The sequence below is a fragment of the Myripristis murdjan genome, chromosome 19, assembly GCF_902150065.1.
Source record: "Myripristis murdjan chromosome 19, fMyrMur1.1, whole genome shotgun sequence".
Classification (NCBI taxonomy): Eukaryota; Metazoa; Chordata; class Actinopteri; order Holocentriformes; family Holocentridae; genus Myripristis; species Myripristis murdjan.
In genome coordinates, this window is record NC_043998.1 from 3,433,253 (window position 1) to 3,505,341 (window position 72,089).

A 72,089-nucleotide genomic window follows, 5' to 3' on the forward strand; every position below is an offset into this window, starting at 1 on the left:
TCACTTGTGTTTCTTATTATTACTTGTGTTTCATTTCTCTATCTGATGATGCCATTTAGTTTTGCAGTAATATATGATCGCTATAATTGATTTAGGTTATGCATCACATGACACTTGACATCATTATTGACATAATGCCACCTGTCACACGCGCTTGCACGTTATGTGTCTGCAGGCACGTATTCAACGCTTTCGAGGGGAACCGACGTCTCGCGAGCGGTGCATGCGCCTCCCCCGGAAGTGCTTCTCTTTACCTAACGAGGTCAGTAAGATGGCGGCTTGCTGCATGTGAAGGGGACGAGACGGGAGCCGGCTTCATGCTTCAGGAACATGTTTAAATCGCCATGCAGCAGACTCTCGGGTAACAGCAGAGAAAACACACGATGTCGTTTAACACGCTGTTATATTTGAGAGTAATATTTAACGTGCGGCCGCTGAAAACACCACGGCAAGCTAACATAGCGGCTAGCTTAGCATAGTCACATAACGTTGTTATGAGGTGTTTGGCAGCCGGCTAGCTATGACCTTAAATAAAAGTCAACCGCATGTGCAAAGAACACCTTAAGTTAGCAGCTGCTTTTATCACGACGTAATTAATAACACTATTTTATGGTGAATTATGTGGTTATTTAAAGCTACCTTTATTAAGTAAACTAAATGTGGCAGGAAGTGTGTGCAACTTCAATATTATGGGGTCGCCGTCGATATAAAGGCATTTTAAATCAATATCTTCACATATAACGTGTAATAAACTCTGTGTATTTGTCATGTGATTTGTTGGATACAAGTTTGAAAGGTTTTTGTATTTTCATACCGTTTATGTTTATCACAGTGCTAATTATAGTGACTGAATGTTTCCTCTAATGCTTATTATAGGTCTGGTGGGTGCAAGTGTGAACCAGAAATTAGTAAGAAATGTCCCTAGAAGTAACCAGAGTGCTCGCAGCCTTATCCAGCTCTGCAAGAGGGAGCCATCACACTGGATCACATACCAGCATCTGAACTTCCTGAAACGCCAGGTGGTCATTTTATACAACATGTTTTGATGGTTGAAAGTTATTGCATATGCTCTTTCTCCACGTCTTAAAATGGCTAATGATTACATACAGTATATTTCTGTGATTAGTGAAATTACTTGACAAGTCTTTGTATTGATCGCCTTTTCCACCCCTTTCCAGTATGTGGCAAAGGACAACAATGAGCTGCTGCAGCGTGCCATCCCTAAACAGACACCTGTTCTGACTATTGTGGACGAGCAAGATGACAGTGTGGTGAGGCAGGTGCAACAAATACCAACTATTGATCCGGGGGTCCCAGACCTCGTGCCTCAACGGCAAGATGCCACCGGAGAAGCAGTGGCACAGCCTGCGACATCCGCTCTCAAGTCCACCACGGGAAAGACCGCAGCACAGACGAATTCTGTTCTCAGTGCAGTTGCAAACACAGAAGAGGTTCCCCATGTGCAGGTGGAGACCGATGAGGCCAGGGAGGCGCGTCTGGACAGACAGTGGAAGGAGCTGAAGGTTGATTTGGCTGAGTTACCGGACATCTACGCCAGACTCGCCAAAATTAAACTCACAGGTACGGCACATGAGGAGCCTTTGTAGATATTATAGATTACATTGGATAAAATGAAATGTTTACATATGAAAAGCTTGCATACAGAATTGTGTCCATAATTGTGTACCAGGCCACATATAACAGCTCGTGCTTGGATGCAAATCAGAACTGTGTAAGCAGAGCAGATGCATAGTGCGTAGGAGCCACTGGTATTTACTAGAGAAAAGCTCCTAGTTGCCTGAGGCTTTTGCAGGATGGGAATACACGACTGACCACTTAAAGACCCCATGAAATGGACTCTCACTTTCTTGATTTGATGTACAGTACACAGCATAAAATAGTACACTCCTACAGATTTCTCAGAAAACTAGCCATATCCCTCTGGAATTAATACTATCTATACACTACCTATACACTAAAATAGTCGTGCAAATATGGTTTATTGGCTTTAGATTACCAGAAACAGTACCAAAAACAAAACTGGAATTTCACTAACAAAATGATTTATGCTTATGTTGCAAAAATGAGTACACCCCAATGAATGTCTTCAAGGTAAAACCTGATCAAATTCTAATTAACAGGAATTCACCAACAAATGAGTCTAGTCAATTATCACAGAGGTGGCCACCAGATAATTGACAATTAAGTGTTTTATTTATGGGAGAAAATCCACTCCCATTCAATGCTTACAAAAATGGCGTCACATGGAAAAGAAATGTTGCAAAACCTAAGAGAGAAAATAACAAAGAGGTTAAGGTTACAAGAAAATTTGTAAAGCATTGCTAGTAAGTTGACATACAGTAACAAAAGTGATCCAAAAATCGAAAAAGGATGGACTTGTGGCAAGCTCGCTGAGACGTCCAGGTTGTCCACGGAAGTTAACACCTCGACATGAGCGTTTTGAGATGAGAGGAGTTGAAGTTAATCAGTGTCCAGGTTCAGCACTGTTAGCTAAAGCATTAGAAAGTCAAACTGTGGTGGGTGTTTCTTGTGACACAGGAGTGGCATGCATGGGTGACATCCATGAAGGAAGCCACTGCTGAGGCCCAGGCACAAAAAAGCCCGTTTAGCATTTGCCAGGGACCATGCTGACAAAGCTGAAGACTACTCGGACTCTATACTTTGGAGTGAGATAAAAAATTTTTGGCACTGAAGTGGAGTACAATGAAAAATGCATGGTACTAACAATAAAGCATGTTGGTAGCAGTGTTCTTCTGTGGGGCTGCATGAGTGCTGCAGGTGTTGTGGAGCTGCATTTCACTGAATGCATCATGAATTCACAGACATACTTTGAAATACTGAAAGAGAAGGTGCTAACATTGCTCCGTGCCCTCAGTCGCCAGGTACTCTTTCAACATGATGACACAAAACGTACAACTAAGGCCGCTGGTTCATTTCTGTGGAAAAAACAGGGTGAAAGTGATTCGGTGGTTGAGCATGTCACCAGACCTCAACCCAACAGAAGACTTGTGGGAAGTTCTGAAAAGACAAGTTGAGCGTCAGTCTCCATCCAGCATCCACAATCCACAATCAGTTCATCTTCCAAGAATGGGGAAAGATAGATGTAGCAGTAACTTGCCAACTGTCCATTTAATGTGTAGATGATCGGTGCTGTTCTTAAAAATCAAGGAGCTCACACAAAATATCAGATTTGGCTAGAATTTGTTATAGGGTGTAATCATTTTTGCAAACCCTCATTTGAATAAAATGCATTATTTCTTTATCCTAATAATATTAGGTGAGCACACTTTTATTTTAATGAAATAAATGTTTAATGAGATCACTGTATTTTGTCAAAATACAGCACACTGAGAAATGGATAGAAGTCTTAATTTTCAAAGGGGGTGTACTTATTTATGCTGTGTACTGTATTTCCTTTAGAAACAGTGTGTTTGGGCGGCACAGAGGTCAGGGAGGGATCATTCACAAGTGTAAACCAATAGGGCAGTCCTAAGCCTAACCCAATAGGATAGTGTGGCAGAGAAATATGCAACACAACATTTTACTTGAAGGTATAGGTGGATGAGAGGGTTGTTTACAGATTTGTGAAGGTTTTATGGGTTGAAATTTACACCCATTAGTGCAGGATCGTGTCGCTATTTAGGGTACTGTTTTACAGAAAGAAGTCATGTGAGGTCATACCGTCATTTCATGATGACTTTAAAATGGACCTCAGGAGTATGATGTGGATGATTAGAAGCTAAAGGTGCTTGACAGCTGAGGCTGGGACTAGGGTGAGAAGCACTGACCAAGATAGAGTTCAGTCTGCCACTATTTAGGTTTGTACCACTCACAGAGGTAGCTTTTATTTTTCTTTTTTTAAAACTTGTGTGTGGAGGCATCAAATGGTTGCTTGGTGGGTTAGTTAATAAGTTAAACTATGTGATGCATTGCTATTAAACAGTGCAGTAATAATAATAATAAAACTTTATTTGTATAGCACCTTTCATACAAGAATTGCAGCTCAAAGTGCTTCACAATAAAAGAAGAACATTTGAAAACATTAAAATAAAACATTAAAAACAGCACACGGTGGAATTAAAAAGAAAAGGCTAAAAACGAGAACTTTGAAATAAAACAAAAGATGCAAATAAAACAATAAAAGACAACAGTAGAAATGTTGGATGTGTGATCATGATATATTTATAGTGTTGATGTTGGGTGTGTGATCATGATAAATATAGTGTAGTGGGAGGCTTCATAAATTGGATTTTGGCAGATAACATCATATTTTCCTCTGTCGTAGTATTAATATTTGGCTAATGTCCTAAACTGTCAGCCGGCAGCGTATTCTGTGAAAAATAAAAGCTCAAGAGGAAAGTCAGTTACGGCCATCCAAATGTAGGCTTTCTTTTAATCTTGCACACTTACAATCGTATGTCCTGTTTTGCCCTATCATTTTTGTTTGCTGGTTTTAGCTCTGGTGGTTGTGACTGCAGCAGCCGGCTATGCAATGGCTCCAGTGCCCTTTGACCCAGCTATCTTCATCCTGTCTTCTGTGGGAACAGGACTCGCCTCATGCACTGCCAATTCAATCAACCAGGTCAGTTACTTACGAGATCAATCCTATGAGTCCATGTCTGTCTATTTATGTGTTTGTGTGTGTGAATGTGTTCTTTTGCACAGCACATCTACTCAAAGTACAGGTCACTGCAACGTAGAACTTGAGAAAAAACGGGTTATTAGTGTCATTCATGGTAGGTTCGTAATTGCACTACATTATATTACTTCCCTATTAATATTTTATTAGCAGTGTTAGCTGTTTCATATTTTCACTTTAATCTAAGATTGCTGAGTATGTCATGAATGTGCAAATACAGACGGGATTGCAAGGAGTGAGCAAGCAAAGAACACTGTTTTCATGTCTTTCCACCTTGGTACACCTTGCCATTATGATAACAGGGCATTAACACAATGTGAACACCACAACATGAAATAGTTATACCAGTTACCAGCATAGAGGTGATGAGCTAATACAATTTTGCTCCATAAATCTGCATAATAATAAGGAAAAATGGGGCAGCATCAAATCGTTTGAGTGCCTCTTGTTTTAAAAAGCAGCATTTTATTTTTATGATCGCACACCTCTGTCACTGCAGTTATTTTTTCTGAGGTTGCAGAAGTTTTGTTTTTAATGCTGGTACGTTTTCTACATCAAAGCCACATCATTACGGTTTAACGTAGAGACTCGTCAAGTGCAGTCATATGGATCCTCAGTGAAAACTTATTGTACCGCAGGAAAATTGAGGTTGGGTTTAATTCCCAAAAACCAGTGAAGTCATCACATAATATGAGTCTCATAGGGCTTTTTTGTGAGGCCTCTGAGTAAATGTATCATCAAAATGGCTAAAATCTAGGCCAAGGAATTAGATATGAGTGATTAATCACATTTCACTTACTCATGAACTACACACATCTTAAACAAACATAAATAATAAACACATGGCCTGGGTAATTGCAATAAACAGTAACGATTTTGCAATTATTCAAGGGTTTAACTCCGCTTACTCCCTATGTTTGGATGCTACAGTTGGTCTTTAGTCTGTTTATTTTTTTTTTTAAGCACAATTTTCTTTTTGGAAGGAAAATGAGAGCTCATCTTGGAGCTGGCAAGTTATTTGTTACTCTTGTAGTGCATAGTGTGTTGCGTGTTGTACAAACATGAACATGCTTGTTGACAGACACCCGCATCCAGAGTTGTCTCACCATTCTGCCCATGCTGTCCTCGAAATTACTGCAGGAGCCAACACAGCCTCATGTTTGACCTGCACTACATTCCTCTTTCGCTATGCATCTCAAAAATGCATTTAGGGGTCTGTAATGCTGTTATTATGTCCCTGCTGAAAGCTTTTTTCGTAACTATAAATAAAGAAGAGCAAGTGCGCCTGGACGCTTATAATGCCTGGAATAATCAGGGCCTCCCTCTGTTGCCTAGTGTTGACGTTATGCGTAGGAATTTGCTCCGTGACTTAAGAATATTAGTTTAATGGATGACCTCTCCCTCAGCCCTGGATTGAACTCCACTTAGCAGCGTCCTTGGCCTGTAATTTGGCAAGGGCCCTGATTACACTGCAGGTTCCTGCCCTCAGGGTCAAAAAGCAGTCCCCCCCTCCCCTTCCAGTCAGCCCTCAGCAGCCAAGTTCCAAGCACTGCCTCCCTTGTTCAAAACGAAAATGGAGTGCTCACCCAGTTCAAACAAACTTAGACTTTGTTCCAGTACTCATCTTCTTGGACCTGGACTTTCATAGTTGTTTTCTCCAGTGTGTCATCTTAAAGGGTGACGTCTATGGATCTGAATGTACAAATGTTTGCCTAGCACTGTTCTTGTGGTCAGGTTTGAATAGTGTCAATCAGTCCATCTCTTTGGTTAGAATTGCACTGTCTCCTCAGTGGCATGGAACTGAACTGCGCTCCCTCTCCTCTGTATACCTCCACCTCACACTGTAGCAGGTGTGTAAATATCCTTCAGGTATGTGAAAAATGTCCCCCCTCTCCTCGGGCACTAGAGGGTAACCCAGACTCCAGCTCCAAGTAGTTCACAGTGTTGAGAGATGTGAGAGGCGGCAGCCAGTGTTCCTACCCTGGGTGTCCCTTCATCTGCGGGCCCACCCTCATGTCAGCCCTGTCAATCTTCATTTTCTCCATAGCCTCAGCCCTGTGGATAGGATATGATACGGCTTCGTATTTCATTGAGACAATGTCATTTGCCTTTCATCATCTCCCTTTTGGCCTCCCCCAATCAGGTTCAGTTTCAAACTTGGGGTGAACGGGAAGTTTGTGCGAAGATGAAGATCAGAACAGACGTGGGTCAAACTGCAGTTGCCAAAGAGACTAATGTTTGTTTAAACTTTGTCAGGCTACCAAATGCATTGAGTTGTCTTTCACATTTCCAGAACAGCTTTGATAGAGTGGGGTATTTCTTTCTTTCTGGGTAATATAAACAAAATCAAATATCACAATCATCATCTTTGACTGAATACCTCTATTGAGACTGTGATGATATTGAAGGGATTACTGTTAATGTTTTCATAAGATATTTAATCATGAGATTTCTGATATACAGCCATTAGTAGTGTGGGTGTGATAATGAAAGAGAACATTATATTACAATATCCAAAATCCTACATGTCTAGCCTCATCACAGTAACAATACAATATTGATATGTCGCTCAGCTCTACTCATTGTATGATACTATAAAGTACACAGCCCCCTCCTAGTATGTTAACACAAAAAAAAGATTTGAATTTACAGGCCCGGAGAGACTCACTGTTGGATTGACAGCTAAGTTGGAGCTTTGGGTGGATGCAGTTAGTTTGGAGACAGGCAGTGCTGAACATTTAGGCCAGAACACAAGGGCCAGAGTGAGGTAGTATTACAGTGAAGGACAAATAGGCAGCCCGTTGATTTGTTGTGTTTGAGGTGCTTTGCTTTGAACTCTTAATGGGCAGAGACATTAAAGGTTGGCTGTGCGCTTCAGTTCGCATTTATTGCGTAAAGATGTACAAAGCAAGAGGCAGGTCAAATGTTAAAGTCTGTTAACAGGCAAAATGCCATATAATAATGATATCCAGGAGGCTTTGTTAGGGGATTTTTGGGCATCAAACTGTTCATTTTTGCATTAGAGATGTAGATGAAAAGCGTCAGAGCCCAAGGCATTATTGGAATGCATCAAATGGTTTCTGTGTAAGTAAATATACAGTGAACTGTAAAGAGACCCTCGTGGAATATTACTTCAACATTTTCCTCTCCTCACACGGATGGCCTTGTGTTTCTTACGCCTTAAGAAAGCAAAGCCTGAGATTCATGGGTGCTTACACTGTGTTTGAGAGCATAATCTTTTTGAGGCCAGGGTCTCTTTTTTTTGTGGGGAATAGTTTGCATGAAGACTGACTGCTTCATTCACAGTTCAGTTTCCTCATGTCCCATTTTGTCTGTCCCTCTGTGGTGACAGATGTGTTTGCATGTCATCGTAGTCTCAACTGGCAGGACGGATAGATCAGATTAAACACTGTTTCTAATAAATTTGCAAACTGTCTTCCACTGAGGCTAACTTTGAAGTACAATATATGAGACAGTCAACCAGCCTTTTCAGATTTATTTTCTTCTTTTAAATACTTTGACAGAATTGGTTTGTATTTTTCAGTTACAAAATGGTTAAAAGAATACTAAACGGTAGAAGAGCAAAACTTATTTGTAGTTGGTAGTGTCTCCCATCACTTGTCTGGGTACATGCCCCAGTATATACGATGCACCAGTAGTTGTTGGTTTTGCTTTGTTTGAAGGAGGATGTAATTTTCGTCAGTGTAATTATACACACAGAAGCACAGGGGATGTCATGTGTGACACATAATCACCCGTTGAACTGCCTCTGCGGCGACACTTTGTATGTTGTTGCGTCAGCCTGACACATTCAGGATCCTCTCTCAGCTCTTTGTCTTTTGAAAGAGACACACCCTCACCTTTGTGTAGCTGATCTCAACATTTGGTCGTTTGTTTAGTTTTCATAATTCTGAGGAGATCAACTTGGGTGTAGAGGAGAAAATGGTTATACTTTTTGGATGTGGTGTCAGCTTTTGTCTTTGTCTCCATTTTTATCTTGGAAAAAGAGTTGTTACATTATATCAGTGTGATTACATGTGATCAAAGCTAGGTGGCTTTTTCTATGAATAATCAAATCAAAGCTTGACAAATCAAAGCAAAAAGATCCTAGTCAATATCACTTCCTATGGACTCTGCCGATCTGCCCTAATCCCTCAATACTTTGCATCTAAGAGGCAGAGGGTTTGCAAGTATGTGACCACACAGCTGTTGATTTACCTTGAGGTTATTGGAGAAAATGTGTTGAGGGAGAGAAAAATGCTTTTGCTCTTGGAAGTGGCGGCAAGACCTTCAGTAGTGCTGTCAAAAGTCAAGGCAGCTCCCAGTCCCGCTGGGAAGTGCCCATAGGGCACACAGAAATGTTGTGGTTTCTTTTTAAAATGTTACCCCATTTAGGAACTGACGGAAGGGTGTAAGCACTTGGAGTCACGTAACAATGGCATGTCACTGTCTAGAGTTTCTCACCACAGTCAAAAGACTTCTAGCTGTCATGTCTGTCTTACTACAGTCAGAGAAGACGACCAGCTCTGGTGGCAGAGGGATGTTGTTTGATTTTCAAATTCATGTAGATCTCTCTCAGACTCTTATTTGTGAACATTTCAAGTGGGCACAATGCAACATTTGTTGGGTCTTGCTTGGACTGCCACTGAAGCTGACTTAAAGGAGTTCACTGATACTGGATGACTGTATCCTGTAGAGACAACTGGTCTGGAGCTTGAAGGAACAGGTGAAGTGGATAGAAACCTGGCTGATGGAGGTGGAGTTAGCAGCTAGTGGAGTCCTGGAGGTGGTCTGTTCTCACCCTGGGGCCTCACACTAGCCTCCCCGGGTGTTCCAGCCGTCATCGCCCTCCAGTCTGGCCACTACTTCAACTAATTGGATAATTTGGTCAGAAGAGAGCTTCAGGCTGGAGCCTAGAAGACCCTGGGGCAATCAGAGTTCCCTAGCAGTGTAAACAAGACCCCGATATGGCCTTTTACTGTCAAAATAGGATTGCTGGACTGTTTTGACAGCAGCTATAGTGTAAGTCACACCATATCAGCTTGCGTGTTTGTTTTGATGAAAATACAACTTGGCTTGTTTTGCGGCTATCTAGTGTCATTGCTGCTTTCGTGACCATGACAGTGAATCTTCTTTTGTGTCTGTGTGTCTCCCGCGGTGAGCTGTCTGAGGCTGGCACGCACAAGCGAGCCCCCACAAGCCCCCGGCCCATCTTCTCCTACCAGTCCAAGCTACGCCCTGCGCTCTTGTCCTGTGGAGGCATGTATTATTTACTCTCTCACCTCTTTCTGTGTGCATCTTGGTGAGCTTCCTCAAGCGTATGGGGTCATGGCTTAACATGGGGAATAGGTTATGCAGACATCTGTGCTATCAGCAATGTGCCAGCTCAGGTTTACATATGTTACTGTAGTATATTTGTTTTACATTTTTCAAACCATTTCAACAGCTGCACTTTATATTTTAGTAAAACAAAAACATCATAAATCATTTGGCAGTATTTATAGCTCAGGTCAAATCATTACGATTCAGAGAAATGAAACAAAAAAAATCAAATGTAAACCTAGATGATGTGTCTTTGTATTGAACCTGCGGTCCATGACAGCTGAGCAATTACACTCGAGCTCCAGCGGGCCATTTAGGCCTATTCTTCCAGGATTTTTCTTTTATTCAATGCAAAAGCTGCATCAAACTTTTTTCTTTTTGACATTTCTGTTTCCAAACCTACATAGGGCTGCTTTACAGTCAGCACAATAATAGGACATCTTCTATCTCTTACCTCCAATCTACCAGCATATGTATATCTATTGATTGATTGTATATAATTATTAGTGGCGTCAGTCTTAATTGTATTTACCCAAATGTTAGATTAGATTGGTGTGTTGCCAGCTGGAAAGTCCTTCCATCACGATCAAATGTACTGAGCCTCACTCAGTACTTATGCATTATGGCTTATAACCCATAATGCATGAATCTGGAAATGTTTCTAAGCCATACTGATGAAAATTTAAAAGCTTGTTTTCATGAAAGTTAGGCCTACAGTATGTCAAACCACACTTGGCTAATTTATGAAATGTTAGCGTAGTTTAACTGTCTAATTATTCTCTTACATAGACTGCTTCCTTTAAAGAACAGCTTTAGTGCCAATTTCACTGCTAACCCTTTGTGTTTGTGCCTCTCATTTTCCTATTTCTGTATAATGCCAGCAGTGTAGTTACATTTTCATCAAGTCATTAAAATAGAGCTCATTTATCAGTACTTTCAAAATGCTGTCCAAACCCTTCCAGATTGTAGCTGGATTTTCTAAATATATTTGGAGCAAACACAACTGAACAATTGCAATAGTCAACAGTAATTGGATAACATTAGATTATTGATTATTTTTTTTCTTGGAAGCACTTGTGGGACTCCCACCTCTCTTGTTGCCAACAGAATGAGACTAGTATCCCCATACCTTTCGCATACATTGGGAGTATCATCCAAGGCAATGTACTGACACTTAAATGAGTGTGTAAATGACCAGCCATTCATTCAGTTAGCTCTGGCTATTTCAATATGCATTGCTCATTGAAAAAAGGAAATTTATCTCCATTCAGGTTTTCTACATGGCTAATAAATCTACACAAAGATCTGTGGTAAAGACACAAAATATAATGCAAACATGGTAACATTTTTGAGAATAGAGTCCATACGGTTCTTGGGTAGCTGGCCTTGACTGCAGTAATAGATGCCAACATTTTTCCAGATATTTATTGGCCTCCTTGTTTCAGATAGACTCAAAGCAGGGTATAGTGTTCCATCGACAGTGTAATAGGTGGTAGCGACCTCTTTCATTTTGGGGGCTGCACAGTCGCTGGGCCCCAACTGTCAAGGCTGCACCAACAATTTCGAAGATTTGGCTGGTCTCGTTCTAGTTTGGGATACCTCGCATAACATGGTACCTCTTGAGAGGATCATTATTTGTAACAAGACCTTGTAGCTGCTCAGTCAAAACCCCAGCAACCACTGCATCTTCAAAGACAATGAAACCCCTCCACCCTGGATTTGTATCTGTCCCCTGCTGAGAGGTAGCAGCAGCAGAATATATGATTTCAAACGGGCACCGGCGAATTCCTGTAGCATGATGACATTGCTATCCTTTCTGTGCAATTTATTTGTGTTCTGCTTTAAAATCACTCCCCCACCCCCACCCCTTAGAGCACTTTTATCAAATTGTTTCAAACTAACCCTTATGCTGAGGTGAGCTGTATTTGTTTTTTCTTGAACATCCATTTCGCATGGAAGGCTTCAAAGAGGTCGTAAGGCAGGCGGGTTGCTAGTAGCATGAATCACTCCATCAGTACTAGTCATATTAGTTCCGCTATGACTGTGTAATTGACTGTTTAGGAGTTTTGTCTGACACAGGATAGTGTTTCGGCTGTTTTGGTGCGGTGCGTTTTGGAGGTAAAGGTCGAATACATGAGAAGCCTGGCCAGAGGAGCGATTTAACAAAACTCGATCCCTTCCTCTGCACAGATGCTGTGTCTAAGAGCTTGTTTTCCAGCAGCTTTGTTAAAACAAAACGGTACGCTAACCTTTGCCATTAGTAGCTTTAGATGTTTGCATTGGCGTTTTCCACCAAGCTGTTAGTTCACCAAGGGAGAAGGGATGAGAGTTCCCCTTTAATCGCCTGGCAAGATGGCACCAGAGTGACTCGATGGGTGTCTTTCATTTAGTGCTGGATTAAAATGAATATTTAACTAGACAGGCCTGTTTAATAGTTAATTTTCTTAAAGCCTTTGTCTCTGTCAACTGCAGGGTGCCAGTTCATTTCAAACTCTGAATGGATCTATTGCAGCCTTAGACAGGTGACAGATGCTATCCTCTAATAAAATGTTGAAGGATTACACCTATTATGTTTCCTAAAGAAGAATGCCACAGTCACTTGTAAGAAAAAAAAAAAAAAAATGTTAATAATAATCAGATTCCCCATGCATGCCTCAAATATTTTTTTTTTAATTTAGCAAGATAGCTCTCATTCGTTTTTAAAAAAACTTGGCTTTTGAAAAGAAAAGAAGAAGCTCTTTCATTTAATTCTCAATATGCATCAATATTATTATTATTATAGGGGAACTTAGAATTAGTCATCCTGTGTACTACATCTACACTCATTAACTTGCATCACTTTAATCTAATGAGTTGTGTGTGGCTAAATAATGGCCTACATTATTTACACTTGCATTTGCACTTGGGGCTGGGTATTGAGAACCGGTGCTAAATTAGGTTTGTGATTGATCAGTACCCAAAGTTCCTGGAAAAAACTTTACTGCTATTAGTACTCAACTGTCTAAGCCGTTTAAATCTGTTAACAGCTGTCTTCATAGGTGCTTCCTTTACAGCCTTGTGCTATAAGACTTTGTTGCATACCCCTACCAATGATGTAATGATTGATGTCTGTGCATTTCAGTCATGGCGGAGAAGTTAAAACATTCAAAGGATGTGGAACAATCAGATGGAAATACTATATATGGAAATGAAATTGTTAAGAATTCCTAGATCAGTAACATTGATCTAGGAGTAACATTTTTTTTAAATGCGTAATGAATTTAATGCACATATCCATCATGGTTGTGAAATGTTTGGCAGCCCTTATTCATTCTAATCTTATTAATGCTGGTGGCGTAGCGGTGGCGAGCAAAGACAGGTGTGACTGTCTCTATGTGGCGTGTGAAATCAGTAGTAGGTGAATTTTGAAAATGAGTCAGTTAGCTGGAGATTCCTTCATTGAAAAGAAGAGCAACACTTGGCTCTTCATGGGAGTTTCCCACAATATGTCATCTTCTGTGACCTGAAGTCATCATTTCCTCACACGCGAGGTGCGTCTTGGCGTTGTCAGTGCCGTGGCTTGTTGAACAAACACCCCGCACCACAATAGAGTTGCCGTCACCCAAGGAGATGAGCATGACTGACTGATGGGCAGGTGTACCCCCTCCTTTTTATCTCCCTGCTCAGCCTTGAGGTTTTGACAAACGCTGTAATTATGGGCTTCAGTGACCAATGCAGTGAATGGCAGACGCCATCAAAACCTGAGACATGAGTCAGAGGAGGAAACCACCCACCACAGCAGTGTCTGTCACCAGGGAATCCTTCTCCACCTCTTTCTGCAGTTTGCCTGGCCAGCAGCATGCAAGCAAAATAAATGCAATTACTTCAGCCAGTGCACTCCATCTGCTATATCTGTTTTCTTTTACCTGTTACTCCTTTTTTTCCACCCTTTATGCTGTTTTCAGCAGATTAAAACTGGAGTCTGAGTGATTACAATCAATTCAACAGGGTATGACCAGATTCCTCTCAGTGATTGTCAGAACAGCTATCTGAAATCCTGCACTGAAAGCAGTTTCTTGAACTCTATATAGTAAACTCAGTTGGTGCCGTCAGTGTCTCTATTTCAGTTTCCTCAGTGTCCATTCTGAAACTCCTTGCCCACTGAAACAGATAATGGCATGTCAGCATCACCAAGATGCATTGGGGAGGTATCAGTTAATGAAGGCAGTCGGTGAAGAGGCCCCTGTATGTCTAGAGGACACACTGTTCCTATGGCACTTGTGTCACACTGAACCAGATTGTGGACTGTGATAATGGGTTGCTGAAGATGCACTCAATTTGGAAGTGGCCCTCTCTCCTTGTCATCAACCCTTTGCACTGCTGAACATTAACAGATTGAGGCCAGAGGTTCACATGCCTGTTTAATGGACAGATATCGCTGAGTGTTAAGGCATTACATTTTAGTGACTTTCATTTACTTGCCGTTATCTGAAGGTTGTAACATTTTTGAAAGGCATAACTTGGGACGTTTTATGTGGTTAGGTGTTTATTGCCTGTTTCAGCGTTGAAGATGGCCTGCTGTTAATGTGGTAAGACTATTTGTGTGCATGAAGTCGCTTTTTGTCTGACAGCATTTGTAATTTAGACCAGACCAAAGTAGAGCCTCATTGTTCAGCTATCACACCACTCCAGTAACTCAGCCCAATCCAAGCTTTAGCCTAAACAGCCCAAAATTACCCTGTTGTTCAATGCAATGACAGACAAAAAAATAATAACTTGAGCATCGATGCAGAACTTTCAATTATCATGCTAGGGTGAACCAAGATGAATGCATATGTTTTTGATGTGTGGCACCGTATTGCATTAGAATCAGTGATGGAAAAGGATAAGAAATTCATAAAATGACTTGCTGTTTTCTTTTGAAGGATTATTGCATATGTAGCTATTTTCTTATTTGGCCTTTCTGTTGGGTTAGTGATCAGATTAATTTATGGGTCTTTCAGGCATATCTGTAACATTAAAGCTTTCCAGCATCTAGGTTTTTTGTTTGTATGTTTTATCTACTAATTTATTCTCTATCGGTGAGCATTTAGCTTACCAGACACCAGACAAGGGTTGTCTCTACTTTAGCAGATTGAGCCAGATTTAAAGTAAGCCTGATTTTGTACTTTATGTGCAATTTGTAATAACATGTAAATTATATTTTTAACTTAGAAGACTTCTGTGTATATAACAGTTTCTGACTTGAAATGGAAATGAAAAAGGAACAAGTGGAAAAGTGACTGTGTTGCTGTACAAGGTTATGATACTGCCCTGTATGCCCTGTATGTAGAGCATGCACTTTGTAAAAAGATTTCTCTTTTAGTAGTAGTGTACAGTTTATATATTTTTTTTCCCTAAATCTCAAGTTTGCCCTCTCTATTTGAGGTAACACAGCCAAAGGCGAGCAGGAACACTCTATTTAATGCTGAGATCCGTGGATAATTAACAAAAGCAGCCCTGTTTATGGCATGCCCGTGAGCCAACACTGCATGCTAATTTGATTCAAACCGAGAAGCTTTTGGGGCAAGGGCATCACTGTTGGAAAACAAGATGGTTACCAATATGCACCACGGCTGTCCCCAAGCCTTGGTTGCACCTCACGCCCTCTGAATCTTGGTTTAGCAATGTCATCTGGCTGTTAGGCAGTGCGATGTACCAAGCACAGCTGTTAATAGGCTCCCTTGAAACAAAAACGATTATAGTGTGTGTGTTTTTTTTTTTTCCCTTTTTTGTTTTACACAGAACAGCAGATGGTAAGAGATGGACCTTACAATTGACACAGTGAATAGAAGGGATTAATGCGAAGGCTAGTTTTCATCAGGCCCTCCATCTTACCATTTTTGTGCAAAACCTTAGAGGCATGTGTTACTCTGGAAATTTGCTATTGCCAGGTTTTAGTAAGCTGATGTTATAATTTATGTGGTCAATCTGTTCTTGATACCACTTTCACCATGTTAAAGTGTTTTTTTTTTCTCTTAGAAGATTAATTGATTTGAAATATGGCCTCTGCCGTCACTATGCTTTTTGGGCCCCTCAGTAGCAGTGAAATGCAGGGCCTCCCTGGACAGGTAAGCTTTGCTCTTAGCCTGTGGAGTTAAAGAAAAAAAATCCCCAGGGATGTTTTTGGTGAATTCTTATTCTGTTCTGTATAGAAGACATCGTGCTATTACCTGGCACCATAGGGAATTGCACTCCGTCATTTTCCACTACTCTGTATTTTTAACCATTCTGCCAATGCTTTCAGCTAATGCTCTTAATACCTGAAATGTGAAAAAACACCTATTTCACAAGACTCCAATGACTATTATTCATACCGTATTTCCTGAATGTTATTGCCACCCAAGTCCTCAATCCTTCAATGTGTAATTTCAACATATACCCTTAACAGTCTTAAAAGCCACAGGTGACATTTAGCATACCTTAAAGGGTGTGACCATGGCATTTGGGTTTAGTTAACAGTAGTTACTCTCTAAAAACAGCAATATACAATCTCTGAAAGGTTATTGTCATGTAGATTGTTACCACCTATCAGGCAAAACTGTTGTTCTGCACTGGGAAAAACTCTAATGATATTTTGGTTTTAGCTTTTTGAAGATATAGCCAGCCTGGCATTTTCTCTACCATACACACCTAATAGTTTTGTCACTGAACATCTCTTGGCAGGCATAGGATTGATTGTTTTCCATCTGCTTGTTTGCCCACCTGTTCTCCTCCTCCAGTCGTCTTTCTCCCACCTGGGGCAGACCCACCTGCTGGGTTGGGTGTGGACTCGGGGCCCCTGTCTGTCTTCTGTTTCTCTGGACACACTGCAGGTGGTCTGGAGCAATCCACTGTCAAATCTGTAGCTACGTGACACCTTGGCAGCCTTTCAGACACTGTCATCTAGCAACTATTGATTACTGTTCACATGACAGACCCTGTGTGTTTTTTGTTTGTGCATGTGGCATGTGTGTGCATGCATGCTTGCTCATGTTCTGATGCTTTCAAACTGTACTGCCACTGTCCTTTGCCTTAATATTAGATAATGTTTTTTTGCGCTGTGGCTAACCCCACCTTGGGTGCACAAAAGAAGTATAATACCATGCTTTGTTTGCTTCTGTCTTTTTGCCTGCAGCATAAAATTACATTAGCCTTCCATACAGTACTTCTTAATAACTGTTTTGTCTCAATACCGCAGCTCACCTGCAAGCCAGCCCTTTGAAACTTTGCCATCCTTGTCAACCCACAACAAAACAGGCTTATCTGCTGGAAGTGTGACTGCAGCCCTTTATTTTGCTTTGGAGGGTCTTCTGTTATTAAGTCAGTGGTGTTTTATTCATTGACTAAACCAGTGGCTTAACATACACAGCAGCTTTTTTTCCCCTCACATGAACCTTTGGTTGTTTTTTGGCATGCGATAAAAGAGCTCTTCTATAATCAAGTGGTTTCAGTTCAGCAGCAAGTCATCCTCACTGGCATGATCTGTTTGCCTATATTCCTCTAATACATTTGCTGTGATTACACAAAAAGGCATTGGCTCCCAGCACACACATACCTGCTTTTACTGTGACCACCATTAATGTCACCGTGCAGTAATTCATCCAAGTAAAAGGAAGTAACTGCTGTTCTGTTCTCATTCATTTTCCACCCACACAATTGCAGACAGGTTCAGAATAATACTGCATTGTGTGCGTGCGTGCGTGCGTGCGTGCGTGCGTGCGTGCGTGCGTGCGTTAGTTGGAACTCTTGTTTCAGTTTCCCAAATCCTGGGGATTAACCATTTCCACTATCTGTCTATCCGGGGGTTTGTGTCTGTGCCTCAGCTGTCTTTCCTGCCTCTAGACATTTTATTTGAACCTCCTCCTGTAATAATTGCTTATGAAGAGACATGGTGGGTTGGGGAAGAGTGGCTCCACTTTTGCCAGTCCACTGTGTTAATGGCACTTTACTACTGTGAAATCACTCCCTTTGTTTAAAAGGTACCTCCCATGCTATTTTATAAGAAATGATAGATGAGTCATGGTAGCCTGCTGGACTGTACACAGGAAACATATCTCTCAGATTTGCTGTTGTTTTCATAAGTCGAGCTGACAAAATAACTGCTGTCGAGATTTATGTTAACCTTTCAAACTACATAGTCACTATGTTCTTTTACCTTATATAATGTGATTATTCCAATCAAATAAACCCATAAATTTATATTGTTTTAGACATAATATCAGTTATTTAGTTGGAAACACTTACCATTATATATATTTTCCATGGGCCTGTCATCACTGTAGACTAAAATTGCCTCAGTGCTGGGCTTGTTGGCCACTGACATGATTTCCTCATGGTCTCATCTCCGAGCTGCTCCAGGGCAATTACTCTCTGCCATCCAGTCACACTTGAAGATGTGCGGCGCCACATCCTGACAGAAAGCATTTTCGTTACGTTCAGGGGACAGACGTTTGACAACTCACTCCTAGAACCTGTTGAGAGGCTAACTGGATGGCTTTCCACTTGAGGGGACAGTGAGAAGCGAAGGGGATGCAGAGGATAAGGCAGAGACAAGGATGAGTCTCTGGGGTGAAGCTCTGGCAATGGACGAGGACACTGACAGGAACTTTGTTACCCTGTGCACATACAGACAGTCTCTTCCCATTTACTCCAGCAAACAGGATTGAAACTCATGGATAAATTATTTATTCTTGCTTTTTTTTCCCTCTTTTTTGGCCGTCTCTCACTGGCTGAATCTTTGTGTTGAGTTTACCAGCAAATATACCACCCACATGCAAGCATAAATTGAATTTTTTTCCTCATTCTGTTTCCCGTCACTCAAAAGCGTGAAATTAATAAAGGGGGTTAGCAGACTTGGAGTGTTGTCCTTTAGCCTCCTCATATGGCTGAAAACCACATCTTTTTCTGGTTTATAATTAGAGATCCATTAGTGGGAGGGTGTTTTTTTACATTCAACTCCAGCCCCATGTGATGGTTGAAGAGCACTCCCTCCCACTCTTCTAGGCCAGTTCAGAGCAGCCCCCTGATATTAACCATGTGCTCTCTGGCATCATGCTCTACTACGCTGTCTTTTCCTCTTTGGATCATGAAGTAAGTAGCTTTGAAGGCCTATAGGATGTCTAGATGGCAAAAAGCAGAGTGTTTTGCAATTCTGTTTAAAAAGTTTTGCTCCTCTGCAGAGACTAAACAGCCATGCTTTTTTTTTTTGAACATTGGAAAACCCACTCTCCACACTTTGTTAGTTTTTTAGGAAAATGTTGCAGTCTTTCTGGTTTTCCCCTGCGATATCCCTAAGCTTACAGATTCTTCACAGCACTGGGTTGAGCTGAGCGTGTGTTATCAGATGTCTAGTTTACAGAACATGCTGGCCAGAAGAAAGGCAGTCAGAAGAAAGGTTGTCCTGATTGAGGAATGTACAGGCTGTGTCAGGTCTCTTTGTTGGAGCTGGCTGTTTTCAGAAGCAGGCTTACCTCAGAGAAAGAACAGGCAGTCAGAGGCCTGTGACCCATGTCCCAGCATGCCGAGGTGCTTACCGCAAGTCAGAGGTAAACAAATGAGCAAACTTTAAAAAAAAAAAAAAAAAAACAGCAAAATTTAAATAGTTTTCAGTTGTTTTGCTTACAAATGTGGGGAAAATCAAATAAAATGGATGTGTATTTTTTTCATAGATGGAAGAATTAGTGAAGGATGGAAGAATAATCTCAACTAGAAGAGCCTTTGCCTCCGCTCTCAGGTTCTGTACAAAGAGAAATGGATGATAATTTCCTTTCATTGCCAACAGACACAAGCGCTGAAAATTACTGTTGATGAATGTGCACTGCACATGTCATGACACGCATCTTGTGGTATTCCTCACGATATAGCTCATTTGAATGGTTTTGTCGTTCAGTCGACTGGCTTGATTAATAGCACTTTGACCATCCAGCTACATTGTGAAATCAGGATTTTGAAGTTTAGATCCTTAAAAGGGAATGCTTTGAGTTGGTGAGAAAACCCACTGGTTGCATACAGAGCGCTGAATATGTACCTGTGGCGATGTCTTCTTCTCATAGCGCCCCATCATTCTGATTTTGTAAGGCTTGATGAATGAGCTTGTCCAGATGAAGGGAGTGGATTTGGCCGCGGTTTGCTGGTGCCTAGGTCTTCAGCGTAAACCTGCCAGAGGTGCTGATGGTTCCTGTCATGATTTTGAGAGAACAGTGTTGGCCTTCACATATTTGACACGTGCTGCCTCCTTCATCCATGTCTGATCAAAACCGCAGAGGCCGACCATATCGGAGTGGTATTTAGGCTGAGTCCCTCGTACAGTTTCCTCATGGTCGGACACAGCTGGGGAAGAAGGATATAATCTAAACACTCACATTCTCTCAACATACACACAGTCAGGCACATGCCTCTTTTCCAACCATGCCAAACTGTTGAGAGGCTTTCAAACTGCATGTCATGTCACTCACACCCTCACAGTTATTTGCAAATGCCCAGTGATGGCGGAAAAGACTGTTTATTTCCCTTTAAACAAGTGTCTTGACCACACACAGCTGAAGTCTATGTATTCATCCCTCGCTGCTGTATCAGCCCTCTGTCCCTAAACTCTGTGCAGTGCTGAGTAGAGACCAGGCCAGCCGAGTGTGGACTGGATGAAAAGCCCTCGTTAGCTGGAATGTTAACTTATCAGGCTGAGACTGTAGATAAGGCTGGCCAGCACTCCAACAAAGGAATTTGTCCTATTAGTACAATTTATGTGTTTGCAGTGGAGTGAAAATAAATGTGTCAGCCAGCATGGCCCAGTGTTTAGTTTTCTGGTTAGTTTGGCTGCAGTCTGAAGAGGGGAAGTGGTTCTTAGTGTTTCGAGGAGTTGCATGGCAAATGGTACCAAACCACTTCCTAGAAGTCAACGTTTTCAAACATGCACAATTTTTACAGTTAAAGTTGAAAATTCTCACTCAAGGTTTGACTACAAGTGCAACTCCAGATGTCCCAGATTCCTTTATAACAGTGTAACAGTAGGATGCGTATTTTAACTTGAGTGGAGAATTCATGACTGAAGGTCTGGGGTCATAAGTGGAAGGCGTAAATATTCTTTTTTTGTGACATTAAATAAACATGACCTGTAATGAAATACCTCCCTCTGAGATGGAGGGGTCTCTAGATGTTAGATATTTGCTGTCATAATCGTCCAATCTGCCCTCCGCTCAACAAGTTATACCTGCAACCTGAGCCCTCCCTCACAGTAGGAGGTGCTGTGTCCCGGTCGCAGCTCCGTACAAACGGTGAGCGAAGTGATATGATATGACACACAGAGCATGTATGATGAACTAGCGCGTCTCTCCTCAGCGCAGGACACATATTCCCCCCAGGCCCCCTGCCATAGCAGCTTAAGACACCGTCTCCTACGCACAACCAAAATAAATAACACTCATCTATCTTGAATCACATTCCAAAAAATATTCTTTTGTCTGCAGAGCTAGATCAGCAGCTGTGAAAACCATCTGTGAGCAGAAGGGCTGTAAAACCAGAATGCAAAAAATACACTTTGTCTAGTGTAGCTTTTTTCCCTCCCATTTCTACCTTTTATCCTGTTTTTGTCTCATTACCCCATCCCTCTCTTCTGGGTCCAGGCGATGAGGGTACAGCACGCCTCTGCCCTGCAGTAAGCTTTCCCAGATCCTGCCCATATTATCACAGCGACGGGACTGATTATCGGCAGGGCAGAGGTAATGCAGCTCTGCTCAGCATTAATTGGCTGATTAACATGAGGACAGTTTAGCACTTCACTGTCCCACACTCAGGCCATTAATCAAGGGAGAGGCTGTGCCAGCTGAACTACTGCCAACAGCTCTAAGCAGAGAACTATAAAGACAGAGAAGAGGTGTTGGTATAGCCCAGCACGCACAGCCGGAAGAGAGACGTGATCCACTCCTTGGTTGCACAAAATAGTGCAGTCTTCAATGGTGGTGCCGCACAAACGCACACACAAATCAGACTTAAGTGCACAGCAGCACTATGGCGCTGCACTGTGGTCGAGGGATTGAGTGAATCGAGACGTGGCTGCAACTTGGCTGGCAATGTCTGTTTGGGGGTCTTAGGCTGAACATAAAACGGTTCACTCAGTACATGTGTTGCCGAGAGGATTGAAAATAGGGGTCACAGCTGGGGAGAGATCGCTGTTCTAGCGTTATGTGGTTTTGATGGTCACTTTTTCTCTCCTGCCATGTAGCAACTTGGGCTTTTCATGTCCATATCGTACCAAGTGATCCCCTATCATTTCATCACGTCTCAGGATCAGAGTGGCTGGGCCAGGACCCCCAGAAACATCTGCCAGCTGTCCACATGCAGCCTTCCAGACTCAGACGCCTGTCTCCTGTTTTATCTCTCACCCCCGAGTGCAGATAGTGTGAAATAAATATTGTTCTTTTCTTAGCGATGGGGATGAAGTGAGGGAGATGCTTTCTCTATCTGCGTCATTGTCGAATTCAAGTTATAATACACATTTTTTAGGACTTTAACAGCTAACTGAAATTGTAGCTGAATGAGAACAAGTAGAGTCTTTCCCAGATGTTTTAGTTTGCTGATACCATGTTGAAGATGATACTGGTTCTGCGTGTGGTTGTGTGAGCTGGAGCCAGCAGATATGTGCTTTCCCACTCTCCAAATGTCATCTTGCCAGGTTGATGCTCTAAGGGCCCTAGAGGTGTTTCATATCACACTGCACACTGTCTCTTTGTGTGCATCCAATCTGCCTCCCTCTGTCCCCTCTCTGCCACCCTCTTTTTCTCCCCTCTTACCCATACTTCCTTCTTTTCTCCTTTTCTTCTGAGTCCATTCTCCCTACTTGTGCCGCATCTCTTCTTTCTGTTGACTTGCCTTTTCCATCATCTGTTCTTTCCTTTATCCTCCATCACATTCTTGCTATCACTTTAAGGCTGATTTATGGTTCAGTGTCGCTGTGGCTGTTCTGTTGGTGTCTGCAGTAGTGACTGCCCTTACAGGTTTCTTTCATACCTTCCTGCATCTTCTCAAAAATGTGATTGCACACAGGACTACGTAAGACATAAAAATTGCGACTCATCCGCTTAGGTGCTTTGTTTTCTAAGACTATTCTTTTTAATTTATTAGATGAATTAATTTGAAGGGAAGGCAGAAATGATCAGGAGAGAAACAGATGACATGCAAAAAGGTCCTTGGTGAGATTCGCACACAGCATATTGAGGTTAAATGGTGAATGCCTTTCTAGAGCTGAAGAATATACTGATATTATATTGATATCGTGATATGACACAAAATATGGTCTGGGATTTTTGATATGATAATATTGAGATATGGTACCATTCTAGTTGTACTAATATTTGCCTCTACCCACTTGGTCATCATATCCACATTACTAATAATCGTTTATCAAAAGTTTCTTCTATGTACGTATATCGAAAGCACCAGTACTCAACTTTACACTATCATCACAATATTAATACAAGGATACCATGATCTTTGATTTTGACCATATTGCCCAGCCCTGCTTAAACCACTGATCTACCAGGACACTGCTGCCATATTGACTTTTATCTTTGTTACTACCATCTAGCATTTTGCTGGTCAACATGCAGAACCACCAATGCTCCATCATAGATAGCGCAAGCAAGCTGCAGCGTCACTTCAGCCTTTACTCTCTACACCTGTTTCTCACGCTTCCTTGCGTGCTCACTTGGTTTTGTATTAAACTCCTCACAATTGATGCCCAACCCCCTTTTGCTACTTGTTTAATGAGCACTTTAGCAGACTGGTAAACAGGTTCTTCAAGGCAGTAGTGTATAACCACAGCATTGCTCACATAGCTCCAAGACTATTCACTTGATTCAGCAGACATCAACAGCCCATCTGTGACAGCACAGCACATCATTACTGCGCCAGGAACAACTTTGATCTGTCGCAGCAGTGTTTTTGTGTCGGTACTAGTCAAGTTGCATGTCTGTCCTGCTCCCCCCGCCCCCATTTCTTTCTTTCATCTGACTTCAAAACATCTCGTATGCATGTCAGAGCTATTGAATTGACTTTTGCGGAAAGCTTAATCTATGTAAATCTTTGGTTTGTGTTTGTCAAGTGTTTGATCAGAAAGAGTTCACAGTCGGTTTTGAAGGGGGCTTTTGAGAGCTCTCGCGTGCTTTCTTAAGTCGACCTGGCTAGCGTGCATATGAGCACCGCCCGCCATTGTGGATGTTTGAGCCTGACGTTCACCTCCAGTGTGCAAACAGGTGATACACTGACAAGTGATGACTTGGTCTTTTTGTTGGGTTTAGCCAGAGCACCTGGGTTTCCCTCAGCAAAACAAGAGAGGCACGCTGTTTAGGCCAGCTGATGTTCTGTGAGCCAAACCCATAAAGCTGCTCAGCTGTGTGTGTTCTTGTGCTTGTGTGCAGGCACACTCTTGCCTCTCGAGTAAACACAGTAAATGGAGGGTGTGTAGTTACTGTATTGCTCTTCTCCGACGACCTTCGCTGCCTTCCCATTGGTGTTTGTGCAAGCGACCTGGAGGTGTGTTTGTCATGTGGGGTTGGTCTGTAACCTCTCACAAGAGGAGTGCAAGGAGTGACTGGTGTGCGATGAACTCAAGTACAATATGAGGTTGGATGCCCAACACTGTGTCCAAGGTTTCTACAGTTATAAAAATCCTGGAAAGGTCATAATGTGTTTCTAGGCAGGGAAATGTTTTGAAAAAAGATGAAATACCCCTAAAGATTTGTGAAAGTCATGGAAATTTTTATTAATGATCATAATCTTGATGTTGAGCAAGAACCTGATAAGGGAGAACAATTGAGATATTGTTATTTCTGCAAAAATTTGCTTGTGTATTGTTTTAGGCAACCAGCAGGCAGAGTTAAGAGACATTGTGGCTGCTTTAAGGTAAATTTCAGAGAGAGGGTGTTCCTATGGACTGTTCAGTAAATGCAGATTAGAGTGCAGACTATCAGTTTGTGTCCACCCTGTCCTGACTAGTTTTCCTCCCTTCCCTTCCCACATGAATGTTTTAATTAAAAAAAAAAAAAAAAAAGATTAAGACCAACTTGAAGTGGCTGCTTGACATGAACAACATTAGTATAACTAAGAGATTTGCTGAAGGAAGGATTATCAACTATGATACAAGTTTCACTTGACATTTCTTGTGATAGACCTGTTCTTGTTTGGTGGGAGGGTTTAATAAAAATACATTTTTATTGTATTTTATTCTCTAGAAACCTGCCTAACCCAGCTTTAAAGAGTCATGACAGCTACGCAGCAGCTTTTAACAATTTACACTCTTTGTCAGAATGGTGCAGCAGTTAAATCCTACTGCCTCTGCATTTAATATTAAAACCGTCTAACAGGCACACTCTGTGTAGTTTAGCGTCACTATAAATTATATCATGATACAAAGCCCAGTTATCGTCTTCAGCTTCCACACAAGGACAGGAAATGCCTGCCCGCAGCTGTTATCATTGAGCCTCTGGTGGTTGGCTGGAGGATCACGTTCTGGTCTTTGATAGCCCTGAGGATCTGGCAGCTGAACCCCCCCCCCCCCCCCCCCCCCCCCCCCCTCCGCTGTGCTTCTCACTTTGGTCTTGCCTGTTTTCCGTCCCCATCATCTGGCAGATAATTGTCCCTACAGTTATGGGTTTAATGTGTGTGTGCGTGCGTGCGTGTTTGTGTTCATAATTGAAAGCAGCAGCCACCTCTCCATAACTTCCGGTTTAGTCAGTCTCTTCTCAGTAGGGATATTCAACAAAGCGTTCCACTAGCTTGGACCATTAACCATTATTGTCTCAGAGATTGTCACATACTACTGAAAACTTGATTGGATCAGAGCTCTGTGGCACTGCTGGCACATATCTAGAAAAAATAGGATGAGGTGGCTCATTGAAGCCTCTGAAATTAGAAATGACAACCTTTTACTCATTTGGGGTTTTTATTTTATTTTGTGCTTATTCATTTTAGATTTTAGGCTTTTTCAGCTGAAAGATAAACCATATGTTTTGGGGCTTTCTTGAGCATCGAAGTCTTGTGGGTGTGAATATTGACAGTACTCAACACCTGAAAATAGTTACACCATCTACAGCCATTCTGTCAAAAATACACATCTTAATTTTCATCATATGGAGCACTTGGAATTTAATTTGTGTCACAATTTGACTGATAGAAATTGCTTACCTGTCAAGCTGGGATTTAGTAGTGGGATTCTCAGGCTTCCATTCCTTCCTGTATTCAGTCTTGGAGAAAGACAGGAAGAGGACAATCTGCGGTTTCAGAAGTTATTGCATTAGCCACTTTCCCACCGTAAGGCCTGGTTTGGCTTGCCAGGGCTAACTCATCATGTTAATAGCACAATATTGAAGCACTATTTGTTTATGTGAAATTATATCCTTGCTCACAAAGCGTCTCTTTTTGCAGCACGATGGAAAAGTACAACAGTAATGTTGTGCGGGAAATTGAGTAACATGAATAATGAGTTCACCATGGCGGGCGCTGTTGGACCGCAGTGTAAACCAGCTTGTCATATCTGAGCTACAGTAATTTAGACTAGTGTCTTGTAGTGAGGGCCTGTTCTGTAGAGCTGATGTGACACTTGGTCAAATTTAAACAGAAGTCCTCTGAACCTTTGCAACCTCTCGGTCTGTCTGTGGCAAAACACATGGGCACACACACACACACACACACATGTACGTACAAGTGGCCCAATCATTTTAATGCCATCACTGCAACACATGGTAGTGTTGGGCGGAAATAATGACATGGGCTGAGAGGGCCGCTGATGCGAACCAGATGAGGCACTTCGACTTAAAAGGGGGAGAGGGAGGAAAGAGAGCAGAACCGGACAAACTGTGAAATGACGACGAGGCACACGCAGTGGGTTTGCTGAGTGACTGTGACATCCACATCAAATTAAATGTACACACAGGACAGGCCAAGTCCAAACAGTCGGGCAGAAGAACACCGTATATCTTGTGTTCTGAGGTACTCTCCTCTCACCTTTGCTCTCTCTCTTATTTGCCCCCTGCACTGGCGCCTTAAAGGCTTGCGGGGGCAGAATGCACAGAGCACTGTTAGACACAGTATCAGTTTTTTTTCTTCTTTTTTTCACATGCAGGATGGTGTTATTGGAAACTAAGTGGATTCTTGGTTTTTATGTGACCAGTGGTGCAGTGAGCTTAGCCCCGGGCCTGCTTGAGGCCTGGTTTAACACCACTCTGTTCTGGTCTGGCCTCAAACTGCATTTCTCTCTCCCGCGGCCCCTGACCTCCTGACGCGTTTCCTGACCCAGGAAATAGAATTAACACCTCAGCCCGGGCCTTGGGGTCCCACAGCCGCAGACACAGCTGTGTGTCAGCCTGGTCAGACCCAGCTAGCTACAGCTCCACTACGGCTGGAGCTGTGGAGGAAAGGCGAAGCGGAGGAATTTCTTTTGAGCACATGGAGAAAGCTTATTCCACCGCCAACTTTTATCAATTTGGGTGGTTTGGGGGTTTTAGTTCCACTACAGTCCCAGAAGTAGGTGGAACCAAATGAGGAGACATCATATTTACCTACTTTTCTAGGTGCTGTAGGCATGACTATCAAAGAGGGCCTGTTCCCCTCTCTCTTTTCTAATGCTGTATTCAGACTAGCAGAGAGGGATTTTTTGGAAAGCTATGGCATTCTGAAAATGACCACAGGTGAACTTTGCACTGTTACACTGCTGCACTTTGACTGAAGATATTTGTAAAGTTAGTTTTAGGTTTTCTGAGCAGCTATAGCCCAGCACTATTTGATCTGTTTCAGGCCAGGTTTTCTGAGGGTCTTCACCAGTAGTTCCTCTAGACAAGGCTCACACCACGGCAACACTTGATGTAAAGACTCCCCTCCCTTGCAGCGAAAACGAGTGGTACAGCCCACTCCTCAAGGTTCTTCAGAATATAAATGAACATAATATGAAATGTTTGGCCATCCACAAGGGTGTTTTTATTTATTTTTTTAAAATTTATTTATTATGATCTTTTTTTTTTTTTTTTTTTTTTTTTTTTTTTTTTTTAGTATGGACACTTCGATGTGAAGTGGACAGTAAATTTGGAAAGTGGTGGCGAAAGAAGAGAGATGTGGAATATCAGTTTATTAGATATTTTATGTGCGCCATATATCAAGGAGTTATGGATCTTGATATTCTCCAGTCTGAGTGCTTTATCTGTTTTCTTCATTAGTCAAAGGCTCTTATGCAGGCAAACAGATACACACATGTCCACATAAGTACTCTCTCTTTCTCACAAATGTGCGCACACACACACACACACACACACACACACACATGCACAGATTAGCTGGTTCCAGCATTTAAGCACCCCATGTGTTTGCATTTTAGTCACACATTGCCAATCTCTTGGGGGCACTTTGAAGCATACTCCACCAGAGCAGATCATAAAACAGGAGAATAAGTAGTTTTTCACATAGTTGTACCCCAGAACACCCCCGCCGCCACCTTCTGCCCCACTTCTCCCTGCCCCCACCTCCCACCTCCAGCCCACTTTGCTAGTAGAGGGTGAGCACTTGGCTCCGAGATTTGCTGTGTCCATGCCTGCGCGTTGTTTCTGTCCAGATGTTGGACAGGAAGACTCACAGAGGCAGTCGTCGTAGAATTCGCTGATCTTACATTTTGCAGTGCGTCCATCCTGCATACACACACACATCAGATTGGTGCAGGGCCCCTACCCACCTGGGAACGTACAGGGTAGAGCAGACAGTGATACCAGACTTGATTTATTTCTGAGTTCAGCAGCTAATTATGTAAAAGTTGACAGGAATAAAATATGTGAAACTGGCTGTAGTGTTTGTTCATTGGCAGTCTAAAATTACTTGTTGAAGTGTTTTTGTTTATTTGCCCCCACTCTCACATTCCGTACTATTTGTGGCTTCAGACAGCTCTGTAAGAATATTGCAACATAAAATTTAGCCTGTCTAGGGTGTCAGTCCATTTTTTGTTTTGAGTAGAAGTATGAATCTGTGGCTGTACAGAGATTTGATTCACTTCAAATGTGTCATCTAAAATTTTATATCTATTAAACACATGCAGTAATGTAAGACTCTTTCATCTGAAAGGTGGAAAATAGAAATCAGACAGCAGAATTGCTCAAATGATATTCTAAAAATATATTAATCATTATTCACTAAAAAAGTTTCAAGTCATAGTATTTGGTAAATCACAACAACATTAGTTCTTTTTTTGTTTTTAAGAATTGTGAATTATTTGATTTGAAGCATTTCATCAATTCACTACAACCCAAAGTCAGAGCAGTTCATTCTATTTATTTATTTGTGCAGATCGATACAGTTGAATTGGCAAAATGCAGTGAATGAAACATTATGCCCCCTATAGCAGTGATTGATAACTGCTGGCCTGTGGGCCACATCTGGCCCTCTGATATTAATGAATTCAGAAAATGTGAGGCGGAAAACAAAAGCATTATGGTATATAGGATATTTTACAGGGTTTTTTTCAGATAGATAGATAAATATACTTTATTGATCCCAACCAGCGAAATTCTTCTTACATTGAAGCAACATCAAAACCAGTTTAGATGGAAATCGTTTTATTACCGACTCCAAATGTGCGTTTGACCTGCCGGTTCTAAAGACGCTGTAAATCCACCTGTCAGTTTATCATTAGTTACCTGTGATTAGCCACACACCTTGACGCAGGAGTCACGCCTTCATCACTCACAAAGCTGTGTTTGCTTCGCTGGTTGACACTGAATAGCTGCAGCCCTGGAGAGGTGAAGTTCAAACAAATTCCTGTCTTTTAAGAATGGAATGGGGCTTGTGCCGTATCGTCATAGAAGCATGAGGATGTTTTCCACCAATCAGGACACTGCATGATAGCGTCTAAACTGGTTAGGGTTGATTGATACTTCCTTCCAGTCAGGACTGCATTCTGCAGTTATGTTTCTCAGTGAACTGCTTCCTTGGCAGAGGTCTGCACTCTACTGAGAGCATTTCCTAGTTAAGTCTAGTAAAAAATTGCATTAATTTTGTAAGAAAGTGAAAATATAATTAGGCCTAAATAAATTAAAATTTTGTTATTTGAAAGTCTGGCCCCCACAGTGTCTGCGTAGAAACATTCTGGCCCTTGGACAAATGCCGTTGATGAATCGTGCCCTATAGTATGGAGTAATTACATCAATTTCCAAAACTTCTTGGTGCTTTTGAGCTGCAGTGAAGGATTCGTGCAGGGACCATGCATTTAAAAAAACAAAACAAAAACAAAAACAAAAAAAAGAGACTTCATCTAGATCTGTAGTGATGTTGCATGTCAGCATAAATAGTGCATGAAAACTCATCGTGATGAATTCTCACTGCTGCCAACAATATGTGGGGATATTGTCTTACAAGACTTTGATATGGAGATGTCACGCCTCAGCTTTATGCTTCATTCTGGAAGTGACAGTGAGCTACAGTAGGAGCAGTGTTGGGTTGTGTGTCTGTGTCGAGGGCTGAGAGAGGAGACTGGAGGCATGATGGCCGGCTGACAGGATTATTGGTTACAGAGCTGACGTTGCCTGGCTGCCTCCGGCTTTGAAGATGAGACTGTGTGCAGAGAGACAGAGAGGAAAAAAAACAGTGTCTTTCCTTGTTTTTGTCTGATTGCCCCTTGTGTCTGTTTCCCTGGCCATGTGTATGCCATTGTATGCATGTCTTTATATTCTTCTCATGCATTAACCCACTCACTCTTCTGTCTCCACAGTACTTCGAGGTGCCCTTCGACTCCAACATGAACCGCACAAAGAACCGTCCACTCGTCAGAGGGCAGATCAGGTACAGTTTTCTGAGTCTGCGCTTATTTAAAAACATCTACACCTGCAGTTTTTATGAAAGAAGAGCATGAAGTGAACCTGCTCAGCATTTTTATTTGTCTAAGGAGACAATGAAGAATAGCTTGAGAGAAAACAGCAGGATAGAGATGTCACAGAACAGCATGAGCTGGGGTCCAGTACCATGCAGAAACAGCACGATGGTATTGTGGGCTCGCAGCACTACACACCCAAGCTGTCTTTTGTAAAATGTACTTTTTTATTGGAGAAATTAGTGTTTTCGACTGTCTTCTTACCTACTATCGTTATCCTTATTGAGTCGTACTCTGGCATTTTTCCAGTGGTGAAACATGACCTCAACCACATGATGTACTAACAGCCTATGTGTATTTTCAGGTGATATTATAATGAAGAGTGCACCTTAAATAAAACAGTAGTGCTGAGCACACATCCCAGATCGATTTACACTTCTCCATTCAGCCACAAGTTATCATGCAGACCAATAGCTGTGTATATAGAGAAGATGCAGCCAGGGAAGTTGCAGCTGCCAATAACAGAAATAGCATGCCAGCAGTGCTGATCCTCCCCTCCACACCTGTCAGGTGTAATGCGAGCTCGTTGCCAGTTGGGAGGACGGGAGGTGTGGACGGATAGAAGAGAGGGTGTAGTGTACCTGACCTCCCCTGCTCTGCTAACTCCACTGTTTAGATGGGAGATAACCTCTCTATTAGCGCTCAGTGAACTGCTTGCATCGCCACGCTCCTCTAAATCTGACTCAGTAACCGGATACGCCTGTCTCTACCTGCCCCTGTGGAAGACCGCCACCCTTGAATAGCAAGCGGACACACAAATATTCATGTAGGCACGCACGCCCAACCGCATATCCTCCAATGCAATTGTCACTGCCAGGAAACCACGTCCTTTTGCTTTTACCAGCAAACGCGTCATGTCTCCTTTCGCTTTTGTTATGAGAGAATCAAGGCAAACTCTGACAGGAAAGGACGAAACACCTTTCACTAACAATCCAGTCTCTGCTATTTAAACTAGAGGGAGCTTTGTGGATGTTGCCTGCTGTCATGCGATCAGTGTAGTTGCTTCAGGGCTTCAGCCTGTCTGGGTGCAGTAATGCTGTACAGATGCCAGGCACTGGTCCTTGACCCACAGCTTTCTCTGCCCAGCTTCAGGAATCCTCCTTTGACTCGCTGTTTAAAAGTGGACATTCAAGTTGTTGAGTTGGTGATTGAGGATGTTTTGTCACTGTCTAAACACAGCCTCTTTTCTCTGGTGTTCAGCACATCCCCGGCTGTTGACATGATAGAGGGAGCTGTGTGTGTGTGTGTGTGTAAGTGAGAGACACACAGATACACTATCTCACTTCTTGTTTGTCTCCGTCTCCCTCTTTCTCTCTCTCACACACACAACCTGTGTAGAGACAGAGAGCAGCTGGGAGGCTGGACTGCCCTGTCAAACAAGCCATCAGAAGCCCAAATTCTACACATTCTCCATATCTTCTCCAGGATGAGAGTTTGTATAAGCCAAGTGGTGTTCCTCAGCTATGCCTGTCCTTACTGAAGCAGTCTTTCTGCCAAGTCTGAGCATCAGCATTGGAAATGGATTATAACCACAAATCAGCTGGACCGGGGGCATTTTGAGAGCAAGTTCAAGAGGAAATGAACCAAAAATTGTGTGAGAGAAAAAACAAAACAACTTAGAATTGCTGTTTGTCTTCGCTCATTTTAGATTACATGGTGAATCCAAGAAACAGCAGCTCAGCACAAGAAGAATTACCTGAAATTTTCATTTCTTCTCCAGAAATGTCACTATATTTTTCCCCTCATCGACAGACATAATTTTCCTCTCTTGTTCCTGTTGTAACCATTAGTCTTTGGTGCATCACTTTTTGTCTGTCTCTATTTTTATTTTGCAGCCCTAATTTTAAGAAGGAATGGAAAACTGTGCCCAAGAAAGTGAATAAAGAAAAGGCAATCAGTTTTTCCCAAGTTGACACCGTGAGTGCAATTTTGTCACGGGTCGGAAAGTTGGATATTCTGAGTTTCCATGAACACAGTATTGGTATACAAGGCAGTGTATTATTGTACATGCTAAATTAAGTCTCTCGTATCCATTTTTTTTTTTTTTTTGGATGAACAATTTCAAGTAGAGTAAAGTATCATCTGTCCCACCTACTGTCCTTTGTGGAAGGCAACTCAGACAAGTAGTTTTTGGTGAAATTGGGATGACAACAGATCTTTCTTTGTTGTGGTAGAATGCTGAACACAGTTTGAGGTCACAACATCTGGTACTGTTGGACAGTTTTCAACTTGGTAATAAAATGACAGAGAGGATGAGCTTTATTCAAACCAAGTGGGGCAATTGTTTGGCATGGCAGCCTTGATGCACTTATTTGGAAGGTTCTGAGTCATTGTTTTGCCACAGTTTCCTGTCCCTTTGCCCTCTCTGACCACTCGAGTGTTTTGTTGGTAACTAAGTTTTCAGTAGATTCATTCTGTTGCTTTAACTAAATGGGTACTTAATCCCTTGTGTTTTACATTTAGAGTTCTGGCCTTGATTGTGGCTAAAACAGATGGCCACATTTTCAGTTTTCTATATTGACATTACCCACCTGACGTTATGACTGTGGCTGCGTCAGACTGCAAGCAAAGGACAGTAACCCCACCTCAGGCCATGTGACGCACTCTCTTCCCTGACCCCCACTGAGCCAGCCCACATCCAGACTGTAGACAGCCCACTGCCAGCCTACAAAGCCCCACCTCAGCCCACATTAAACAGACATAACACCACTAATCACATTAATGCACCAATCGCCCTACCCGGCCGCACCACCAAAATAAAAGCCCTGTTTGCTTTTTGAAGAAAAAGCCTGCGTTCGGTCAAGATTTTAATCTCCCCTCTCTTTAATTTATGGAGCATTTACTGGTGAATTTGAACCAGACCTTGCCGTCACTGCTTTCAATAAAAGATGAGGGGAGGAGGAGGAGTAGGAGGAGGAGGAAGAAGTCTTCATCCGGCTAAAAGCCTGAGCCGTTGTGGTTTTCCTCAGCTAGTTTTGATCTCTGGCGTGTGTACATGCTCTTTGTCTTGCAGGGCTACTTTTATCCCTGACAAACTCTTATCAGATGAGCTTCCTCTAAGCCTCCCGTTTTGAAACCCAGCCATGCTCGGCTGCTGACTTTGAGCATGTGGCCCCCATGGGACTGCGTGTGTGTCTTGAGCATGTGGAATTATCATCGTCTTATCTGCAGTCTGCACAAGCCCACATAACTTTATCATATCATAGTCCCCATGTTGGTGATGGACTAGTGATATATAGTTTTTCTGCTCCTGAATTTGCACACTGTAACTTGTATTTTATAAAAAGTATCATCTATCCCTCTTCTTAAACTTGTCTTTTTTGGTATCCTTTTTTGTCTGTGTCTGTCCCTTTATCATTCAGTGGTTGCCTCTCCTTTTTTCTCATTATGTTTGACTCAGTTTTTTTGTTTTTGCCTCTTTCTAACAGTCCCCTCCATGCAGTGTCTTTTGCTCTTGCCTGTGGAGTTCCCGGGATCACCCTTCTCACGCTGGCGGTCAACCCCCTCACAGGCTTCCTGGGCGTCCTCAACATTTTCTTGTACACCTGTTGCTACACCCCGCTTAAGAGGCTCAGCATCACCAATACCTGGGTGGGGGCGGTGGTGGGTGCCATACCCCCCATGATGGGATGGGTCGCCGCCACAGGCTCTCTGGATGCAGGTACAACTCAGCAGCTTGGCCATGAAGTCTCAGCACACACGTGCATACACACACGAACACACATACACAAGCACTGTTCAAAAGTGCATATTAATGGGGAAATTTAGCAGAAGGAGCTGATGTTTTTTCCCACTCAGTTTCCACTCCTTTTATAGGTCAAAGAGCTGCATCTACTTATTATTGTAGTTCATATTTCCATATTTGGTTCCTTAGATTGCAGTGATATTTTGGTTTGTGGGGAAGTCACACTGATAAACTTGGATTTCAGGAGGAACTCAGATATTCCAACCAGCTAATGGGTATGGTAATCAAATCAAAAGCTGCATCGTTGCTGCTGAGAGGGACTGTCTGATATTGTTTAGCTGAACTCATTGTATTGTCTTCATTATAATGCAGCAGTGCCACAGATAAATATTTTGCATGTGTAATCCAATCCAGGATTAAGGTCATTTTTCTTTGACTGTCAGTTTCACAACTTCCTAACAGTCTACAGAATTCTGCTTGACTGCTTGACCATAAATCCAGTTTGAGGATTAGGCCAAATCATAATGTTTTGTTCTTTTACTAACATCTAATTAAAAATTTTGCATGGGCCAGGGTGTTGGGTTCACCATATCCTCTCTGACCAGGCCTGACCCCACACTATATAAACCTTTGTTTACATACATCCCAGAATCCCCGTGGTGCTGCAAGACGGGAGACAGAATTAGAGAAGGGAGGCTGGCTGGGGTCTCCAGCTTGTTTGGTAGACATGTTAAGTGTTCTGTTATGGCAACTGTGAGATGTGTTTTAGCATGTTACTGCCCTGGCTCTGAGAGCTGCACACACACAAGTTTACATTTATGTTGCCAATATTTTGTGGGTTTTCTCAACAAAAAGTTAATCACAAATCTATGGGCTTTTCTTGTATAAATTGAATGCAGTTGTATAGCCATTGAACCTCCACTTATTTTTAGTAGGCTGTTGTATCCTTAGCAACTCATGCTATTCATACTGCTTTCTAAAACATTTGGGCTACACTGTGGCATTGCTTGGATGGGGCTGTGCCCTCTGAATGAACTGGGGGTTATCAAAAGATTCAGCCTGGATGAATGCATCCATCTAAGCCATCTTAAAGCACCCTACCCTCGCCAGGTTGTCCTCAGTGTCCCTCTCAAAACTTCACTCCTCAGGCTCCTTGGAGCAATGTGTTCAGGTTATACTGAGGTTTCCAGGCTCAATGCCATGCCAAAGCCTCGCCGCGCTGTTGTTTTCCTAAGGGATTTTATGCACGTTTACTAAATGCAAGACAAGCAAAGTAAGACAAAAGAAATCCTGGACGCTCTGTGGGCAGCTCTCTGTTGTGGCGTCTCCTGTTACGGCTTGTGCTGGCTCACTCTGATTAGCACTTGCAGTGAGCACAGGCCCACGGGCTTGTTTGTTGCTTCCACACAGGATGTGAAACACAAGTCATGGTCACTGCAAATAAAGCGTTAGGAGAGAAAGAGAATATGTCTTGGCTTCCACTCATTTTATATACTTGTTTTTCTCATTGTCCCCAACAATTGAAGACTGGGGAAAAGGAGGGACTATGGACTGGGATCTGTCTGTCTGTCCATCTGTCTGTCATGTCAGCTGGCCTGTTTTGGATGAAACTTGGTTGAATGACAGATTCTGACGATGGGGTCTGGCATTTTGAATATATTCTTGATTGGCCCGCCACCAGGCCAACAGGGCCTTGAGTTCAACATCTCAGCCACCGTGGGGTCAAATTTGATGAACCTTTGAGGAGTTATGTGTTTTTACATTAATATCCAGTTTTCACTAAATGAAACTGACGGGCCCAGCATAGCGCCACCAACAGGCCAGTAAGTCCACAAGCTTCAAGTAGCAGTGTCACAGGAGCCATTAGCATTTTTATCAAATGACATGATGCCTCTGTGGAAAGCTGTATAGGTCTTATAAAGAGGGTAAGATGTTCAGTAACAGGTGGTTTTAATGATATGGCTTAATATTGAACTGTAACTGCTTGAATCCCTCAGACCCCACATTCTGCATCATTAACTCCACCTTTATTCTTCTTTCTCTCTCTCTCTCTCTCTCTCTCTCTCTCTCTCTCTCTCTCCCCCCCTAGGAGCTTGGTTGCTGGCGAGCTTCCTGTACAGTTGGCAGTTCCCTCACTTCAATGCCCTGAGCTGGAACCTCAGGGAGGACTATTCCCGAGGCGGCTACCGCATGATGTCCGTCACCCACCCTGACATGTGCAAGAGAGTGGCTCTGCGCCACAGCGTTGGCCTGATCGGTCTGTCGGCCGTGGCGCCCTTGCTTGACGTCACCACCTGGACCTTCCCCCTGGTTTCCCTGCCCATCAACCTGTACATCAGCTACCTGGCCTTCCGCTTCTACCACAAGGGAGACCGCAGCAGCGCCCGCAAGCTCTTCTTCTGCAGCCTTTGGCACCTGCCCATGCTGCTGCTCCTTGCCCTCACTTGCAAAAAGCCCCGCAAGGAGCAGGAAAGCCTGCCTCTACCTCCAGACTCACTGCCCCTCGCTTTGCAGAGCTAACTAGCTTCTTGGATGCTCGAAACACTTTTGAGACCTCCACACACTTGAAGAGATGCTCTCGAGGTGTCTCTCCCTCTCACTTGTATTGTGTCTGGAGGGTTGGACACGGACACATTATTTTACCTGTGTATGAGTGTGTTTGAACCTATGGTGCTCTTTGCAGATCAGGGCGTGGGCTGGAAACTGCTTGGCTAAAAATAGATGATCACAAAAAACATACTGAATTGTTAAATTCCTGAGTTACATCAGGTTGTAATAATTTCAATGTGTCTGTAAATATTCTATATTTATTTATAGATAACCTGCTAGTCCCTCTCCATGTTGTACATGACTGATGTTAAATACCATTGTACAGTGGAAACTATTGTGTATCTGCACAGGGGCCACAATCTGCAAGTAAACCTGATGCATTGTATAAATGCAGGATGATCTAAAGAGCAAGAGGACATGCAGTGGAACTTAAATACGTGAAATGTAATCAACAGAGAACAGATGCTGATTCATAGTTTGTCGGTCCGGTTATTCAGCAAATTTGAACAAATTTGAAAGCAGCTCAGGCACTGCACTGACTCTGTATTGATTGTAACTTCGCTTGACTTTCACATGATCCATGTTACTTGACTGTATCGATAGCTAATATGCCTCATTGTCTTTTGCTACTCGGCAAAAACGGTTCTTCACTCATTTACATAATGCTTTAATTCAACATGGTTCACCTTCACCAAAACAAGAGAATAGTCAACCTCTGTAAAAGATGAGGGCAAATGTTCTCTGATAATAAATGTGTCATAATTATGCTCTTGTCTTTGTCATTATTTACCTGCTTGTCAGACTATTCTCATCATTTGTTTGCCTTTTTGAGTGTGGCCTTAAAAGTCAGTTTGGAAGACTTCTAAATTATGCATCGATTGCTGTGCGTTTAATGTCAAGACCTCACTCAGATTGTGCTCAAGGCCTCTATCAAACACACACATTCCACTATCACACCTTATTAGATGACAGTGCTGACTCAGCGTACAGTCAATGTATGGATTTAAGTTGCAGTTGTAGCCTTGGTGGGCATGCCTGCATTAAGCACAGATGACCAATCCGTCCAGTAAACTCTATTTAGCAAGCCACCTCTGCACCTGTCAGTCAACACATGCGCCCCTTCCGCTCTTTAACCCTAGTTTTGGTATTTGGTTACATTTCTATCACCACATTCATAGAAACAAGGCCCTTTCCCCGCACTGCCATCCTCCCTCCATAAAAGGGGCTGTGGGATTTAGCCAAGGCTGGGAGACCTGAAACGGCGAACATTCTTGTAAAGTGTCTGACCGGATACAGTGTTTCATATCAGAGAGCGAAAGGGGAGGGATTGAGCCAGCTGTTACAGTTTGAAGAAAGGGGGTGGAAAACACACCCAACCTGTGTGGAGATTGAATGTCAGTGCCAACCTCCAGGGCCCAGCATGATGGCCTGTCATGGTTTACGACATCCGCTCCTATAGGGGCGCAATGGCGGTGGTGCCTTCTTACCCCACCGGCCATGAAGACTGCTCCAAACTCTAGTTTGACTTCACTGAGGGTCTTCACATGCCAGATCTGATGCTGAGCATATGAACTATAGTGAAGATTCATTATACAAAATACATCATTCCAGCTGTGTCAGTCAGCTGTGACCTGCCGCTTGATTCATAAGGCCTCAAAGAGAAGTGGAAGGCCTTTATTGGTTTGTCTTCAGCCTCAAGTGATTGATTCACACATGAAAGATGTCTCCTCCTCCTCCTCCTCCTGTCCTGTCCTGCTAAAAGGTAAAACCCTCCTTTGGAAATATTTGACTATGAAATTCACAATATGAGAATATTAGATGATCATAAAGGCATGTATATGCTTAGAAAACAATACAGTTGTTGCTCTAAAGAGGTTATTTATTTATTTATCTATTTATTTATTTGTTTGTTTGTTTGTTTGCTTGCTTGCTTATTTGACCCTAAACTTTTCCCCAGAAGTTGTAAAAATTACTCCCTTTAAATAAGTAGGTATATAACTCAGTAAATCATCAAATAAGATTTTAGGATTCTGTGATAAGTTGCCTTTAACTATTTAACACCGTTCATGAAGGGGCCTTGAAGAAATGCTGACAAACCATTTGACTTTTTTATACAAGAGATTTATTACATTTATTCTCATGCAGGTCGAGGGAAAACTTCAAAATGTCTATGTATAATTATTTAATAAACTAACAATATTTCATGAGTGAGCACTCCCTTATATTTCATCCCTTTCCATGCATAAAAAATACGGGGGTAACTCTCTCTTTCCCATTGCACGCAGTGACATCAGTCATTAAATCATTCATTTTATTTGCCTGTGCTAATGCGAGACTGAGCTCTCCTGCCAGAGTCAACAAGAGCAAAATATGCATCTGTAAACACGAGAAAGTCCCCAAACTGCAGTCAACATCCAACCTTAGCGCTGGGCTCTGGTGTGACCCTAACATCTGGGGGGCTCACATCTGAGGGAGTTACACAGAAATAAAAGCTCGAATTCCAGCCTTATAGCCTTTACTGTACAAACTAAGTTGGATCCTGCAGTGAAATTTAAGGAGGATGGATGACCTTTGGTCTCTTTGTAAGTTTGAGTTGGTGCAAAACGGGAATCACTCATTTGGAAACTAAAAAAAAGAGCTAATATATTGTAGACCCCTTTTTTTTTGCAGCAAAAATCTATCGGATACAATAGAAAAAATACCTCAATGTGCAATAACGTCACTCGCTCCATGCATTAGAGCCAAACGTCCTGACAGAAATATTACTGTGATTTTTCCTGAGGGACTGTAGTCCATAAACATGTTTTTTTCTCTCTCTTATTTTTTTTTTTAAATTTCCTCTAAAGGTTTGTGCATGAGACTTGGGAAGTTTAAAAAAATTATAGTTTGCAATAGTCTCTGGAAATGGGTGAAAGAGGTCTTTAGGTTAGAAAGTGTTGACAGGACTTTGGAAATGGGTTTGAAAAATAAATGTTGATTGTGGAAGTGATTTTGGAAATGTTCAGGAAAAGCATTTGCAAAGTCAAGACCAATTGTTAGTGAATTATCCTTTCATTGTTATTAAATTAAAAAAAAAAAAAAAAAAAAGTCAAGCCGTTGGCCCACCTCACCCCTGTCTGTCTGAGAAACCAACATAACAAAGAATTTAAAAAAAATATTTCTCGATATCTTAGGGCTATAGTTTACAGATTTTACTCCATTGGTGTACTATCATATTTTTCAGCCTTTCTTCCTTTTTGAGAAATAGAAGAGGTCAGTCAGCAGGCCTCTTTGGTGCGCGGCTAAAGTCCCGAGGTTTAAATTACATATCTGTCTGGAGGCATCCCCATTTCCACATGTGAAGCTTTCGCAGGGCAGCGTCATTGCTTTTCTGTTGCTTCTTCAAATTGGAAATTAATTTTATACTCTCTGTGGAGTGTAAACATTTAATCTGCCGGTTTGTTAAGCGGCGCAGGAATTCTCAAATGTCACAGGTGCTCTTTTCCCCCTGCATGGATTTACAAGAGCCTCTCAACATTTTTCCGAGCATATACATATCTGCTGTGAATCAGTTAATTCACTGACTTTTTCTGGTAATTGGTTACTTATGCAGATAAATTATAAGTTGTTCATCTGAGGTTATACATTCAAAACTAATCTTTTCTCCCGCACATTGAAAATCACAACGGGGACATCGGCAGAATTTATAGAGACTTTTTTTTTTTTTTTCATTCATAATTCATCTGGAAAGAAATAGAGAATAGCTCCCTGCAGGGGCTCAAATATTATATCTGACCTGTTGAATGAACGACTTGAACATTTCGAAAGTGCGCGGTTTCATTTTCCAGCTTCGATTAATTTTGACTGTCTTACAGTATAGCCTGTCTTATGTTAAATAAAGATACAAAAGAAAGAAACAAAAATAGAAAGAAAGAAAGAAAGAAAGAAAGAAAGAAAGAAAGAAAGGACTTTCGTGTTATTGGTCTATCCTTTGTAAGGTTAACAATGACGGCAGACATAAGGTAGAGTAGATACAAAAATATAGATAGCCTAAAATTATTATTATTTTTTTTTATTATTATTAGGCTATTATTAGTGTTGTTGTTATTATTATTATTATTGTTGTTGTTATTATTATTATTGTTGTTATTATTGTTTCGGTGGAACATTTTTTTGTATTTAGACTGTTGTATTATAATTACAGTCGGTACAGTTACAGTTTATTTATTGACAGCCCGCTTTACCTTTGGTCTAACCCGTTCAGTTTACTTTTAACAGCGTGGACGGACAATATGTGACCTTTCCTTTTCTCCTCATTCCGAGTCATTAAGTTCAGACTGTCTCGTGTCATAAAGTTGGCCTTTAATTCATACTTTACATGTAGGATTTATTTATGTATTTATTTTTCACTACTTCATGTCGCTTTTTCTTCTTCAGGCGCACTAATGAATTGGAGTCAAACTTTTGCTGATTAGTGAAACGGCAGCCTCCAAGATAAATGTTCACATGTAAGCTGGAGGGTTGCGGCCGTGTCCTAATAAACTCGCAGGAAACATTAATATCACCTCAACTCATTTGGACAAGATGTCTGTTCCAAAGGGAATGAAAAACAAGTCAACTGGCCTCTGAATGCCCAAGAAGAAAACTTTTCCAAACTCTCAGCGGAGTCCTGCGCGCAGGTCCATCTCCATAGCGAGGATCCCACGCTCGGGACGTCCCACGCGCTCTGATTGGCCCGTTTCTATCAACAAACCACAGCTCATTTATCTTCCGCGCAGCTACTGGCTCGTGCCTCCGTCAGTCCCGGGCTCGTGAACGCCTCTCTCGCTGTGTATAAGCCCCGGCGCTCTCCGGGCGGCTTTAACAAGCCTGAGATGCGCTTGGAGCAGCACCGTGGTGCGTCTGTCGCAGCCCGACAATTGCCCATGCCTCAGCCATAATTATGGTGAAAAAACCCTCAGTGACTTTTCATTCCTGGATATATCATCCACTCAGATTAGCTTAGTTTTTTTTTGTTTTTTTTTACTTTGTTGTTTTATTTATTTGTATTTTAAGCGAGCATGTGCGTAATTTTGCGAGGATTGCCGAGGTACCACCGGGAGTGAGTGCGTTCTGGCAATATGCGCCGCTGGGATATGGTTTGCAATCGCAAGGCTTATGGAATATAGCCTCGTTTGTCACAGTCTGTATGCCCTCTGGTCTAGCCCCGTGAAGAAGAAACTTATATTGCTCGGCATCATGTTTTTAATCTGGGTATACATGCTGTACTCCTGCGTGGGCTACTGCTCCACCATGCCAAGTTTGGTGGTGGATAGTTACCGGGGCAAGGAGACGGGATCGGCGGTGGGCAAAAGGACAGAGAGCAGCAGGGCGGACCTGATGTCCAGACTGCTGGCCAAACCGCAGATATGGGTGGATATAGAGGCCGACTATGAGGAGCCGTCCATCAGGACCGCGGCGTCCAGAGACCTGCTCAACAACGAGATGGAGACGGACAGAGCCGAGGACTGGGACGAGCTCCGGGGCGAGCAGCAGAGAGCCCCGGAGCCCAGTGCCATGTCAAGTTTCTCCAACGGGTCGGGGAGCAAGAAGCTGCCGCAGGCGATCATCATCGGGGTGAAGAAAGGAGGGACCCGGGCTCTGCTGGAGTTTCTCCGGGTTCACCCCGACATCAGAGCCGTGGGAGCGGAGCCGCACTTCTTCGACCGCAACTATGACAATGGACTGGATTGGTACAGGTAAAACCACTTTATTCGACTCTACACATACATTTTGAAGACGATCGAATATGAGCAGAAAGCAGAATACACTTTAAGAACATTATCCTGCATTTTAGTCCACACATACCCATGATTATACAGACCTAACCATGAGTGTGGATATCCATTCGTTCTAATGCATTCAGGAGACTTGACGCTGCAGTGCTGCAAAACGGGGACCAAGTGGGCTGCATGGGTCAAAATGACATTAAATTGACTTTAGAGAGAAATTTGTAGACCAATTCACTATTTTCTTTCTTTCTTTCTTTCTTTCTTTCTTTCTTTCTTTCTTTTTTGTTTAGGCCAATTCAATCACTCACTCCCTTCACACTCAAAATTAAGACCACACAGTTAATAAATTAATTCACTTTTGAACCTTTGCTTGCCTTTGCTCATACGCGAACACAATTTTGGAGTCCATCAACGGTTTACCGGATTCCTTTATTTATTTACTTATTTATACATTCATTTTAATTAGCATAAGTTTACGGTTTCTTCCAAATAACAGCAGCCTCAGCACACAGGGCTAAATATTTTAGCCTACGGAGCTGGCCCTACAGTTTTCTCATGGGCTGCATGTGGTGCATTTGATTGTGCGCTTTTTAATCCCGTTGGTTAATTTAGAGGAGTGGAACCTGCAGGCTCATTTGAAGGTATTGTTTTGTTGTTGTTGTTGTTTTTTTCCCCATTATTTATGAGTGTGATAATTTGCAAGGCTGAGTGGAGATCGGAGCCAGGCTGCAGTGTTTATGCGACGTGCAGTGATCTCTATTGGACACAGTGCAGCACTGCAGGCTGCCGCTGGTCTGCCCTCAGGACTGCCTGCCAACTGAAAATGTGAAGTAGGCATTAAATTTAGCAGGATTATAGCCCTGTGCTACTTTATTGTGACTTGATCCGACTTTATAAATTATGGCACGCTGTTAATAATAAAATCAGATTTATAAGAAACAGGTTATTACAACCATTACACCGTATCTGATACAGCTATTAATTGTAATCTAATGTTAAATTTGAGCGTCCGCCTGTGCGGGCTTAAACATGTTTTATACTGTATTATATTATTTTAGGAGGCCTAGCCTATAGAGCAGCGATAACACAAATCACTGTTAAACACCATTTGTGAGACTGGCCCTTTCAACTGGTCAGACTCAAATCCAGCAACCTGCCTGAGTTTCTTCTCTTGAGCAGGTTGTCTTCACATTTCAGGTTGAAGAAAATCAGCAGCCAAAAATACTGCGCCTGCAAACCTGCTCCTGTTGGTAGGCTATTTGGTGCTGACCCTGCTTAGATTCAACAAGTTTTTCCTTGCCGATTGTCATGTCAGTGGCCTCCCAGGCCATTGGGCCTGATCTGCAGGACAGCATGTGTGGATCTTCAAGAACAAACCACTTAGCAAGACAATTTAAACCCTCAAAGGCCGGTTAACTAACATTATCCTTTTCATTTACATTACGAAGAGCATGCTAATGTAGGCCTACTGAGCTTAAAGACCACAGAGTTATGGCCCAACAACTTAAAATTTACACCAAGCTATTGTTTAATAAATAAATAAATAAATAAATAAAAGAAAGAAACAGAAATTGGAAGCAAAAGTTTTTAGCTACTTCACATAGTTATTTTTAATTTATTTATCTTTTATTTTTTAATTCAGTGTTTTATCAAAATTATTTGAGTGCTGGCAGGGCATATAGATTATTATTATTATTATTATTATTATTATTGGCCACGCGTTAACAGAGTTTGGATATTTATGATGCATGGCCTGTGGCTGAATCAATGTATTGATGTGATCTTGGTTTTCCTCTTAAAACTGACCGGAGGGCAGCACCGGGGACAGTTTTCAGCCGTTTACGGGCTTTTACAGGCCTATTAGTGGATGTGTTTTCAAAATGTGAAGACTTTTGCTTCTGCTGTGGATCTTCCGGGAGTTTCACGAGTTTTTTTTTTTTTTTTTTTTATCTCTCATGAAGTAAAAGAGCTCGTCTGACAAGTTGATAAAAAGGCGCTTCTGGATTGCGTGGCCGTCTGAATAAACGGATTTGGTCCACTGTCTGAGGAGTTACCGGTTAAATATGCAAGGCCTGGAAGGGGCCCCTATAGAGTAGAGGAAAATAGAGGAAAAAAAAAAAACGCCGAATGAGAAACCCGGGTGTTGGCAGCATTCAAAATAAAGACAGTGCCCCTTGATTTATTCAGGGTTTCAAACTGAATCCAGTGCTTTGATAGTGGCACAGATTTACTTGATTTCTTTGAGCTGGAGTGTGTAGGAATGGCTGCTGTTCATTTTAAACATGGCTTGCACCCAGTTCCAGCCTTCTGGAAATAAGAAAAAAAAATGTATGAAAGCTGCGAGGCATTGGACCCAAACCGCTTGGTTGCTATTGTATTGTATTTTTTTTTGTTGTTGTTGTTTGTTTGTTTGTTTGTTTTCGTCTTTTAAAGAAATCATGAGTCACGGTTTTCTGTTAGCAGAGATTAAGTAAGCTCGAGGAATCCACATTTACTTTTATTTCCCACTTTCTTTTCTGTTAATTCCAAAAGCTCGACTATGCAATGTCAAAATAGCTTTATAGCTATTGTACACACACACACACACACACACACACCATATTAAATAATATATTGGCCAGAGTTATTTTTTATTTATTTACTTTCACTCTGCCTTGCAAGCAAATATAATTATATAATTGCACAATAATAATGCTGTAGGAAAAATAGCATTTTGTAAAGGCTATTTGAGGATAGCACAGACCTTTTTTTGAAGTTTTCATGCATTTTCAGATGATTTATTTTTTTCTTCTTGAAGCCTGAAGTACTTTGCTCTGCAACAAGATATATAAACAATAGTGTTTATGTTATGCAAAAAAGGACTTTTATTTGTTGGTCTCGCGGATGAGCTCTCAGATTGGGTTGTGGACCAGTGAAAGTCTTTCTGTATTTGCTTTTTACTGGGAGAACCGCTGAAAGGAATGTGTCTTTCATTCAAACAGCTGGTGTAAGCAGTCCCTGTAGCGGAAAAAAACTTTTGTAAAGCGATTCTTTTTCTTGAGTGAGGATGGCCCGCGATAGGAAATCATACTTCATTCATTGCTGATCCTCCTTACTTTCCCATTAGGACCAGATACTGGAGACGACTTGGGCGAGTACACTGGAATGTACCATTTCCAGACAGAGGCAGAATTGCGTGGCAGTGATAAGACTATCGAGGGAGCATTGAAATATATTCCACGGGAATATGATCTCATCATGGTGACGGTCGTTTATGAAGGCATGTAGAGATTTGTGTGTGTGTGAGTGAGTGCGAGCCTGCGGTTGTGCAATTCACCTCTTCCTGTTTGTTCATTTGCACAATCTCTCTGCCATCCACTCTCCCAGTTAGCTTGCACCATCTTTGCCTCCCTACCCCAATGGACACACATTTCGACTTGGAATTCCACCAACTAAATGCAGCCATAGAGGGGAAGAGAAAAGAGCGGGGGAGGCCGTGGAGAAAAGTGCAAAATGAATGGAAGTGATGATAACAAGACTTATTGTGGCTCTCTGATGTACTTTGACAGTTTTTATTTGTGCCAAAGACAAACACATGATTCATGCTTTTGACCGAGGGGTCCTTGTATCAGGAGGTGCACATTTCCACAGTGAGGTCATGCATGAACCGGCCCCAAGGAACTGGAGAGAGAGAGAAAGAGAGAAAGAGAGAGAGAGAGAGAGAGAGAGGGAAAGAGAGAGAGTCCGAACTCACCAGGCCGGGCCACAGGCCAGTGTGACTGTCTGAATTGGAAAAGGAATCTGGGTTTATTACTTTCAAGTTTCTGTTGGCACCTTTGATGGGAGCACAGCTTGTGGTCGGGTAGCATTAGGTGAACATTTTTTTTCTCCTCAAAGCACACATTAATCATAAATTTGATGATTTACATATATTAAGTGGCGAAGAAATGTGCCTGGACTCCATCGTTTGGCGCGGACTGTTAAAAAGTTAGTATTTTGTCATTTGCCGTGCTTTTAAAAGTGCTGCAGTTTGTGCCATTAAACACCGTTTTTTTAGAACAAAGTGCTCCGCTTCAAGTTAAAAGAAGATCGTTTACTAGGAGGTGAAAGCTCGCTCCCTCCGCACAGCTTCTGTCCTCCAAGTGTCTGCTCCTATTTCCTTAAAGCAGAGGTATTTTATTTACTCTTAACTCTTGTTGACTGCTACGCTCTTGTCATCTTGTCAGTTTGTGGTGCATGTCACTCCGTTCCTATTCCATACAGCGCTATTGGCTATGAAGGGTCTTTGATATATAATTACTGTACTGTGGTTTTGCTGTCGTGTCGTGGGCTCTGGCCTTAACTTGCTGTCAAGTCCCGGCAGTGTGGCGCTGCTCTGTAGCTCCTCCCTCGGAGTGGATTTAGGATTTAACAAGTAGCTTGGAACATATTAGCAAGACCCCAGTTGCACAGTTTATGTTTGGGATAAAACGCTCGCCTTGTGCGACTCACATCAGCGTGTTGAATCCAAGTTGGTGCAATTTGTAAAGATTCTTTTAACCGTGTTGCATTTCCTCGATTGTGTTTTTCAGTCCGTCAGAAATGCCCACACCTTTGTTGATCTCCGCGGTGATGTTTGCATATTTGATATTTGAGCTTTTATAGTTTTTGCTTGCCATTGTGAATTTGGTTAACCATTATGTAACATTAATATAATGCATAGTGGTATGTTTGCCCAGGCAACCCTCTTTGCTATACAAGCGTTAATCCTCCTGGCTCTCTGTGTGGTTTATGATCAAAGGTTAGGCTTCAGTCAAATGGTTGAGGGACTGGTGGCGCCAACCCTGAGCGGGGTGTCTCTGTGGCCAACCTTTGTATCTAGTCTGTGATAAAGCACTGTGGAGGTAAACATACTTAAAGAGCAGCATCAGTAAGCGCTGCTTGTAGCACCTCGCGGCTAAAGGACAAACAGAGTATTGTTGAAAAGGGAGCTCCTGAGAAAATCCTGTCCCGCTATCAGCGTTGGGATGCTTGCGGAAGTCTGTGCTCCTTGAAAGTTGTTATCTAAAAGCAGGTTCACCCCCCCGGTAGTTCAACCGCCAGAGTCAGACTGCTGCTCTTGCCATGTCAGGGACAGTTCTGGATGGGTGCACCTCCTTTTATCTGCTCGCCACAGGGATGCTCTTGTTCCCATGTAGGTGACCCATCCACTCTGTCAGCGCTGACCTCGTCCCCCTTCCTGCTTCACAATGGCCAAAAAAAGGCCACCTGGCTCTATAGAGCTCCAGTGAAAAGGATCAAGCCAGCATCATTCACAAAGCATCCAATGCTCATGTTTGCATACATGGGACGGGATGTAAAAATGTTATGTAGGTTTAAGAAACACTTGCTCAAGCAATGTGTGGTGTGCCATAGACTGTTAGACGGTCTGTGACAGGCTCAGCTGGGAAGCCACAAATCATTTTCATCTTGAGTCACAAAAGGAAGAGATGAAACACACAGACAGCATACACAAATGTCACCAGGGCCTGGCTCCTTGGGGATAGTTGGTATTGATTGGTCAGGCCTGATTGGAGGTAATGTGTAGAGATGGGTTAAGGGCCTCTGACTGGGGTCAGACCCTTGTCTGCTAGCTGACAGGGTCTGTGTGTTGACCATCTGCAGAGCAGGAGAACACTGCATGAATCTACAGGCCCCCGTGGGGGTTACACAGCTTTTCCTAACAGAAAGATACTATGATGGCACAGTCTTTAAGGCTACTGTGTTAAATATATGTCAGAGATTGATTTGACCATTTGTTAGAACCGTTGGACACAACAGATATTTTTTATTAAAGAATAACAGAAACTTCTGGTGGTTATAATTCTGCTGCAGTTCTAGAGAGGCGAATGTTGAATTCAGATGATTAGATTCTTTGGCGCTCTGATTGTTTCCTGATTCCTGGAACTCCAGCGCTCCTCAGGGACCAAGTGCCTGGCCAGCCAACCATACAGCTGACAGCAGGTTGACATCCTCTCCTCAAAGCCTCAGGCGCAGTGGCTGCGCCAACATGAAAACAAGGAGCTTGAAACCATGCCTCTCTGTTGGCTAAACTTCCACCTTGAGCTCCCAAATGAGCGGATTATTTTCTTTGTGGTACAATCTTACCCGTTCCCCCCTCCCAGTTCCTCCCGATTCCTCCCCGAAACAACATCCTCAGAAACCTCCTGTATGAACCTCCTCTCTCCGTTCTCCAGCTGTGCACTCGGGCTGTTGGTGTGTAAGAATAGTGTCACATGTCATGCTCAGCTCGCCCAATCCTGGGCGGGTCTCGCTGCAGGCCTCAGTGACCACGAGTGGCCCTCTCCCAGAGAAACCTTTGGTCAGCGTGGAAGGAGAGAGGCCCTCTCTCCGCACTGCTTAAGCTGGCATGGCCCAACCCAGAATAGAGGGAGACTGGGGGTGGAGAAACGGAGAAAAGGCAGCTTTCATCCCCAAATTACCACTGGCTAATTGTGAAAGGGGTGACCTGGGGAGAGGGGAGTCGCAGGGCTGCACTGTGGTGGCCGGGCCCCTGGTAGTGTCCGGTGAAAGCTACCCAAACCAGGGAAGACAATATGGCCGCCACAGACAGGAACCTCCTGCTGGAGCGGAGGATAAAGGCCATGGAGCCTGACAGGAACTCACTGTCAAACAGCTCCCACTCTCCTGGAGGAGGCTTTTTGCTGGATGCAGGCAGAAAAACAGACACATACGCACACAAATAAAGTTTGGCAGGCCTGGACTATTGTTTGCGCCCATTCACTCTTGCAGAGGAGTCTCATGTGACTGCTGCTGTCTTTCAGAAATCACTTATGCCCCCCTCCCCAAGGACGAAGTCAAGACAGACAACAAAAAAAAGGATTTGTAAAGAAGTCTTATGAGGAAGTTTTGGCGGAAGAAAAGAAATCACGGCCTGACATAGCTGCATTTTTCTCCTTCTGTTATAGTTCCCTGTGTACAGACCCTCCCTCTGTGCTACCAGTGAATTAGGCCCTTTTTAACGAGGTGATAATTTGGATGTTGGAACACATGTCAGAACAGAACCAGACGTTCTCACTCCAGAGTTAATGGTCATTCATTGCTGCTAAATAAACACTCTTTAGCACATTAAAAACCGCCCCAGAGGCTGAGTGAACGGGCAAAACAAACACTCTAATATAATTTTTATTAATCGCTTTCTGCTAGCCTCGCTAAAGTTCGGTTAGTCCGGGAATTCCTGGCTTCTTTGTGAAGACGGGGGGAGACTGACGAATGGCGCGATGCTGTGGTAGTCGAAGAAAAGGTGCAGGAGGAGGAGAAAGTGATGACAGTAAACCTGCAAAGCTTGACTTGGCCCCAAGGTAGCCATTAGGGTGTTGGGTTAGAGTGTGCCTGCCTCTGGGAGACAGAGAGAGAGAGAGCAAGAGAGAGAGAGAGAGGGGGACACAGAGAGAAGGAAAGAGAGGGAGAGAGTCCGAGGTCTCCTGAGGTTTCCATTAGCCCGGCAGTAAAAGAGCAGAGCTCATTAGAAGCTCTGGGTTGTCTCTCTGCACCACGGCTGCACAGCACGAGTCACTCTCTCCATTTAGATTTACTCCCGGAGCCTCATGGCTTCTCTCATAAGAGCCGCGAGAGCTCCTCAGCTCGACTCCGGGACAACCTGGCCAAACTCATCTCACTTCCAATTATTTTCCACCAGCTCCAGTTTTTCTTTCCCTTGTTTTCTGATCGGGCTCACCAGACGCCATTGGAACGCGCGTTCTCTCCCTTTGGATGTATCAAACTACTACTCTGTGCCTTGTTTTAACTTTTCATCCTCCAAAAATACCAAGATACTTTGGCAAAGTGTTTATAGCCCAGGACTATTTCACCCCAGTGAGTTCAGTTGGACTCTGAGTGGAGAGAAAACAAGAGTGGAGGGATATATAGTTATGTACAGTATATAGGCTGCTGGATGAGAGTGGAATATCTACCCTATTTGCTTGAGACTGATTGTTAAAGTGATCATATGGTGAGGTTCTGGATGTGAAACGATAGATTAAAAAGGGGGGGGGGCAGAGAAGACAGCTGACGGTTATGCAGCTGAAATATAAACATGACAACAAACAGCTCCTGAAGTGTTCTGGCCGAGAGCTAACATATTTAGCTGGCAGGGCTCATTTCTCAAATATCTTTTTTGAATTTGTTCTCTCTCGCTCCCCCCCCCCCCCCCCCCCCCCCCCCCCCCCCCCCCTTCTCCACCCGCAAAATAGCTTGTCTTCCTGGCACACAGTTCGAGCGGATCCCTGTTTCGCGCCGAACCGCGACTCCCACTGATAGGGAAAGGCCAAAGTGGAGGGTGAAAAGAGAAAACATTTGTCATCGCACTCCCTAACCGTTCAGCGTCTCCCACATGAAATAATGAAACTGAGCTCCCTCCTCTGATCGGCGGTGACTCGCAGCAGAGGTGGTTAACGCGGGGCCTGTTGCACTCAACAACAATTATCTTGTCTTCGGGGAGCTCCGAGACATTGCAGGAGACGACGTCTAGGCTGGAATCCAAAGAAAACTTCGGGATTGCCCGGGGATCGATGCTGTCACTCTTAACCCCCCGGCGGAGACGATCAGATTAATTATCACTACGGGTGCTAGGGCTGCCCAATTGAGCTAATTATACGTTAACCAGCGAGGCGGGCTGTCTTCAGGAATTTGTAAACCATTAACCTGCGCCACAGCTGCACTGTCAGTAATGGAAGCGAAATAACAGGCCAAACACACAGGAAGATGGATCTGTGCTCACTGACTGACATACAGTAGAGAGGAAATCCCCTCTCTCTCCCTCACACACACTTTGTAGTTCACCTGCCTTCAAAAAGGTGTGCAGGCAGTTACGGATGACAGCCAATTCAAACAGGATGCAAAGTAGCTTGTTCACTCCCTCTCTCTCTCTTTCTGTGTGTGTGTGTGTGTCTGTGTGTGCTGTCTATGTATGCGTCTGGGGAGTGGGGGGTGGTGACATGTCTGTTCTTCTCTAGTCTGTTTCATCTTTTATTCATCTTCGCTGTAGCTAGATCAAGGAGTCATGTGCCTCTTGGTGCATGTCAAGTGTCAGTAAATCAGTCAGAATGGCTGATACTGCCTGCTGCACATGCACGCCCACACTCTCACACACACACACACACACACACGCGCGCTCTCGTGCGCATGCCGAGGCTTCACCTGCAGCCCCGCATTGTTTACCCGGTTGTTTTTTATCCGATCACGGTTCATTGCTTTTATTTCATCCGAGCTGTCAGCCAGCGGGCCTCGGGGCGGTGAGGAATCGCACCGTGATACTGACGAGCGCTGGAATGTGTGGCTCTGCGGTCACTCGCTCCAGGCTAACACCTTCGACAAACACCCAGAGCAAACACACTGATTACTGGGGATTACTAGCACTAAACAAACTCTGTGTAATAATGCCAAGCGGCAGAATTCACAAGGTGCCGGCGTGTGTGTGTGTGTGTGTGTGTGTGTGTGTGTGTGTGGCACCGAGGCGGCTTACACAACAAGTAGATCACCATTGCAGTATCAGGTAGCTCATCTTGTATCGCATAATCAAACAAAGTGGTGAGATGTTGCGCTAAGTGTCGCCATTTTAATAAGAAAACAAAAGTGTTTTGGCGTCGTCTTTGTTATGACCTCAACAGTTGGAAGTTGAAACAAAGAAGAAGAAGAAAAAAAAAAAAAAAGCTCAGGAGCTGCTTTAGTAGGTTAGGGAAGAATTCTTGCACATTCATGAGAGGAAGGGAGGAGGTATTTCTACTTTCTACCCTCTGCCATCGCTTTCACCAGCCCCACTGTTTTATTTATACCACATGGTGGGCTCCCTTGCATCACTGCAGGGTTATTAACACTCAGTAATTCCAGTCAGCCGTCTATGACCACAGGCCTGTAACCCGATGTGATGCTGAAATCCCTTCGGCTGCGCACATTCCTGCGTTGTTTTTCAAAGGTGCCAAATCGCAATAAATAGACTTAAAACAGATTTTCTGAGCGCAACAACAAAAAAAAAAAAAGACAGTTACTTATTGAATTGAGTGATTTGTGCACGCCACGCTTCTGCAGGGCTGCCCATCACGAGGCGGCCACTGTGGTGTAAAGGGAGAATGCTTCTCTGACACTCCAACCTCACTTAAGTGTTTTCAGGACATACTGCAGGAGGGTATCTGAAACTGTGGCCGGGAGGAATATGCTGTTGGGGTCTTCACTCAGCCTGAGATGCAGTCCGTGACATTATATGCGGTGGTTAGTTTTCTATTTATTTATTCTTCTTTAGTCGTGTCTGATGTTCCCTCCAAAACCAGGCTGGGTCTGCGCCTGAAACCAATCTGAATGGACTGTGACCACAAGGCCTAACGCCCCTTCTCTCTCTCTTATTACTTGTGTCTCCCTCTCTCTCTCTCTCTTTCTGTTTCTCTTTCTTTGTCTCCCTCTCTCACCCTGTCTCTCCTTCTCTCCTCGCTCTCAACCAAAAAGAAACACGACAATAAAAATGCACTGCTCTGGCAATCCATACTCCCTGATTCCAGTGGAAATGATGGATGGATGGGTCCCGTTGGTTGGGTTAACTGTTTTGTTTACATGGCGGGTCAGTAGTTTCCCAGGCTGGTCTGAGCTCTTGATGGAGTTTAGGGTCCAGGGTCTGCATTCATCAAGCAGATCAGCACTCCAGCTTAAGAGTGGGGGGTGTCAAAGTGTTCTTGAAGAAGAAACAAGACAAGGGCCCCTACCAATTCAGCCATTGTATGTTGCTCTGGACAAGCGTAAAACTGTAGGCTCTTCATTAAATTCTAGCCAAGAACACGCAAAGTCTTATTTGAAATGTGGCAGTACTGGAATACGAAAGCCAACGTGCATAAATATATTTTTTTCCATTTGTTCTTGAAGTCTATTTGCATTCAGTGCTTGGTCGAAGACACATTGGATGAACACACTTCTACTCCTCTGGCTCAGGTTCTTATACAGGAATGAATTTATGAGTCTAGGCCACCTTCCATTATTTATCCTGATGTGTCTTAGGTTACGTGCTGACACCATTCTCCAAAGTGCCACTGTGTTGTTTTATATAGAACGACTAAAAACTGAAGGAAAAGCCGCATGATGTGCGCTCATCTCAAAAGCATTGGCTGTATGTACCATGATCCTGTATGAGCCGATCAAGACCTGGGCTGGATGGGTGTCTCAGTCTTGGATGGAGTCTGAGATTCTGTGTTTGTATTAATCAAACTTTTAAGAGTAGACGCACCGATCTACAGCAAAGCAGCCCTCTGCAGCCCCCGGTAAAACAACAGTGCAAGAGGCCTTTCAATCGTAGTGATACTGAACAGACCCCTTTGACTGCAGCGTTCTAAATGATCCGGAAGAGGAATTTGATTTTCAGATCGGTACTCGTGCTTGGAGCTACACTGTGCGCTATCCTGTGCAGGATCCCTCCATCCAGGTCAGAGTCTGTGATACTATGCCGGCCTGCATTATTAATCCCTTTCAGCAGACAGATGCTTCCAAGGGGCTTCCACCCCGCCAGCCTCCAGAGTTTCCAGTGACACCGTTATTCAATGAGACCTGAGGCTTGGGAGTAGCACTGACAGGCGGACGGTTGACTCTGACTGAGATAATGAAGCTGTCGTATCACTTAGGGCTCATCATCATGCAGCATTGGCTGGCCAGAATTTACAAGCAAACACATTTGTGCACTTGTGGATACCGCTGGCACAAAGACATGCCGACTTCTTGGAACTTTTGCATGCGCAGCTGCCTTTGGATGCGCCTGCTCATGCACACACACAGACACATACACATTCCAGCGCATAAAAAACCTATACTCCCATATGCACACAACCACAGACGCACAGTATTCCACACACACAGGCCCCCTTCAGCACACACTCCTGCAAGATGTCAGTTTTAAGCACGGGATCCCTGGATCTTCTCAACCAGGAAATGAACTGTCAGGAAGCTCTAAGTGGCCACATACCAACACCTGGACTCCACTCCTCATACTTGGAGGAGAGAGTGGACCGGGCTACTGTAACTGACTGAGTGACTGCAGCAGGAGCTCTCCTCCCCCTCTGCATTGGAGTGGCTCGACTGACTGTGCCATAAACCATCCTCTTTATTCTTTTAATTTACAGCCAAAGCCTTGCTCTGTGGTTAAATATAATGTCAGACTCCAGGCACAGTGGAGTATATTTCAAAATGTCTGGCTTCTGTGTGTGCTTAAACGCTACTTTGAAAATATGCAGCGAGCCAGCAGAGGCGTGCATGCCTGCTTTTGTCAGTGGTAGCCATAGCCAGTGTGTGTGTGTGTGTATGTGTGATGGTATGTATGTTACATAAACATCTTGCTCACTTCAATTCCTTTTCTTACCATGTAGGCTTCCCCTGCTGTGAGCTGAGAGCTTTCAGCGCTCTGAGGGAACCCTGGTTGTGAGGACTGTTATTATTTACCAGAGACTCATCCATACTTTTCTCATGCCTTTCTCAAAACCTTTCATGCAGTGAATTCTCTGTATCTGAACGTATCATTTATGATCCCCCTCCATCATTTATGGTGTTTCTAAAACAAGAAATACTTGGGAAGAGATTTTTAAAAATTCAGAACGCATGCATTTTCTTCGGAAATTGAGGAGTTCCACTTGAACGTGTTCAAACTGCTTATGAGCCCATCCTCACTTTGCACAGTTGCGCTTAAGTGCTCGGGGGTTACAAGGTTGAATTCGCGACAGCCTCAACTCTTAATGCTGCTGGAGGAACAAGATGTTTTCACAATCCTTATCGTCAAATTAGGAATAAAGATGTTCCTTTGTATTTCCTGAAAACGCTCGTACATCAGCCACTTGGGTTCATGTGAAGGGCTTGGGTAAGAGGCCTTTGGAGAAGAATGAGAGTCTTTCAGCGCGTCTTCTTTCATTTCCTCCCTCTCCCTCTTCTTCCCACTTGTGAAGTGTCACTTTGCTATCAGACCTCAAGGCCTCTGACTGCCTGGGGTTGAGGACCCTTTGGGATCAGTGACCGCGAGAGGAAGAGGGAAGAGGGCAGCAGTGTTGAGTGTGGAGAGGCGGAGGCTTTTCACTGGGAGGAAGTGCCTCGATTTAGACGCAACTCAGCACTTTGACCAAGTGAAAGTGAATTGTTGATGGAGTCGTGGTCTTTTGCGCCCTCCCATCGCCTTTGAGGTCTGGAAGTGATTGCCCAGGAGTGGCTGGATTGTTTTCTCTTTCTCGTTGGGGTTTATTCCGACAGCTCGACTGCTACTTGGATCGCCAAGCTGTTTGTGTTGGGTGGTGTTATCTCCCACAGGGTGCTCCCACCAGGGGGTTCAACGCATGGAAACCAAACAGCCTCAACTTTAAATGCTCATGAAGGGTAAAGTCACACCCTTTCGTCGCCAGTGGATACAAACACCCTCATGATTTGTCTGTATTCAAATAAACCAACTTGGGACACGCAATTTGAGATTCAAATGCTTTCGACAACCAGGCACATGAGACAATTGAAGCCCTCTTGTATCACATTTAAAATTGACAGACACAAACCAAATGGCTTTTTTCTTTTGTCTCTGAACAAACCAGTCATTTTGTTAGAGATGCTGTAATGCAGACAGCTCCGTGGCAGCCTGTTATCATCAAATCAAATGTGACAGGAGGGAGGCAGAAGCGGCAGACAGAAATAACCCTTTTCCTGCCTGCGTTTATCTCTGACGGGATGAGGGCCCTTTAAAACGCGGGCCAAAGGGCCACTCTGCCGGCCCCTGTTTGATGCTGGCATGTGACGAAGATTTCTGCTTTGTGTCTTATCGCCGCTCGTGGCATGTCTTTCAACTTGGAAATGTCCTCAATGGACGGCGGGTGCAGGAACTGAAAAAAAGAACAAAAATGCAAGAGAGATTTATACGCTGTTACAACATAAACAAGCAAGTCAGTAGCTGGTGATATCTGAGGTCGAGTCAGTTGCAATGAAAATCACACTGTTTAGATATTTTAGGTCTGGGGTAGAAAGCCCGTGGAGACGGCGGAGGCCTGTGGAGAGCTTGGTATCTGCACAGGGACAGGCTGATGGTCTGCAGGGCAATCTTGGCACACGTTCCACTTCAGAGCTCTCCAAAAGGCTTCCCTCACTCAAGGCTGAGAAGGATGGAGAAGTGCTCCACTCAGCCTCCCCCCGATAAGCGGCCCACCACCACCACTCATCCAGCTCCTCTCCACCCTGCCCCCATCACCGCCCCTCTGCCCTGACCACTGCCCTGCTCACCCCTTCGCTAAGGGGACAATGGCTCACTTTCAAAGAAAAGCAGGAAAAAAGAAGAGCCTGGTGTCACAGAATTGCCTGTTTGCTGACGGAATCTTTAAAAGCAGCACCTCATAAATCAAAAAAGAGCATAATAGGCATTGTTCCTCCAAGAGCTACTTGTCCCACTAAAATCCCCCGCCTCTCCTCCTCTCTTTCTCTCTTCTTCCCCTTTCTACTGCTTTTGGCACTCTTCTCAGAGAGAGTGGGCAAAGTCAGAGGTGGAGGTTTTTTATTAGGGGGGCCTCTTCTTGTGGATTTGGCGCTTTTTTAGGGGTTTCCTTCCCGCTCTGTTTCTTTCTGTCTCTCTCTCTCTCTCTCCTCAACCATCCGCTTGTTTTATGCCTCTCCAACCCCCAACACTTGATTTTTAAAAAGGATTCCCTGAGCTTGGATCAGCATAATCTATCACTATGCACATTGTAACGCAGGCCTCCTCCCTATCACCATGCCGCATTGTAATGTTGAAATCGGATTAGATGGGAAGCCATTTGCCTCCTCTGTGTTGGCTCTGGACTCTTTTTGTATGTTAGCACAAGGAATGACAAAAAGCTCGCAGGCAGCATCGCCATCATGCCTCGAAAGAATGACTAATAGTGTGCAGTTTAAGGCCAGCGTGTTTGGTTTATATGCCTTGAAGATATTCAAGAGCGCTGTGTAAACAGTTTAAGTGGTAATGGAGAAAGGCATTTGAATGTGCATATGTTCATGATTGTGTGTTTGGTTGCCTTGATATCTGCAGCCGTGGTTTTGCTTGGGGAGAGATCTGTCATGCTCTTGCATAGAACTGCATACCTTATCTGTTTTGATTTCAATAGGCTGTTAATGAGCTTTTGGAAACAGCCATGCATTTCCCCCATCTACTAGATTCACCACTCTGATGTGTCAGCAATCAAGAAGATATTATCATAATTAGATCACTGGCACTACATTATGACTATACAAATCTGCCAACAATATTTCCATAAAGAATTTCATTAGTTACCTGAAGTTCCCCAGTGTATTTTTCCCACCATTCTCTCTCTTCCTCTGCCTCTGAAGTGGGCGATTTTTTTTTTTTTTTTTTTTTTTACATACAATATGTAGTGCGCTGATAGAGAGCCAGTGTTACATGAATTAGCCATGAGCTAGATGGACATGAACTAGATTCCAGCTTTTAGAGTATATTTCTGAGGAATAGTTGACACATATCAAGGCCCACAGGCACCTCAGCCCTTTGTCCTCACCAAAAATGTCTCTGACAGTATAGTTTTGATGTCTTTTACCATTCTGAATGTGTAAATACCATCAGAGTGATACTGGTTTCACAATGGTGCTGTTACTGTGTCCTAGACTTAACAACATGGGAAAGGCTCAGGGTACAATAGGCTAACAGCATTCTTATCTGAGAGAGTGTTCTCACCCTGATACCAGTGCCCTGGGTTATCTCTTCCTTTCTTTGTTTATTCCTCTTTCTATTTCTGTTTCTATTAAACTGCTTATTTGCCATTTGTGCATGCTGGTGTGTTCCCATATTTCCTGCTAGAATGTACACACATTTGCTTTTGTGTGGACGATATGTATGGTTGCCATAAGAAAGGGCATTCACACGAGTGCTAGCAGCTGTAATCACTAGTTCATAATGCCCCCCCTTCCCTTCAGCCAGCACTACAAACACATTTGTTCCCATGTGCACATGAGTGGCTACTTTTCTTCCATGGACCTTGGTGCTGGGGCCGAGGAGGGAAAGGGGATCCACATCCCAATGTCAGTCACCCCCCCCCCCCCCCCCCCCCCCCCCCCCCTCTTATCACCTCCACCATAATCCAGTCACTATGGTTGGCCACCATTTCTGAAACGTGAAACTGCTCTTGCAGCAGAACGCGTTCACTTTTCCTTCAAAACGGGTTGTTCTCAAATACCTCTTGATTATACGTCTGCATGTAACATAGCTGTCTGAACCCCACCAGCCGCCACCCCCACCCCTAACCGAGCCCACTTTTGTCAAAAACAGATTGCTTTTCTGAGACAAGCTTCATCATCTTTCAGCTCTCCAGCATTTTTTTTTTTTTTTTTTTGGTGTGTGTGTCAGCGTGTGTGTGGGTGGGGGGTGGTAGCTAGGCTATAGCTGAGTCAGTGAAAGGCAAATTAGGCTCTGCTTTGCTCTGCGCCTGGCTCCTAAGTGCTTAATGGTGAGGGTGGATTTAAGATTGAGTCTTGCCACCCTCACCATTACACCCAGCAGTGAAGTATGGGAAGCACAAGCTTAAAGTACTAGAAAGGGACACAACAGATAATGAGATTTACCCATTGCCATGAATTAATTCACTGAAATGATTCCAAGTAAGTCAGATTGCAAGTTGCTTGTGATGAAAATAATTAAAGGAGAAACAGAGTATGTTAAATAAAGCTAGTAGAGGAGACTTCAGGAAAGGTGGAGCCTTATGAGATGTGGGAAAACTTAGCCCTTCATCCCTAACATGGTCATATTCAGTGAAGATTGTGTTTAGAAGTCCCAGTAAATGTTTCCCTCTGTTTTATCTGCCGGTAAATAAGGAAAATATCTATACATACAGGCAAATGGGAGTGTTTTATGTCAAGAGTGCATATCTTATGAATGAGTATGTGTGTTGATGTTGGAGTGCTGCCTGCATTAATAGCTTTTTAAGCCCTATAATAAGGCCAAGCAGCCTTAGTGAGTCATTGATTACAGAACACAGTACACCCATCTGCTTGATTACATTATGCAAGACCTTCCTCTGCCTTACCCGCCTCCTAACCTTTTTCTTGTCTCCACTTTCTTTTCTTGCCAGGGAGCTGATGCCCAAGACCCTGGAGGGCCAGATCACCATGGAGAAAACCCCCAGCTACTTTGTGACCAGAGAGGCGCCGGCCAGGATCTCCGCCATGTCCCGGGACACCAAGCTAATCGTGGTGGTGAGGGACCCCGTCACCAGGGCGATCTCGGACTACACGCAGACGCTGTCTAAGAAGCCTGACATTCCCTCCTTCGAGAGCCTGACCTTCAAAAACAGGACTACGGGGCTCATCGACACGTCGTGGAGCGCCATCCAGATCGGCATCTACGCCAAGCACCTGGACAACTGGCTGCAGTACTTCCCCATGGAGCAGATCCTGTTTGTGAGCGGCGAGCGTCTGATCAGCGACCCGGCCGGCGAGCTGGGCCGCGTGCAGGACTTCCTGGGGCTCAAGAGGATCATCACAGACAAACACTTTTACTTCAACCAGACCAAGGGCTTCCCGTGCCTCAAGAAGGCGGAGGGCAGCAGCAAGCCCCACTGCCTGGGCAAAACCAAAGGGCGGACCCACCCGAACATTAACCCCGAGGTGGTGCAGAGGCTACGGGAATTCTACCGGCCCTTCAACATGAAGTTCTACCAGATGACGGGACATAACTTTGGTTGGGATTGATGTGAAAATCATGGAGGACATGTTTGTTCGTTTTGTTGAGAAGCTATTTTTTTCCTCTGTAATTCATTGGCAAGATGTGGAGATATTGCTATATATATGTAAAATGTACAGAAATCTATTTTATAATAATTTATTTTTATTTCTAAGCAATTAATTCACTAAGCTGCCTAACCATATTTGTACATAACATCTGGCCCATATTTTTTTTTTTTTTTTTTTTTTTTTTTTTAACATTCCTCATTTTAATTTTAAATTCTCTTCCTCTTCCCTCGTGGTCCTGTAAACTCAGTGGAGTTACTGGTGCTTCGTAATGCAGATAATCTGTGATGACTGAAGTAGGAGTAGGTGAAAAATGCAAAAAGCACCATATTACGGGTACAGAGTGCTCACAGAGAAGCGGAGAACACCCATACATGCGCATCCTGATTTATATATGCATAACAACTTTACCTTCAGTTGCCATCCTTTTCATACCCCACCATTCTAAGTGTGAACATCCACTGGTTTCCTCTTGTATGGCATTTCACCGAAACATGGACCTTCCAGTTAAGTTTTCTACTATCTAATTTTCCTGCAGTGGCGTTGGCCTAAGCAGCACATTTCATGTCCCTTTCCACTCAATAACAGGTAAATCAATAGGCCTAATTGATCCTCATTGTGTCACTCATGCTTAAAGTATACAGCTGCCGTTTCATTCGCTGTGCTCCTGCTGCCTGCTCTAATGAATGGCCCATCCATCAAAGGTTAAATCCTATCCCGGACCACATAAGGGCCCATGTTAACATTATGCTAATTGGGTAAGGTAACTGGGCAGATCGATTGAGCCTGCGTTCTCTAACTTCCCATTAGAAGCAGCATTGGCTCCGAGCCAGACTCTTGCCCTACCCGCTCAGTTCAAAGGTCACACAAAGTCCCAATCAGATTTGCTTGAGAGGTATTTGATTTGTTGAAGAGAATAGAGCGCGAGCACCCGGGGTCAGGGAGACGACTGCGTATGCCTTGTCTTCACGGTGAGATGGAAAATCTTGGCATGAGGTAGCAAAGGCATATCTGTCGGATACAGAGCGTAAAGATAGAAAAGAAGATAGGGAAAGAAGGAAAAAAAAAAAACACAGGCTGTGCCTCGCTGAAATACCACATCATCAAACAGAAATCCACCAGGCCCATCTTAGATCCCAGACAAAAAGATCAAAGGAAGAGGAAAGGTTTTTGTGAAGTACTCTCAGTGTAGCAGGAATGGCCTCGGGCAGGGCTTCAGTGTATAACCTCACTCGTGTCATCAGACAAACCTCATGTGCCATCGTCCATGGCCTATATAGTTTGCCTTATTCACCCCTGTCATCCTAACATGTCTCATCCCTCCATACCGGATCTCAACTCTCGACTTGTTGCCAAAAAAACCTTGGGTCGCTGATATCATGTTTCACACAGCTTGAGTCAGTATCTCTGATTTTTCTCTCCCCTCTCTCCCCTTGATTTGCTTCTTTGTTATTGTCTTTCTACTTGAATTCTTGATATGCAAGAGGGAGAAAGTATGTAGTTATCATTCTTTGATGTGCATCCCCATCTCTTTGCAGCTGGTGGCACGCTATTATAAGGGCATGGGGAGGTGGCCATGCTACTCTGTGTTATGCTGTGCTATGCTATGCTATGCATGCTCAAATTGGTGGCCATTATGAAGATGCAGGGATAAAGGGAGGGATTATTAGCTTCCGAGGAGGGCTTTCGTGTGTTCAAACAGGGCCCAGACTGAATGTACACATCCTGCCCTTACACCAACAAATCCCTCAAATCAATTTTTGGAGGTTAAAGTATCACTGGGTTTTTAGTCAAGAGGAGAGGTAAATTAGATCCTTTCCTTTTGAATTTTAGAAAATGTTGTGCCTCTTTAACCGTTCAATCCAACACAAATACCCTGCTCCTGTCATTAAAACAAATGATGGCCCTAATTACACTGTTTTTGTTCCTTTTTTTCCAGTTGAAACCAGCTGCCTGGTTTTTGCCTCAAACCAATGGATGGTAGCCGGGGAGATGGAGGCTTGCCACACTGTAACTTTTTGTTGCGTTATCCTTTCCTTACCCAGTAGCTTTTATTCTGCCTGGAAGATGATACTCCTGGTGAGAATTCATGTGGAGAAAGCCTTCATCTCCCCTCCTCTCCTTAGTGCAATGTTTGATTATAAAAAAAGCATTTATGATGGTCTCTCTAGGCAGTTCACCCTGCTTACACAAGCTGTCACATTCTGGAAGGAAAGTTGAACGCTGAAATGTTGTTTTCCCTGTAATTGCTGGAGTAATGCATCTGAATTCTGGTCAAGATCGTGTAACTGAGGGAATGTCTCAATAGAAAAAAAAAAAAAAAAAAAAAAAAAAAAATTGCACTCATGGTTTCGCTCCATGCTGCTGCATTGGTTATGGTTGAGTTTTATTCAACCCGTTTTTGAGATCTACAAATGTTAGTGATGTTTGTCTTACCCGCATATAATATGGTATTTAGTCTAGCAGATCTGTATGTATAAAAATGAAAAAAGACATGTAAATCAAGTATTTTGTGGTATGTACATCAAAGGAATTAATTTTACACAATGCAAGAGCAAAATGGAACAGATGTTTCTAGATGATTAAATACTGAACATTCATAATATTTCTTTGTATGAAGAAATAAATAAAAAGTATATATTTTACCAAAACCTTATGTCCCTGTCTTTTATTTTCTCTGTTTTCATTTTATTTTCTTCTGTTATTAAATGACAAATGCCACTGGTTACACACATGAAGCAGGAACAAATTTTGTGTTTTATAAGCTCTCAAAGGGGCTTTTTTTTTTTTTTTTTTTTTTTACAGTTGCTGCTCTTTGGCTTTGTGTGGCTGAGCAGCTCTGAGGCGCAGCTGCCGTCACACAACTGACGCAATCTTTTTTTTTTTTTTTTTCCTTTAGGTGTCTTTAGTTTTTCCTCTGAAAAACACAGCTAAACTGGGTCTGCTTTTGTGCTGCCATTCAAATGACAGAGCTACTTCAGTGTGTATGGATGAGGGCGTTCAACAATGACCTCTGGCCACTGACTGAACACAGACCAATAGAGGATGGATTGTAAATGTGGAGTGCTGCTTTAAAAAAGGCCTGTCAAAATTCAGGGCATAGCTCTTATAACTCTTGCAAGTATACATTGTCCAATAAAATAAATAAATACATAAATGAAGAAAGAAACAAAGACAAAAAGAAAGAAAGAAAGAGTCCTAAATATATTGAAACACATAATTCTCCTTCATTGTCCTTTGCTCTGCTTTATAAGTGTATTGTGTGCAGTCGTGGAAGTACAGAAGAACTTTAATATATATTTTGGGAGCCTAAATATCCATATTCACTACAACGATCAGGATGGCTTCTTTTATGCATCAACATTTATAGTTTACACCAAAGAGTGATTCAGTTGTGGTATATCTTGATTGACTTCAATGGTTGGAAGGAGCAAAACCTTCCTGTTTCATTTTGTATGCTATCATTTTCTTCAAATGTACAGTTCCCTATCATGTTTACACTCAGTGGAGAGGGTGGGCTGAAATAGAGGGGTAGGGTGGTGTGAAGATAGCAAAAATAGAGATGCTTGAGTAAAGTAGGCTACAAGTACCTCAACTAATTTGCTTAAAAATGATCCTAATTGACAACGGCTGCTGCGTCATGCAGTTCTCAGGCTTGTCTCTCTCTCTCTCACTGCCTACACCCCCCCTCCCTCTCTCTCCCTCTCTCTCTCTCTCTCTCTCTCTCTCTCTGTGTGTTTGCCTGGAGAGCAGTACATTAGTGAATCATCTGACAGGTCAACATTTACTCCATTTAGTAAAGTATGCAAGGACTAAATCAAGTTTTTACACATTCACACTGTCTGGTCTCATTAGCTGTTGCAGTTTGTGGTGCTGGAGGCTGTGCATGGTGTGAAAGGCCGGGCTGCGTTGGAGTGGTTGTATCCAAATTGCCACGGCTGATTTTTTTTCTTTTTTTTTTTTTCTCTGTCCTGCCAGGCCTGGCACTGTGGTTATAGAACTGGGGGGTCCTTGTGGTTTCAGGTGACCCGCTGCTGTGTGGGAGGTTTGGTTGCTGGTAGCGGTGGGTCTGACTGCTTATCGGAAATGCCCCCTCCCTATAACCCACACCCTCACTCCCTGTAAAAGCCCCCAATGTTTCCTTATGTCTCCTAATGAGATACACCTCCAGGGCTGTTTATTTATGAGGCTCTGAAACACCTCTGTGTATTAACAGGGCTTCCATTCACAATATCCGAGGTGATGTATTTACAAATCTGTCCACGGACAGGGATGTTGACATCCGCAGCAGATTTTGGGTGAAGTTTTTTCCTGGTCCTGAGGATTTTATGGGCAATATTTATGCAGCTATGTACCTCAACAGATAAAAATCATAGTGTTTATGGATTTACAAGATAGCACAGTGCAGGGGGATGTGTAGTTTGTGATCTGTTATGCCGCATTTTTAACACAGTATCAATACGCAACTGAAAAAGAGTTGACAGAAATAGTGTTTATTTATTTGGAAATATATGAGGACATGGCTATTGTGATTTGGAACATTTCAGCCAAATATTGTGATTTTGACTTTTAGAATTTATTTATTTATTTTACAATTAAGTGTGCATCCACATTCTAGATATTGTGCAATATTTTACTGCAACAAAGTATAGGTCTGTGGGCTGATCTAGATACCCGGTATGCAAAGTTAAAATTAGTTTGGTATCATTGTTTTCACTTTGTGTTCTCAGGGGTATAGATGCTCTATATCTGACTGACATCTCCTACTGGTTGTTTGCGTATACAGTTATGTCAAGTAAACAACAGCAACAAAAGATCCCTGCTGCAATACGCAACTCAAAGAGGAGCTTATTCAAATAAGGGAGACTCACTGAGATGAAATATTCTTGTGTTGTAAGCATATATGCAGCAGTGCATCTTCAAGCCCAGAGTTATTTTATTGATGCATGCTCGTGGCATAAACACATTCCAGCTGCATTATAAGCTTCCCACACCAAATAGCCTAATTCACTTTTTCCAAACAGGAGAGATGGATGGAAAGGAGTGGAAAGCAGCACACAGTATGTACACTGCGGTATGGTGAATTAAAAATGTGGGTAAAGTTTGACCGCAAGTACGTCACAGGCATAATCAGAAGGCAATAACAGCCTTCAGGATCAAAAGGGAATCAATGGCATTTCAAGATAAGCATTAGCACAAGCATTTCCCCTGAAATGAACCTATTCTCATCAGCCTCGATATCCCTTCCTGTGATGTAGGCTGCACATCGAGTGTAGGTTGTTTACTCCCTACCGCATCTTCATATGTATGCCAACATGAGAGCTGGATTTCCATGGGGATAGGTGAGTCGAGTCTCCCACAACAAACAGACAATGGTGTCCCCGCAAGGACGCGGTGCTCTGCCAATTTCAAATATCAGCTAATGCTGTGATGGGGGAGGTGTACAGCATGTCGCGTAGCACTGCCTCTCCACTGAGCCACTTAACCTCATTGGAAAACGTATCGCGCTAAGGCAAACAATAGTCTGTACGGCACGATACAGTACAGTGCAAACAGAGCTATCAGTATCCATTGAAGCAAAGCAGTGTGTCTTTCCCCGGCTCAGCCTCTTCAGCCTTTTCCACCCCTCAGGTGGTGACATGCTGGGAGCCTCTCATCAAAAATCATCATTGATGGTTACAAGTCTGGATCTGGATAATTGCTCAGCTGGAGAGGGAGTAGCGAAAGACACACTGGAGAGGAAGACAAACAGGATGTGGTGGAAAGGTGGGGAGAGAGAATGAAAAAAAAAAAAAAACAGAAAAGTCTGCCTTGGCAGGTTGAAGTGGATCATTTTCTGTTGGCTAGCACCCAGCTTGTCCCCTGAATCCAAGCCACCTGTATTAACTCATGACTAACCTGATTAACCTGTTCGCAGATATGACAGACGCCGATACAGGAATGATAGACTTTCGGGCTGCCGGCCAAACGAGCCATCTTGAAGGAAATGGTTTGTGTAATTAGCAGAGAAGCCCACCAGACTGACAGAGGGTAATTGTACCGTTTGCAGACAATGTCTCGTCACCATCGACGGTGAGTCCCGGGCTGTTGTGGGTACAGGTGGCTGTTGTTTTGGTGTCTGGGATGGGAACAGACACCTGGCAGCCCAAGGCACGCGAAGCCTCCATCGAGCCCCTTTCACTTCCTCCTTCTCCCCTGATACTCCTCTGTTCTTCAGCCCCCCTCTCACCTCACCGTATATCCCCTGACACTGCCTCCCGAGCAGGTTGCTATGTGGTGTGTTTGATCATATTAGCTTCATGCTGCTGCAGAGCAATTGCACAATATCCAAACAGGCTTGTCACAATGGCTGGAAACAGGGGCGAGCGGCTGGAGGGGGGGCATCAATAATTTAGCCCTCTACCCTGCTATCCTTTTAGAGCCCAACATGGAGCAGCTCCTCAAGAGGCAAATGGTGGCTTGGTGAGTGGCTTCACATGCGAGCTGGCTTTCTGGCAAATTCTGCGCCCCGTTGTTTGGACACAGAATGTTGGTTAAGATCAAAAGTGGGTGCTGCCACATGTGTTTTGTGTTTTGGTTTTTCAGAGCTGAAGGCCGCATGAACATTATATTTATTCTCATAAATATAATACACACATGATGTGCCCTGAAAGATTCAAGAAATAAGAAATAGCATATATTAATTTAGACATACAAAATATGAAATCAGGTGAGAGAAGGAGCCGAAAAAGAGCCTTTGCACTCACATCTTATAAGACAGTTTTGTCTCGATGGAATTCCCTCTGACAAAACGGGGGAAAAGATAAAAAAAAAACAAAAAACAAAGAGAAATTCACATGTTGAGTGTAAACGCAATAGATAAAAAGATAGATATGATCTCCAGGCAATGATCACCACGAGGCAAACAACGACATTGCACAAAAAAAAAACACGATAAATACATTTATTTATTTCATTTTCATGAAATTGTTTATGCATCTTGCATCAGTACATTCTTTATTAAAAAAAAGGCTTGGTGGACCTTCATTCAAAAGGGCGAGTAAAGCTGCTTTTGTGTCTATATCCCAACATATATCCTTTACATCTGGGGTGCCATTAGATCATGCCTCCCTCCCTCCGCTGCAGCCCATCACTTCCAGCGCTTCCTCTTTGTCTGACACATGTCAGACATGCTGGGACAGGCCGGCCCACAGATGTCATGGCAAGAGGAAATGCAAGGATCAAGAGGACGTCTATCTTATCACGGCAGGTATAGAAAGAGATTAGCTGACGCACCTGAGGAGAGGCCCATGCTAGTTTACACACGGTAATGACTGGTTAAACAAAGGCGCTGGTGGAGTGGGGCTCTATAGGGCAGCCGTATCAGGTTTACTTTCATTGGATCAGTCAATTACACCTCACCTCCGTGTGCCTGTATTCAAACCAAGATCAGGTTTTGGCTTGTCCTCTCTTATGCCCCCGTTTCCAGCTCGAGCCCACTCACACACAAAGACACAAACTGGAATTGGATGCCTGTACACAGGAGAGTCATGGATAATATTATATGTTTATAATATTGCTTATAACTATACCTATATAGTTACTTATACTTGTTTTCAGCACTAAATTTATTCAGACTGGACTTCTATTTTACTTTGCTGATCATAAGTCCTCCTGTTTCTGAGGCTCAGGTTTGCCCGGTGGCTGACTGGCTGTGCCATCTCATTACAGGATATCTGACAGGGATAGTCTGCTCTGCCGCGCTACGCCGGTGTAAACTCGACCTTCCTGGTCACACGAAGCCCTGCTGACTCGAGATGGATGCGTCTCCATTACTAGCAGACCCAGGAAGCTGCAAGCTGGCTCGCACAGCTGCCTGTCGCATGGAGGCCAAGTCAGTGGATCGGCTTGTAAAAAGGGGAAATGTAGTTTAAGGTAGATGGCAGGAGGGCTCCACTGAATAAAGTGAGTATTGAAATGAAAAAAAAAGGGATGTTGAGAAGCTGTAAGAGGGAGGCTGGCCCTCAAAAACACACCGAGCTTTGACTTGTGTTGATCCACCTGCCAGGGGCTGTCCTCAGCGCCCGTCATCAGCACCAGGAGTGTTGTTTATGGTGTGTGTGTGTGTGCTTGTATTTGGGTTTGAGTCATTTTATGGTTTCTTGTTTATATGTTTAGCTCCAGTGTGCAGCTCATTGCAGCTCCTGTTGAGGAGTGGAGCATTGGCTTTATGATGTGTGATTTTATTTGCCTTTTATCGCTGCCGGCCTGTTTGTGTCAGCGCGAGCATCCTGTCCATGTTCATGTGTACTGTATATATTCATGACTAGCAAATTGATAGTGTGTGTGTTTATGAGGCATATATGCTGCTGTATGCACAAAAGATGGTGCAGCTTCATGCATTTATTCACTATGGACACATGCAGTGCCACCGTGGAATATGCTAAACTGTTTGTGGGCGTGCGTGTGTGTGTGTGTGTGTATGTGTATGTGTGGAGAATACATGGGCATTGGCTCAGCTTTTGAGCAACAGTGGCTGTGACCATCTGATCATGTGTCTTTGTGCTATTTTATTTATTAATTAATTTATATTTATATAGTATTCAATTTGAACAGCTAACCCATCTACAAGTTAACATTCATGGCCAGCAGTTGTATGTTAAAGGAAAAATCAAACCTACACTATTACAGAACAGCTTTTGGTCACACATTCCTGTTAAATTTGCTGTTTGGCTGTGCATTTGTCTCATTTCCTTACAGTCGGACACACGTGCACAACTTGCCTTCACAAGATATTTCCAGTGCAGCTTCAGGGGAGTTTAATAGAGGGATTTTTTTCCCCAGCTGTCTAAAAATCAAGAGTAAACGCCAAGTTCTGGTGTCAGTCTTGCGGATAATCATTTTGCAACAATAATACAGGGGGAAATCAATCACATCTATCAGGCAGAGATACCGCTTTCTTCTCAGACAATAGTCTCCGCTGACCGCAATCCTGCACAGCCACAGCCACAGCCACAGCCCGCTTCTTGGATCTGTAACATAGAAAATACAAGACCCTCTTTGATGTCCTTTTGAAATTTGAACAGCTAGGCATGGCATCACAGCACTGCTCTCTCTCTCCACTCTCATTTTTTCTCAAATGGAAAAAAAAAATGAATATCACCAATAGCATGCAGTGAAAAAAAAAAAAAAATCCACGGTTAATTGTTGGATGAGTGGATTTTCTTTTAACACACTAACCTACATCTGGAAACACATCTACCTTATCAGAATATTTACTTCTGATTGTTACTCTAAATCTTCCTCCACAGCACAACAATTATTTACAAATCTCTCTTGCTGTCTTGTCCAGTTGTTATATGAAAATACACAATGAAATGGCAGAGCTTGACCCTTCATTTCCTGTTCAAACTGAATTTTGGGATGGGGAGGGATTGTTCAAAAGCGTAAGCCAGCGGTACACCCAGTGGTACATGACGAGGAAATGACAAAAGACTTCTGGAAAAGTGATTTTGAGATAAAAATCCCCCTAAAATGCTTTTTTTCCCCCTGGTGTTGGGGCATTCACTGATTCCATTAATATAATGGCATGGAAATGAAGCGATAAGATGAAAAAGTTATTAATTTCACTGGGACTGTAGAACACCAGGCCTATTTGTTCACAGCCAATTCTCCAATAGGCTTCAATGGCGTCAAGTCCCCCATAAGTTATGACAATACAGCTGTGCACACAAGAAAATTATCCCAATTTAGGAGACAATTAGGTGAACGCCGGAGGAACAATTGCAAATGTGTAACGATAAACAGTCTGCCCACCGCGAGCGTGTCTGCATGCGTGTTTGCAAACAGGTTCGTCTGTGTACGGCGCATCCATGTGTGTGTTTGTTTGCGTGAGCGCGGCACTTGTAGGTGCCAGTTTCAATGTCTCGGCGCGCGCTTGATGAGCGGCCACGCGAGAGGCTGCTGTGAGCGTGCCGCAGACAGTGTGTGTGTGTGTGTGTGTATTTTGATTACTGAGCCACCCTCCTGCTGAGACACTTAAATGTGGTCAGACACACACCGACTGATGGCCATCAATAATGCAGATGGCGGGACGATCTGGCAACCCGCGTTGTCACCGGGGACAATTGGTCTGTCCCTGCTGGAAGCCCCCCATCTCCACAGACGGATGGCTTCAATTTCCCATCTGATGAGAAGGAAAAAAAGTCCATCGGCAGACTAGCCCGGGCCTAGTCTATGAGTGAGTATCATCATCCCATCTAATGTGTGATTATTAACATTAGGCCTCTGCATGAGACTGCCTGGGTGTGTGAGCTGAAGAAATGGGCCTTTATAATGGTTAAAACATTCACTTACAGATGAGCCAATATCTCATGCTTAGTCAGCGGGGGGCCTAGCCCAGCTGTTGGCATAATAATGTGTGGGAGAGAAAGATGCTGTGTGAATGTGTGTGTGTGTTTCGGAGTGGGAGGAAGGGAGAAAGAGAGAGAGAGAGAAAGAAAGAGAGACACACAAGGAGAAAGGGAACAGTGGCCGTGCGCTGATTTGTTGGCAAAGAGAAGGGAATCTGAAAATATTCTATATTTCAGCAGATCATTTCAGCTTCAACGGCGCTTTTTATCTAATGGTTATCATTCTGTCATCAGGCATTAGGAGTTTATCTAATGTGAAAGAGAGAAAAAAAAAGGAAAAAGAAATTGAAATGAGATTTGGAAGTCAGACAGGGGAATGTCTGGGAACCTTTTAAGCTGAACCCGTGTTGATTTATTCCCTCAAAAAGATATTTCTCCACTCCCTTCTATCAAAGGTGCTCGTGGCTGTGTGTTGGGTGTGCGTGCGAGTTAAAAAGACGAGGGAAAAAAAGAGAAAATGTGGTTGCGCGTCTCAATTTCAGTGTATGTGTGAACACACGTGCATGTGCGCCTGCATGTGCGTTTCCACATGTGTCTATACTGCAGCATCCCACCATTACCGTAACCGCTGTCTCTCCCTCAGGGAAAACAGAACTACATTTCATCTGTGTTTAGGTGATGTCAGAGACAAAGAGGGGGGAGAAACTCCAGTGGTAATGCTTACAGTGCTGCGCAGTCAAGAGTTACCACTTTGTAGTCTGGAAACCATCGCCCTGCCACTTCCTCCTCCTGGTCCATGCCCGACAACCCTCTCAGAGCCCTAATCAGGCCCTGATGAGAGCAGCCCAGCCTACCGCCCTGCTTTCCTGCATGGCTACAGGGCTGTTTGAGGTGGTTTGGTGGTGATGGAGCTGGTGGAGCTGGTGGAAACTCCTTAGCCTGCCTTCCCAGCCCTGGCATGGAAACGAGCCCCATTTGGGGTTTTCCTCCTGAGCAGCGCAGATGAAGCAGACATGGTGGTAGCGCGGATGCATGTGTGGCAAGACGATGGTCAATCAGAGAAGAATGGAGACATTTCACCGGCTGAGGCAATTTTTCCTGCATATATTTTCCCCTCTCTTTAATGACTATTACATCAATTGGCTGCATCACTGCAGTGTTTGAACGTCACTTACAGTTTTAA

At 43.3% G+C, this 72,089-nt stretch overlaps 2 protein-coding genes across 2 annotated transcripts; both read left to right on the plus strand.

Annotated features, from left to right (window-relative positions):
• Nucleotides 1-208: 208 nt before the first annotated feature.
• cox10 (cytochrome c oxidase assembly factor heme A:farnesyltransferase COX10) lies at nt 209-37,876 on the plus strand. Its single transcript, XM_030078247.1, has 7 exons — nt 209-361; nt 877-1,019; nt 1,179-1,581; nt 4,479-4,603; nt 30,717-30,787; nt 34,304-34,536; nt 36,650-37,876. The coding sequence occupies exons 1-7, from the start codon at nt 331-333 to the stop codon at nt 37,078-37,080; spliced, it is 1,437 nt and encodes a 478-aa protein (XP_029934107.1). The 5' UTR covers nt 209-330; the 3' UTR covers nt 37,081-37,876.
• Nucleotides 37,877-42,088: 4,212 nt separating this feature from the next.
• Nucleotides 42,089-61,715, plus strand: hs3st3b1b (heparan sulfate (glucosamine) 3-O-sulfotransferase 3B1b). Its single transcript, XM_030078532.1, has 2 exons — nt 42,089-42,827; nt 59,918-61,715. The coding sequence occupies exons 1-2, from the start codon at nt 42,247-42,249 to the stop codon at nt 60,534-60,536; spliced, it is 1,200 nt and encodes a 399-aa protein (XP_029934392.1). The 5' UTR covers nt 42,089-42,246; the 3' UTR covers nt 60,537-61,715.
• Nucleotides 61,716-72,089: the final 10,374 nt, after the last annotated feature.

Excerpts from the sequence above, each read along its gene's own strand:
- cox10 (XM_030078247.1), top strand. The coding sequence starts at position 331 with ATGTTTAAATCGCCATGCAGCAGACTCTCGG. Across the intron at positions 30,788-34,303 it reads CTCGTCAGAGGGCAGATCAG|TCCCCTCCATGCAGTGTCTT; the intron begins GTACAGTTTTCT and ends TCTTTCTAACAG. Across the intron at positions 34,537-36,649 it reads CACAGGCTCTCTGGATGCAG|GAGCTTGGTTGCTGGCGAGC; the intron begins GTACAACTCAGC and ends CTCCCCCCCTAG.
- hs3st3b1b (XM_030078532.1), top strand. The coding sequence starts at position 42,247 with ATGGAATATAGCCTCGTTTGTCACAGTCTGTATGCCCTCTGGTCTAGC. Across the intron at positions 42,828-59,917 it reads AATGGACTGGATTGGTACAG|GGAGCTGATGCCCAAGACCC; the intron begins GTAAAACCACTT and ends TTTTCTTGCCAG.